This window comes from Ceratotherium simum, chromosome 16 (genome assembly GCF_057802395.1).
Source record: "Ceratotherium simum simum isolate JZ-2026a chromosome 16, ASM5780239v1, whole genome shotgun sequence".
In the NCBI taxonomy this organism is placed as follows: domain Eukaryota; kingdom Metazoa; phylum Chordata; class Mammalia; order Perissodactyla; family Rhinocerotidae; genus Ceratotherium; species Ceratotherium simum.
This window is the reverse complement of record NC_141915.1, coordinates 58782207-58843154: the sequence shown is the minus strand read 5'-3', so window position 1 is coordinate 58843154 and position 60948 is coordinate 58782207. Positions and strand designations below refer to the sequence as shown.

At 49.0% G+C, this 60948-nt stretch overlaps 1 protein-coding gene across 1 annotated transcript; it reads left to right on the top strand.

Annotated features, from left to right (window-relative positions):
• Positions 1 to 1398: 1398 nt before the first annotated feature.
• Positions 1399 to 40765, top strand: USP36 (ubiquitin specific peptidase 36). Its single transcript, XM_014789329.2, has 21 exons — positions 1399 to 1536; positions 4076 to 4238; positions 6305 to 6566; positions 7141 to 7362; positions 15756 to 15866; positions 16646 to 16748; positions 21948 to 22015; positions 22498 to 22568; positions 23203 to 23285; positions 24309 to 24420; positions 26337 to 26477; positions 27085 to 27185; positions 28741 to 28879; positions 31311 to 31994; positions 32628 to 32758; positions 34682 to 35275; positions 35739 to 35950; positions 37826 to 37927; positions 38642 to 38757; positions 39172 to 39323; positions 40478 to 40765. Exons 3-20 carry the CDS (start codon positions 6314 to 6316, stop codon positions 39301 to 39303), a joined length of 3375 nt encoding a protein of 1124 aa, XP_014644815.1. The 5' UTR covers positions 1399 to 1536; positions 4076 to 4238; positions 6305 to 6313; the 3' UTR covers positions 39304 to 39323; positions 40478 to 40765.
• The last annotated feature ends 20183 nt before the right edge of the window (positions 40766 to 60948 follow it).

The following is a 60948-nucleotide window of genomic DNA, read 5'->3' as shown; positions in this document are numbered from 1 at the left end:
AAAATGGGAACATGACAGTTGCCATGAGGATTAAATCAGATAATGTTGGTAAAGCAGCCAGCTTGATATCTGGCACACAATATGAGCTCACCAATAGAAGCAAATGTCGTTGGTTTTGTTATTAGAAGAATTAAAGAGATGCTCGAGATCGTCTTGATTTCACAGATGAGGAAATCAAGGCCCAGGTTAGTTTGAAGTGTCCAGAGCAACCCACTCATCAGGACACAATTGTGATAAAACCGAGTCTCCTCATTCCCCTGCCAGTTGCCACCCCCAACCTGCTCCACACGTTTAATCACCCACTTATACATTGTATCAGGCCTGGAATAGTGAGAACTCTCTGTGTTCAATCATCCTCTTAGGGCACAGAGCAGACTCACACCAGGGACAAATCTCAGCCTGCAGTTTAGCTGAGGATTTTCACAGATAGAGCACAGGCGCAATCTCAGCCTCCCATGGTTTTGTTTCTGCTTGTACACCAACACCCACCTAATAACTACAAGGTGAATTTTGTTCCAAGTACACCCATTCTCTCTCTCCATCCCCATTCCCCGCAGGAAGGCCTGGGGGTGGGGGTGGGCACGAGACTAGCTGGAGGTTGTTCACCCAGGAATCGCGCTGCCCACGCCCTTCAGACTTCTCTGCCAAGACAGACACAGCATACAAGGTTGTGTACTGAAGTTTTCCTTTGGGGACGGGTCGTTTATTCCCCCCTTTGCTTCTGTGATCATGAGATCACAGAGGAGGCCAGGCTAGGAACCGCGCTCTCCACCTGCCCCGGAGATGGGAAGAGCCAATGAAGCTGCTTCAGGAGAAAGGGATGTTTAAAAAACACTGCAAAACCAATGCGTATTTACAAAATTCCAGTAAAACCTCAACGTAGCCGGCTTGGTAGGACGCTCTTGGAGGGAGGGAAAGGGGTCAGGGAATTGCGCAGGGCCCCGTACACTTCAAAGGTCAAATGCCATCACTCCCCGACTCTTCATCCCAGGAGCTTTTTGCTCGGCCTCCCCTGGCTTTACTGGGCCTGCTGCCCTCATCGCGCCCGGCCTGTGTCTTGGGCACTAAGGACCCTAGAGGCTGAGACTAAGACCCCGAGCCACCGCCCCGACGGCAGGTGAAAATGCGGCGCGGCCCGGACACGGCCCCAAGGGCGCTGCAGCCCCGCGCGCCGGACACGGTAGCAGGCGCCTCACAGGGTCTGCGGGAACAGGCCGGACGCCGGCCAAGGGGGCGGTCTCCGGCTCTGCGTGCTTACGTCATCGCGTACGCTGGCGGGGCGACGCGATGGGGCCGTGGCGTACGGGGCGCGTAGAGCGGCTGTGGGCGGGCCCAGGGAGTGGGGCTGAAGCTAGCCCCTCCCCTTAAAGGCGCTGAGGCCTTTCGGTATCCGGCAGCGCGGGCTGTGGGCCGCGGCGCCTTTAAGCGTCGCCGTGACACGTGTGTGAGGCGCCGGAGGCCCGGATGGTGCGTGTGCTGGGTCCTGGCCGAGCAGACCAGTGTTGCGGGCCTGCAGTCGGACTCGCCGAGGGCAGGGTAGGCTAGGGCCGGGTCGAGGCGACCCCCGGGTCGGGGGAGGGCTGCGCGTCCGGCCGGGTGGAGGGCTTCCGCGGGCCCAGGGGCGCGGGAAGGTGCGGCCCGACGTGGGGCGTACCTGGGGGTGCTCCGGGGAGACGTGGGTGCTCGTCCACTAGAGCTCCGGATGTCCACGGGGAGAGTTTGGAGTTGCGCTGTCCGCGAGGGGCTCGGGGTGTCCCCAGGAGGATCCAGGTGTCCACGGGGAGGGCTGGGGCTCCGCTGTCCTCGAGGACTCGGGGTGTCCCCGAGGAGGGCCGGAGCTGCGCTGTCCGTGAGGGGCTCGGGGTGTCCCCAGGAGGATCCTGGTGTCCACGGGGAGGGCCGGGGCTGCGCTGTCCGCGAGGGCTCGGGGTGTCCCCGGGGAGGGTCCGGGGTTGCGCTCTCCGCCGGGGGCTCGGGGTGTGCCCGGGGAGGGTCTGGGCTGCGCTGTCTGCGAGGGCTTGGGGTGTCCCCGAGGAGGAGTGCGATCCGGTTGCCCCGGATCCGCTCTCTGCTGTTCCTGAGAACCCCGGCCGGTGGTGGAGGGGAGAGCTGCCCCAGCCAGGAGCCCAGGCGGGGGAGGAGGCAGCGGCCTGTGTCGATGTTGGGCAAGATCGTTATGCACAGAAGCATCACTTATGCAGGATTCAGACTTTCTTTGGAATGGCTTAAGTCAAAATCGGGGAGAGAGTATTCTATTTGGTAGCAGAGCTGAGATCTTCTTTGTTTCCTTTTAGTAAGAGATGTGGGAAAGGCTCACTCTTGGAGAGAGTAACCTTCCTCATGGTCATGGTGGATGTAAGTGGGGGGTACAAGATGTGGGTTTTTAAAGTACCCGTTGCTTTGGTCGGGTAGTGTTGGCTCTCTCCTGGAGTTTTAGGAGCTAGGGGATCATGGGATGGATGAGAGAGGAAAGACAGATGAGATGAGGAGAAACATCTGAGAAACAGACAGATGAGAGAGGCAAACATCCTGGTGCTTACATACTAGCTTTCTGTAAGGGATGCTGAGAACCAGGCCCCCAAAGAGAGGGATGCTCAGTTTGCTCCTTCCTGGCTGGGTACTGGTGCTCTGCACACCCTGCAGACGAGCTTAGAGGCCCCCCCTCTAAAGGCGCCCCAGGGAGGCCCCAGCTCTGTCCTTCCGGGCTCCTCCCCTGCCAGCACGTGGTTGACCCTCTGAGTCCTGAGTGCAGTTTATCCTGGAAAAGTGAGTTTAAGGGGAGGAGGGAGAGAGAATGTGCTTGAATGGTGTTTGTTTGGAGGAAGCTATGTCTTAGTACTCTTGGAGGTAGAAAATATACGTAGATAAGTATGAGCCATTCCTGGACCATAAGAAATGTGCTATGGAGAGAGAGCATCCTTCCCCCATTCTGAGTGTTTGTGTTAACAAGTGTGTATATCAAAGGCTGGCTGATGATTACAAGGATGTTTTTCTCTGGGTTCCTATAAAACTCAGAAAGAAACCATTTTTAGGTTTAATGTTTCAAGTGGAATTGGTGATGTAGAGGCTGATCTTTCTGTTAGATTTTGAAAAATTATGTTTGTTCAAAATCTCTGACTCCGCATTGAGGAGGGGGCTATGAGATAGGTGTTCTCTAAGTTGCTTACCTTGAATTAAATTGGGTAAAATCTCCCAAGTTCTGTTTATCGTGTAGCTACTCGGTGCCCAAACATTCGCCTGTGGGCCCGCGTCCGTCCGCGACAAAGTCCTCGCCTGTCCACAGTCAGGCGTGAGTCTTGGCTAAAGCAGGAACATTGTCGGGAGTTGTTAATAAGGCTGGGTGTCTTCATCTTACAGATCGTCCTTTATTCTGAGATGTTTGTCATGCTCTTTTTTTCCCTTGTTGATGTGCTTTTATTTATGGATATCAGAAATGATATATCTGAAATTTGCTGTAAGTGTGGACAGGAGGGGAGTCAGGATCAGCGGTACATAGTAATCACTGACGCAGAATGAGGGGGGCGTGGCAGCTCGCCGTGCCATTCTCTCCGCGTTGTGTATGTGTGAACGCTTTCACGGTAAAAAGTTTTTAAGTACCTTAATTTTATGTGATCGTAGCGATTGAGGATGGTAATTAAAGGAAAAAATCCACACTTAGCAAAGTGAAAATTTGGCAACTCTTACTGCTCCTTTGTGGGGTTTTTTCTTTTGGAAATTTTACTGGTTCATGAAATCTGAAAGTTGGAGATGATTATCTGTGTCTCTTTGGAGACGTGATTTAGACTGGAGTTGACTGTGAGTGTGGGGAGGTTTTTGTTCATTGGACTTGTCGCTCCTGAAGGTTAAGATACAGAGCAAACAGAGCAAACGGCAGTGTTGCATATCCTGCACGTTGCGATAACTTGTAGCTAGTTAGCTCAGTTCTCCTCCAACTCCTCCTAAATCCAGCACTATCCATATTCCTTCAGCCTTAATGCCGGCTCTTCCTGGCAGGTGGTTGGCCTTCCTGCTCAGTGGGGCTGACGAGACAGTGGGAAGAGAGGCGGCCGCATGTGATGCTCTGTTCATCCCACAGGTTCTGACGCCCATTCCTGACGACACGCTTGCAGCTTTGGTGATTTAACAGGCCAGAGCCGAGGAGCATGTGAATTTGAGGGCCCAGCAGCGCACCTGCCCAGTCTGGCCGCGAGTCTGACCCCATGCTGCAGCAGCAGCGCGCCCAAGTTCAGACATTCCAGGTAAGCCCACACTGCTTTCTGTGAATTTTTTCATTCCTCCGAGTTACCCACATGTGACCCGGCAGCAACTGTTCAGTTGTTGAGAACTCTTAGGTAATTCCCCTTAGGAAAGGTTCTTTTATTTCCTCAAATCAAAGAACTAGTGCTTGCTTTTTTAAAAATGAGTTTTTTACAGAAATTTGTATAGAAAAAGAAATTTGATACACATACGGAGTTAGATGCTCCATAAGGATAAATTTGAATGGTTTAATAAGAGGTGCTGGAGGAGCTCCTTTCACTAGAGCATAGTTTTGGGGTACGCCTAACTAGTTGGTTCTCCCGTGGCTGGCTGGGTACCGGATACCCGAAGGAGTCATCATTTTTCTGATAGGAGTGAGCAGTTTAAGGAACATATTTTTCGGGCTGGCCCCGTGGCTTAGCGGTTAAGTGTGCATGCTCCGCTGCTGGCGGCCCGCGTTCGGATCCCGGGCGCGCACCAACGCACCGCTTCTCCGGCCATGCTGAGGCCGCGTCCCACATACAGCAACTAGAAGGATGTGCAACTATGACGTACAACTATCTACTGGGGCTTTGGGGGAAAAATAAATAAATAAATAAAATTAAAAAAAAAAAAAAGGAACATATTTTTCTAATTGTGACTCGAGTAGTCCTTGAACGTTGGCTGGGATGGTTCAGTTGAGAGATGGGGCGGGGGGACCGGGATGTGGTGGATACAACTGTAGCCATTGGAGGTGATGGGGTTCCTGTTTGTTCCAGTTTCTGCTAGGCTGGCTGCACCGCCACTGTCAGTCCTTTGTTAGGGACTGTCGTGTAGCCAGCACGCGGCACCAGTTGAGTGCGTGTCATCCCATTGACCGCACAGCCAGCTTTGGCACTGTTTTTGTCCCTGTTTTACAAAGAATCAGAGACGTGCGAAGTCACAGTGATTGTCCCTGAGTTTATAGCTGATAGGTGATGGAATAACTCAGGCCTGCCGCATTCCAGGGCCCTGAGCTGCCACTTCCCCACTTTGCTTAAGTTTAGGCATCTTGTGTGCACTGTTCTCGTCCTGTCCTTCTCCTTTCTCTTCCCCCTCACTCCTCCTCACTTTTACAAAGATAATCTGTACAAGCACTGTCCAGTAATGCAAGCCAATAATATAATTTAAAATTGTGCAGTAGCCACATTAAAAAATGAAAAGCAGCGGCCGGCGTGGCGTAGACGTTAGGTGCGCGCGCTCCGCTGCTGGCAGCCTGGGTTCGGATCCCGGGCGCACACTGACACACCACTTGTCAGGCCATGCTGTGGCGGTGGCCCATATAAAGTGGAGGAAGATGGGCATGGATGTTAGCTCAGGGCTGATCTCCCCCCCCACAAAAAAAAGAAAAGAAAAGCAGGTGAAATTAATTTTCACAGTATATTTTATTTAGCTCGATATATGTAAAATATTATCATATCAGCATATAGTAAGTCTAAAAATTATTGACCTATTTTGCATGCTCATACTAAGTCTTCGCAGTCCAGTGTGTGTTTTACACTTAATAGCATATCTCAGTTTGGACTGGTGTCGTTTCATGTGTCCCATGGAACACATGAAAGCTCTTCATTTTGAAGAGTGTGGGTTTGAACAGACAAGCATGCTTACCAAACTTGCCGTGCCCATTCTTTTATTGCATGGATTTGTGTGTGTGACCAGAGTGTCTTGAGAATTAGTATTTCCATTTTTGAGGAGACATTAGGACCACATGGTTGCCTTTTGAAGGAAATTGCACCAAGCATGATGTCTGTAGTCACCTGACGGTGGTTTGTTGAAAAGATACATGCTGTGAGGGCGTCTGGCCTCCTTAGGGCTGCTGCTATCTCTTTAGCTCTATTCGTGGAGGCACCTTATCTTTGAGAGAAGCGTGGATTTTACTGTATCTGGATGATTAGCAGTATATCTCCATGTTTTACACTTCCTTTGTAGTGTTGGCAACTGATCCAGAGAGGCTTTTGTGTGGCTAGCATCCATGATGACCAAAGAGGGGGTTTTAAGAGGAAGAGGGACCTAGTTACTCGTCACTCTATGTTCCTTCTTGTCCCCACAGTGATGCACCATGCCAATAGTTGATAAGTTGAAGGAAGCCCTGAAACCTGGCCGCAAGGACTCGGCCGATGATGGAGAGCTGGGGAAGCTTCTGGCCTCTTCTGCCAAGAAGGTCCTTCTACAGAAGATCGAGTTCGAGCCAGCCAGCAAGAGTTTCTCGTATCAGCTAGAGTCATTAAAGAGCAAATATGTGTTGCTGAACCCCAAAACGGAGGGAGCCAATCGCCACAGGAGTGGAGATGAGCCACAGGCCAGGAGACAGGGTACAGACTCATGGTTTGCTGGCAGAAAGGGCCTCACTGTGTGTTGACCGAGTGGATGGATGAAGCATTGACTGATTAGTAGGAACAAAAACAGAATGTAGTCAGAGTTGTGAATTTTGTGTGGGGTCATATATATAAATAGATCTTAGTTATAGAAGTAATGATATAGGATTGGTCAGAAAGAGATCTGTGTCCTTAGAAGTTCTTTGGGACCTGTGGGTGTTTAATAGGATCAGGGCTTGGAACCAAGAAAGAGAAATGGGGTGGGCTTCAGAGTGTCAGGGCCTGGTTCCTCCAGCTGTTCATTCTCTGAATCTTGTCCTCGTATCTGTAAAGGGTCCTCTTATCCGTAAAGGGTCCTAGAATTCTAGACCTAAGCAGTTGGGAAGATCTATGAGATGACTAGGTTTTCTCCTGGGCTTTCTCAGAACTTGCAGTAAATGGGAACACCGGTTACCCTTTGATGTGGTGTTCTGAGTAACTGCCCACTCAGTGGATGTGCAGGGGTTTCTTTTCGTGGTCTACCAGTGCTTAGACTTAGGTTGTCCTTCTCACTTTCCTGTCCCTTTCTCAGGCAGCGAGCATGCATATGAGGGCTGCTGTGATGGTGTCCCCGCTCCACAGAAAGTGCTCTTCCCCATGGAGCGGCTGTCTCTGAAGTGGGAGCGAGTGTACCGCGTCGGAGCGGGGCTCCACAACCTCGGCAACACCTGCTTCCTCAACTCGACTGTACAGTGCTTGACCTACACGCCGCCCCTGGCCAACTACCTGCTCTCCAAGGAGCATGCTCGGAACTGTGAGTGGAAGTTTGCAGCAGGGGGTGGGTTGTGTGTCCAAACACGACGGTCTCCTAATTAGACACAGCCACGTTCTCGTGGGACTGGCATTCTCAGTCTGGATCAAATTTAGGAGTGAAGTTTGTGACATATAATAACTGATAAAACCGAAATTTGAGTTGTATCTTCTGCAGGACAGGCCGTGAAGACAAATCACTCAGGTAGAGTAATGGTCTCCAAACTTTTCTGGAAATAATTGCCTAAACAGAAAAAAGGGTTTCCAAAAGATACTTCCAAAATATGTGTATTAAATTATATTATACACCTATTATTGTACCAGTGTTTTATGTACATTATAAAGCATGCCCCAAAGTAGAAGTTTAAAGTGGGTAAAATAAAGAGGAAATAAAATATAATTTACTAAAAGTGAAGAAAGTAGAAAGTCCAAATAAACTTTCAGCTATTAAAGAAATTAAATTAGTGGTTAAAAATCTTCCCGTGAGGAAAACACCAGGCTGAGATGATTTACGGGTGAGTTTTATGAAACTTAAGAAACAGATCATTCTAATGCTTTACAAACTCTTCCAGAGAACAGAAAAAGAGAAGTTCCCAGCTCATTTTATGAGGTTTGTATAACTTGGATAATGAAATTAAACAAGCACAATATGAGAAAGAAAAATTATAATCCCATCTTATTCACGTGCATAGATATAAAAATTTAAACAAAATACTAGCAAATTCAATTGTCTTTTAAACACTATGAGATGGGGCCGGCCCCGTGGCTTAGCGGTTGGGTGCGTGCTCTCCGCTGCTGGCGGCCCGGGTTCGGATCCCGGGTGCGCACCGAGGCACCACTCCTCCAGCCATGCTGAGGCCGCATCCCACATACAGTAACTAGAAGGATGTGCAGCTATGACAGACAACTATGTACTGGGGCTTTGGGGGAAAAATAAATAAATAAAATCTTTAAACACTATGAGCAACTTGTGTTCATCCTAGTGATGTAAGGATGTTCTGATATCAGAAAATCTCTAAATGTAATTGTGGAGAGAGCATAGCACAATAGTTCAGAGCACTGCTCTGGAGGCTGGCCTGCTGGGTCTACAGCCTGGTTTTGCTACATAATAGCCATGAGTCCTTGAGAACAAAGGTACCTAACCTCTTGAAAGCTTCCTCTTCCTCATCTGCAAAGTAATAGTAATTGTCTCCCTCTTAGTGTTGTTGTGAAGCTTAAATGAATTATATAAAGTGCTTATAATAGTACTTGGCACACAGTAAGTGCTGTATAAGTGATTGCTGATTTTGCTACCTTAATTACTGTTACCATATATTAACAGATTAGAAGAGAAAGGTCACCTGAAAATAGATGCAAAAAAAATTTATGGTAAAAAAAACTCTTAGCAAAGTAGTGATAGAAGGGAGTTTCCTTATCTTGGTAAAGGGCAGCTACCAGAAACTACAAAAAAGCATTCTAAATAGGAACATTTTGGAAGCCTACCCTTTAAGAAGTGAAACAAGGATGGCCACTATTGCCACTTCTGTTTAAGATGTGTTGGTCCTAGCCAGAGCAGTGACAAAGGAGGAAAAAAGAGGGAATAACACTGTTAACGTGAAAATGACGTTCCTGCCTAGAAAAGCGAAAGACTCTATAGACAAATTAGAAATTTGGCAACATGACTACATATAACATCAGTACGTAAAAAGTTAGTTGAATTTCTCTACACCAAATAACAAGGATTGTAAAAAAAATTGTATTATAAAAAAATATATAATAGCAAAAATAGTAAAGTCTCTAGACCTAAATTTACCAAGATGTATGTGGAAAACCTTTACTGAAGGACGTACATGAAAACCTACATACGTGGAGATAGCTGCCTTCACAGAGGGAGGCCTGCCTCAATATTATAAAAGGACTGGTTCTCCCCAGATTAATGTAGAGATTAATTTAGCTCCAACTGATTCTAAAATTTATGTGAAAAAGGAAAGCAAAGGATCAAAAATCACTGAAACACTTCTGAAGGAGAATATGAGAAGAGAGTTGTTCTACCAGCTGTGAAGTCTTCTCGTAAAGTTAGAGAAATTGAAATGTCATGGTTTGGGGTCAGGGAGAGAGACGACCAGTGGAGTAGAACAGAGGGCCCAGAAACAGACCTGCATAGATTTGGAAATGTGGGGTGCATGTCAGTTTTTCAAATATACAGGCGTCTCCCATTTTAAACAAATGGAACTTAAAAAAACTCGGGTTTGCATATGGAAAAAATGCAATAATGGGGCCAGCCCGGTGGCGTGGTTAAGTTTGCACACTCCGCTTCGGCGGCCCAGGGGTCGCAGGTTCAGATCCCGGGTGCAGACCTACGTGCCGCTAATCAAGCCATGCTGTGGCAGGTGTCCTACATATAAAGTAGAGGAAGATGGGCATGGATGTCAGCCCAGAGCGAGTCTTCCTCAGCAAAAGGAGGAGGATTGGCAACAGATGTTAGCTCAGAGCTAATCTTCCTCACCAAAAAAAAAAAAAAAAAGGCAATAGGACCCCCATTTCACAGTGCACACAAATGGATTAAAAACTTAGAATCAGAAGTAAAACTAATGCTCTATAACAAATGTGGGCAGATATCTTACTGACCTTGGGATGGGAGATTTCTTAAGTCTCAGAAAGTACTAACCATAAAAGAAAAAAATTGATAAATTGAGCTGCATTAAAATTAAGAACTTTTGTTCACGAGGAAACACCTAAAGAAAATTAAAAGACAAACATGGAGCTACAAACTGGGAGACGAGCCTGGGACACATAAACAACAAAGGCTGGGTGCCCAGGATATGTAAAGAACTGCAAATCAGCAAGCAAAAGACAATAACCTATATAGAGAGAAAAGTGACGAACGGGCATTTTACGGAAGAGGAATCTCAGGGTCGAGAAGTAAAAGAAGAGAGGTTCAGCCTTGTAAATAATCTGGAAGTCAGGGACATGCCATCAAAACCACAGCAGGGTACTGCTTCACACCTTTATGATCGATGATGCGGAAGTCTGACAGCACTGCATGTTAGGAGATGAAGACCAGTGAGGTTCTGTGTGTACTGGTCTGAATGGACATAACTCTTTTGGAAAACAATCTGGTGTTTTATTTCAAATTATCTGTTACCCAGCAAATCAACTCCTGCAGAAAAGCTCTGATACATGAATGCCAGGAAACCTGTATAAAAATGACCACGGCAAAAAATTGTAAGCAACTCAAGTGCTCATCAACAGAACGGATACATGAATTGTGGTATAGGCACATGGTGGAATATTAAACAGCAGTGCGGAGGATGGATTGCAGCTCTGTGAATGAATCTGAGTAACATAATGTCGAGTGAAGAATAAAGTCCCAGAAGACTGCACACAGCATGAATTCCTATTTATAAAGTTGAAAAACAAGAAGACAATTTAGTATTTAGGTATACATATATGTGGTAAAACTTAGAAGAAAAAAAACAAAAGAATGATTTTAAAAAATTGGTAAACAATTAAAACTCAGGAAATCAGGATAGAACCAGAGGCAGGGCGATGGGAGTATGGGAGGAGAACTGTTAGGATGAATTTGGACGGCATAATGTGTTCAGGGATATTTTGTTGTTGGTGCCGTCGAGTGGATTCCGACTCCTAGAGACTCTGTACAGCAGAGCGGAACCCTGCCCAGTCCTTTTGCGCCATCCTCTCTCCTTCCGGCGCTGTATCAGACAGTGCTGCACTGCTAGGCTTAGGGTTTTCGTGGCCAGTTTTTTTTGGAAGTGGGTGCCCAGGTCCTTCTTCCTAGTCTGTCTAGTCTGGAAGCTCCGCTGAAACCTGTCCATCATGGGTGACCCTGCTGGTATTTGAAATAATGGCATAGCTTTCAGCGTCACAGCAACACGCAGTCGCTACAGTATGACAGACGGGTGGTGTGGTTCCCTGACGGGGAAATGCACCCAGGCTGTGGCAGTGGGAGCATCGAACCTTAACCACTAGACCACAAGGGCTGGCCTCAGGGCTATTAGTTATATTATAATAAAACAATGAATGAAAGATGGCTGTGCTATGGAAACTAGTATTTTTAAATGTCTTGTAATTGTAATGGCTTCATAGCAGCAAAAGTTAACATATCCAGGCCCAGTGCACACTTGTAAGATGAAGTTGATTATAAATCTCTGTTTCTGGTAATGACCTTGGTAATGTTGAGGTTGTTTTGGGTCGACTTTTAGTAAGATTTGACTACGTTGTCTTGTTTTTATGTCGCGATAAGATCCTGCTCTCCTAAACCTGTAGGTGGCTCTGCCATCTTCTCGTCCACTGTGCTGCTTTTTAGTTTCTTTTTTTCTTTTTATTTATTTTCCCCCAAAGCCCCGGTAGATAGCTGTGTGTCACAGCTGCACATCCTTCTAGTAGCTGTATGTGGGACGCGGCCTCAGCATGGCCGGAGAAGCGGTGCGTCGGTGCACACCCGGGATCCGAACCCGGGCCACCAGCAGCGGAGCGCGCGCACTTAACCGCTAAGCCCGGGGCGGCCCCGCTGTGCTTCTTTATAGAGCTGACTTCAGTTCTTTGTTTCTCTGCAGGAATCTTTGAGCTGTTCGTCAACTTTGTTAGGGTTAATTTAGTTAAAAGTAGGGAACATCCGTCAACCCTTGTAACCTGGCACGTGTAAACTGCAGTGTGTTGGCAGCAAGAGCGTGAGTGGGAGCAGCCAGGCCAGCCTGTCTTCGTGGTGGAATACCACCTCCCTTGAGCGATGCAGCCAAACCAGGGAGGGTGCCAGTGTCACTCTGTATCACTCTGTGAATGTTAATAAACCTTAATTTCTTAGCTTTTTTAGAGTCAAACGTAGTAAGAGAAGTTTTAGTATTTTTTCCCTGGACCCCACTGGATCCCTCAGTGACCCTATGTGGGCTTGGGCTGTCCTCTCTTCCTCCCTGAATACGCTGCTGAAGATCCTCAAGGATCCTGAGAAGCATCACTGGAACATGACAAGGGTCTGCTGTACTTGTGGCTCAGAGCACCAGTTCCTGCCACGTGCCTGGACCACTTCTGCACCAGATTCTAGCTAGAAAATAAACACTCCATCTAAAATATCCAGGAGGATTGACGTCTGTCCTGTAGTACATTCTTCTCCCAAGTTTAAGTAGCAGTTTCCCAAAAGTCATGGATTTGACTTGCATGTTATATTTTTCTAAATTACCTGAAGAATCTTTGTGTTTGTGCTTGTGCCACTTAAATTAATCTTGTATATTGCCAGAGATTTGGGAAACCCTATTTTGAGTATTTCTGGCTGAAATCGTTACTTGCCCTATTTAAGAGTGATGATTTGTCAGGCTGACAGTCTGCAGGTTTTACATAACGATTAGAGGCTTCGTTTCCACATAACTTTTATAGTAAATCTTAACCTGAGTTAGATTTTGAAAATGGGAGCTCTTTTTGTTTGTTTAACATTTGTTAAGGCTTATGTTTAAGTTATCTTAAATAACATATTTTAATTTTTTGCCTAAATTTGAGCCCCCTCCACCATTATCATCATTTTAAAAATAAAAGTAATAAATAGACATGGTTAGAAGAGTCAAGAAAACTCTAAAATGAAAAATAAAAGCCTCCCCTGCAAGTAAAGGCAGTCACATGAATGGTTTTTTAATATCTTTCCAAGAAGAATTTTTTATGTAAATACTAGTATTTAAAAATAAAACTTTTTTGTATTATGGTAAATACATATAACATAGAATTTACCATTTCTGAGTGCACACTTCAGCAGTGTTAAGTACATTCACATTGTTGTGCAGCCATCACCACCATCCACCTCCAGAACTCTCTCATCTTCCCAAACTGATACTCTGTCCCCATTAAACACTAACTCCCCACCCCCTTCCCCCAGCCCCTGGCACCCACCATTCTACTGTCTGTCTCTATGAATCTGACAACTCTAGCTACCTCATATAAGTGGAATCATACAGTGTTTGTCTTTTTGTGACTGGCTTACTTCATTTAGTGTTATGTCCTCAAGCTTCATCCTTGTTGTAGCATGTGTCAGAATTCTTTTTCTTTTTAAGGCTGAATAATATTCCATTTTATGTATATACCACATTTCTTATCCATTCATTCATTGATGGATACTTGGGTTGCTTCTGTGTTTTAGTTCTTGTGAATAAAGCTGTGAATGTGGGTGTACAAATACCTCTTTGAGACCCTGCTTTCAGTTCTTTTGGGTATATTATCCAGAAGTGGAATTGCTGGATCATATGGGAATTCTATTTTTAATTTTTTTTTTTTTTTTTGTGAAGAAGATCAGCCCTGAGCTAACATCCATGCCAATCCTCCTCTTTTTTTGCTGAGGAAGACCGGCTCTGAGCTAACATCTATTGCCAATCCTCCTCCTCTTTTTTTTCCCCAAAGCCCCAGTAGATAGTTGTATGTTGTAGTTGCACATCCTTCTAGTTGCTGTATGTGGGACGCGGCCTCAGCATGGCCAGAGAAGCGGTGTGTCGGTGCGCGACCGGGATCCGAACCCGGGCCGCTAGCAGCGGAGCGCGCGCACTTAACCGCTAAGCCACGGGGGCCGGCCCCTATTTTTAATTTTTTGCAGAACCTCTGTACTGTTTTCCACAGAGGCTGTACCATTTTGTATTCTCACCAACTGTACAGGGGTTCCAATTTCTCCTTATCTTTGCCAGCACGTGTTATTTTCTGTTTGTAAACACTAGCATTTTTGTGTGTGGGGTAAACAAGGCTGCGTGCTGTTTCGTTATTGATTTTTGAGATAGGTCTAAGTGGGTAATTGGAGGTATTGCAGGGGAGAATAATTGATTTGTGCTAAATTTTGTGTTATGAGCTGGGCCTGTTTGAGAAGGTGATGTACTATATATGAGACAGCGATATCATGCAGAATTGATGTGCTTGCCCTTGGACCCAGAAATTTACCTTTTGGTGTATGCCTTAGGGAAACTCACATGTGTGCACAAGGAGACAGGTGCAGAGTCATTCACTGCAGCACTGTCTGTGACAGCAGAAAAGTGGTAGGGTAACGTGTGTTGGAGGGGGTGTAAGTGAACCGTGGCCTGTTCCCTCGGTGGAATCCTCTCCTGTGAGAGTGAGGCAACTGGAGCCACGTCTGGCAACGCGGGTGAAAAAGCAGGCTGTTGAATAAGATGCACTGCACGTTACAGTTTATGTGAAGTAAGCTGAAACGTACAGCCACGGTGCCATTTATTGTTTGTGGATGCACGTGTGTATTAATGCCATAGACACATTAGTGGGAGCAGTGATGATCTAATTCAGGGTGGTGGTTACCGCTGATGAGGAAACGTGGAGAATCGGGCTGAGAGGGAGTTCAACTATTAGACCCTTTTACTTAAAAAAACACCTAGAGGGCCGGCCCCATGGCTTAGCGGTTAAGTGCGCGCGCTCCGCTACTGGCGGCCCGGGTTCGGATCCCAGGCACGCACCGATGCACTGCTTCTCTGGCCATGCTGAGGCCGCGTCCCACATACAGCAACTAGAAGGATGTGCAGCTATGACATACAACTATCTACTGGGACTTTGCGGGAAAAATAAATAAATAAAAATTAAAAAACAAACAAACACCTAGAATGGGGTGGAGCTGGGTAATGGTGTAGTCTTTGTACTTCTTTGTATTTAAAATATCTCGTGATTTTAAATAAAGGTAAAGATGTACCACTGCCCAGCCTAATGCTCAGGGAGGAACAGATAGTTTCCTCCGTAGCAGGGGTTGGTGGACTGCAGCCTGTGGCTCAGTCTGGCCCGCTCCCAGTTCTTGTAAATAAAGTTCTGCTGGGGCACGTCCTGCCCATTTGATTATGTATTGTCTGTGGCCGAGCTACATGGTCATAGACTATATAGGACTGGATGGCCCACAAAGCCAGAAGTATTTGCCACGTGGGTCTTCACAGAAGCTTGCTGGGCGCTGATATACGGCAGTGAGGTGTTTCCTAGAAGCAGCGGAGCAGAGGTTCCCACGTTTGAGGAGCAAACTAAAGGGGTGTCAGGAAGCCCTAAATGTTCTAGCCTATTGACCATGTGATGCAACTTAGGAATGAGAGAAAACATTTTTTTAACTTGATTCTGAAAATCAGACTTATTCTTTTTATAAGTGACTAGGACTAAAGAAATTTGAAAAGGATCTTGCAAGGTCAACAGCATTAGCCCAGGGTGGTGGGTGAGTGTTAGGCTTGAACTTTGGGTGGGTTGTGCCCGAATGCCCTCCAGCAGAGAAACATTTCCTCAGTGGTCACTGAGCCAGCTTCCGGAGTCTGGGTCACTGTGGCTCAACCATTCTTTCACAGACCAGTTTGCCCTTGTCTGCTGTGTTTCTCTCTTTGTTACGGTGGCGTGGGAGAGTCATAAATTCTCTTGGAAGGTCTTACCTTAAAATTACTGCCTCATCCCTATCTGCAGGTAACCAAGGAAGCTTCTGCATGCTGTGTGTCATGCAGAATCACATCGTCCAGGCCTTTGCCAACAGCGGCAATGCTATCAAGCCCGTCTCCTTCATCCGAGATCTGAAAAGTAAGAGTCGATTGGTTCCTTATCGGATGCCACAGCTCTGCAGTGGGCACTGGGGAGTTGGTGGGAGGGAGAGGAAGAGTCAGGAATGAGGTCTCAGGAGTCCTAAGACTTCACGTAATAATAATTTGGCACATGTGGAGGTGCAGACTAAAGGAGTGGGGGTTTAGAGACTCCTATAGGCTGGGGTCAGTGAGGAGGCTTCGTGGTGGGGATGTGTGGTGACCTCCGCCTTGAAGAAGGTGGGTTTTGGCCAGTCTGGGGGGGTTGTGTTTTAAGTAGGCAGGTGAGCATGATTGAGAGCTGGGAGATGGAGAATGGGTGAGGAAGGTGTGGCAAGGCCTTTTCTGAACGTCAAGAACCAGTTGCCACACGTTTCCCTTTCACTTGGCAGGAGAGAGAGGCGGTTGGTTTTTGAAACCTGTGTGAATTGTAGCGTGATGACACAACTATAATCCATTTGTGCTCTGTATTGGCTCCTGGAAGACTGTTGGCCAGTGGATTTTACATTGTTAGTGCGTGGTGTTCGAGGCGTTTGTGCTTTTCTGTTAAGTGAGGAGGGTTTGAGCCTTAGGTCTCGTTGAGAAAGTGACGGCCGTGAGGAATCGTGGTGGGTGTGGAAGGCTCATGGAGAGCTGTTATTGTCCTCACTTGCCACTTTGCAGGGGACCCTGTTTACCTGGGGTCAGCGAGAATTGTGGTGAGGCAAACAGTGGTGGGTTGTCTGAAGGGAAGGCGTGAGCTCTTCCCTACCATCTGATGTGGCTTTCTTCCTGCTGTAGAGATCGCCCGGCATTTCCGCTTCGGGAACCAAGAGGACGCACATGAGTTTCTCCGGTACACCATCGATGCCATGCAGAAGGCCTGCCTGAGCGGCTGTGCCAAGTACGTACTTCCCTTCACCCCCGTGTACGACGGGGCAGCAGATGGTGTGCTCTGCGGAGACGGCCAGCCCTGCTCTCTGCTCCTAGGCTTCCCTCTGTAGATATGTGCGTCTAGGTCCTTCACCTGCTGAAGCTCAAATAAGGGATTGTGCCTGCTGCCCGGGATAGAGCCCTCCTGGGACTTTCTCCGAGCACAGGGCCGTTTGGCAGGACCAGGTGCTGGTGGCAGAGCTCTGTCCCAGCAACTTGGTGGAGGGAAAATGCTTCAGCAAATCTCTGAGGTCCTTCCACTGTTGACATGGACTTTTCCCGTTTTTTAAAATCATCTCATTATTTTGATGCAGAGGATGGGGGTGGTAGGAATTATAATGTCTTGGTGAAAGAACTTGAAAGCCTGCAGGAGAATTTGAGGGCTGGGAAGTTTATAATTTTTGAGATTTTACTCTGCCCAGTTACTGTTTCTTAATTTCAAATTTGAAAGCACAGACAAATGCATGTGACAGATCGATGACTTTATGCTGAGTATTCCCTTTTGTGAAACAGTTACTGTCAAGAATATTCTTCTATCATTCCTGGGTTTGTGGGTTCAGACAAAAGAAAATAGGCAAAAAATGCTTCCTGTTTCGTGGCTGTTGCCTAGGCTTGGAGTAGAACTGAATCCTTTACTCTGGAAATGCTTACCAGTTACAACTTAGGAAATATATCTGAAATGTCCTTCAGGAAAGGTAGTTGAGTTGGAGCCGCGATAATGGGAAAGCCTCTGTTTCAGTGGATGAGATTCTTATATAAACCCTGAGAAAAGTTCCCCTGGGTTCTTAGGGTGCTTTTCCCTGCTCTGCTGAGATGTCTGGCTTGGTCAGATGTTTTCCCCTTTCCCTGAAGGGACGTACACCTCCCTCCCTGCCAGGCACATCCTGGGGCTGCCCTTCCCGTGCGCCGTCCTCCCAGTAACTAATGAATTGAGATCTTGGCTGCCCACCACCTGTATGCCAGGCCCTATATTCGTGCTGGGTACTTCCAGGTTAAAGGAGTGTTCCTTGAGTTTGAGGAGCTTAGAGTGTGATTGAGGAAGACAGATAACCAGCCAGTGTCTGTGATGCCACGTAGTAGGTGCTGTGGTGGAGGGACACTGTGGTAGCCACTCCCAGGAGAATCACTGTGCTCCTCACCTGCAGGAGGCCTCCGACTGGGGAAATGAGGGAAGGAACGTGGCTGGGCCTGGGTGAGGCCTGCAGAGGCAGGTGGTGAGGCTGTGACCTCCCTGCTGTGCAGGTGGGAGCGGTGTGTCTGCAGCAGTAGTTCGGTGGGTGTCTGTGTGTAACACGTATGTGATGTTGATGTTGTTTGTCTTCCATATCTGAGCTTACTTTTCCTCTCCTTAGTCTCTGTACTGAGAGCGGTGTGTTAGGTCTCCGATTACTAGTGAGTGTCTGTCTCCTTGCATCTCCTGGACTTTGCTTTCTGAAGGTGATTGTGGTTAGATATTCATAACCGTCATCTCTTCGTTGAGATTTGTAACTTTTAGCATACGAAGTGTCCTTCTTTATCACATTTGAGGCTTTTTGGCTTGAATTCTATGCCCACCATCAGGAGTGCAGCCCCTGCTTTCTGCAGGTTTCCACTGGCCCGTGCCTCCTCTGTCCATCACGTCCTCCTCCTGGGCTTTCCGGGCAGCCCTGGGCTGGGGGTGCCAGGCGCTGGAAGCCCAAGACTAGTCTCCGCTGTCTTGGCATTTGACTTATTTGGTTTTTCTGCTTAGAGGACTTCAGGATCTTTTTTTAATCTTTCAAGTCTGATGGTGCACTAGGAATGGCTTGGAGCTGAGGGTTGTGGCCAGTTTTCCCAGATACTGGATACCTGACCAGCGACAATTAGAGGTTGACTCTGCGGCCTAGGTTGACTCTGGGAACATGTGGGCAGAAAATGTTCTTAGCAACATAGGAGTTGGCCGTCACAGCAGGCAGCTGGTGTCTGAACACCATCACTTTTGTATAATTTTAATTGTATTTATTTATTTTTTCCCCCAAAGCCCCAGTAGATAGTTGTATGTCATAGTTGCACATCCTTCTAGTTGCTGTATGTGGGACGCGGCCTCAGCATGGCCAGAGAAGCGGTGCGTTGGTGCACGCCCAGGATCCGAACCCAGGCCGCCAGTAGCGGAGCGCATGCACTTAACCGCTAAGCCACGGGGCCGGCCCCTGAACACCATCACTTTTGGATCAGCTCTGTTCTAAATAACGTGGCTTGAAAATATGCAACAACAAATCAAGCAGACATTGTGAGTGAGTGTGTCGTGTCCTTTGTGAAACTTACGTGATTCACGTATCTGCTGGCAGGGAGAGGGATCTTTCTTTGGTGACATTTCGCACTAATTGGAAGGTGACTCTCACCTTGGGAATAGATACTGGTGTTACTTTTGTTTGTTTGTGTGAAAGTCCCTTTTGTTTTAATTTCTGGAAGTGTTTCTTGTGTTCTGGTTTATACATTGTCTGATTGTCATGTTCTCCTTTTTCGGGATCTGCGGTGGGTTACCAGCTGCTTCCATTTTGACTCCCTTCTCTCTGACAGCTCTCTCTGCCTTGGCGTCCCCTTCGGTGCTTTCTTGAGCTGTCCCCACATTTTTATTTGACTCCCTTCTCCCTTGGGCATCTTGTAATTCAGTCTTCATTTCTGAAGGGATTCTGTCTTTTTCTTCCATCTCTATCCTGAGTTCAATTAACTTTCTCTTTTTTTGGTCTTTTTTATTTTTAGTTTTACGATTTCTTTCTTTCTTTTTTCTTTTTTTGTGAGGATGATCACCCCTGACCTAACATCCTTGCTAATCCTCCTCTTTTTTTTGCTGAGGAAGACCCGCCCTGAGCTAACATCTGTTGCCAATCCTCTACCTTTTTTTTCCCTTTTTCTCCCCAAAGCCCCAGTAGATAGTTGTATGTCATAGTTGCACATCCTTCTAGTTGCTGTACGTGGGACACGGCCTCAGCATGGCCGGAGAAGCAGTGCGTCAGTGCGTCAGTGCGTGCCTGGGATCCGAACCCGGGCCGCCAGTAGCGGAGCGTGCACACTTAACCGCTAAGCCACGGGGCCGGCCCCTAGTTTTACAATTTCTTATTCAAGGTAGTTTCTCATGTCCCCAAATGCTTGTTTGAGCATCTTTAGTTCAGGTTGCAGTTTTGTGTTGCCCTTTTCTCCTGCTCTGTGCTTGTTTTCTGGGGCTAATTTTCATCAGATGAGGTGTTTTGATTCTTGTATACTGTCTTCTACATAAAGCGCCTTTGCGTTGGTTTAGACCACTTTCATTTCTCTTAGAGATTTGGTGATTTGCACGTTCTTGATCAGGGCACCCCTCGGTCAGCACAGTGAAGTCCACTTGCTTTGGTGGACGGCTTTTCCTGTGGAGGCAGGGCTTGGAGAGCCTCTGGTGTTTTTATGTTTTTTTCAGGACTCTACATGTTCCCTTTGCTTCTCTTACCCTCCCCACCCTATCCCCCAAGGAACCTGCCTGCCTTTGCCTTCTCCGCCCAAGCATCGCTGCCCTTGGGGACTGCCCCCTCTGCCGTGTGCAACACTAGGACGGGCTTTTGCTTCCTGGTGGGGATTCCACATGACTCTGGGTCACCTCTGTTCCCCAGTGTCTCATTCCCTTGGTTTTCTTCTGGATGCCCTTGATCTCCACCTAGGCTCGGGTAGGAGCACTTACAATAGCTTGTTGGGATCTGGCTTTGTTTTCCGACTTAGGGTAATTTAAAGTTTGAGCTTTCTCTGCTTCAGGCTGTAGTGAGAGTGGGTTCTGTGGGGTTCCCTTTGCTCATGTTTTAACGGGTTTCTGGGTGACTTGGGTGCCATCTAGATGTCAGCAGCTACCATCACAGGTTGCTGCCCAGAAGTTTTCGGTTTGCTCTGAGGTTATGTCCTTGCTAGTTTGGGGGGTTACAATGTCCTTTCTTTTGATGAATGGTGGTGATAGTAGATGGTGGCAGTTGATTTTTCATTTCCTAACTTTGCAAAATAAGAATTTGGTGACCCTGTGTTGGTCCCTCAAGTATTTTGGAGGTATTCTCCTCAGTGGGCTCCCAGAGTCTGGGCAGTGTGGCCATAAATAGTAGCACAGACTAGAAGAGAGGCTGAGATCAGGCACCGTCAGCTGCTCTGCAGGTGTGGGGAGGCCATGCGTGTTTGTTGTCGCCCAGATGGCCTCACGCAGTGAGAAGAGCACTAGGAAGCAGCAGCACCGCTTAGCGCCTGGCCAAGGGGTCAGAGGAAGCATCTAGAGAGAGAGAAGGGGGAGCAGGAGAGTGGTGCCTGGGCAGAGAGGGAAGCTTGTCCCAGGAGGGAGTGGACGCACTGTCCAGTGCTGTGGTATTCCAGAAAAAAGACTAAAAGTTGACTGGATTTGTGTCCTGGAGGTCATCAGTGACTCTGAGGACAGTTTCAGAGGAGTGAGTCAGAGCCTGATTCAGTGGGTTGCAAGTGAAAACCAAGAGCAGAGGCCAGATACAGGGTGTTATTTCCAGAATCTTCATCACATGAATAGCTGTGATGTACAGGCGCACAGTGCTTTCTGCAACTCTGCTGAGCCACTTGTGGGGCAGGTGAGTGTAGGCAGCTGAGGCCCAGGGTTGCCTCAGATCCCAGTTGGTAAACAGGGTGGGGGATTTGAATGCAGATCTGCCTGACCCTAAAGCCCACACCAGTGACAGCTGCTGTCCTGCTGAGAGGATGCAGAGGTGGGGGTTTTGTCCCTGCTTGCCCGCCCCCTTCCACCGGATAAGGGGCTTATACATGTGACAGCCAGTCGAGAAGTAGTGGTGCCCATGCACAACTGAGGGCAGGTGAGCTGGAGGAGTGAGCTCCAGAAGGATGAGGGTGATCAGACAGGTGCATTTTCTGGGTCTTTGATTCTGTGTGAACTGGGAGGCAAGGTTGCCTGCTGAGAGGAAGGGGAAGGAGTCAGGGAGGCCTGAGGTAGCTGTTGTGGGGAGGGGGCCCTGTGCAGATCAGAGCAATGTGGAGAGACCACCGGGCCCTGCTGGGGATCCTGCCGAGACGCAGGTCGAGTGTGTTGGCCTCGTGGTTGTGTGATGGAACTTCCCAGCGTCACGCTGAGCTGGTAATGGAAGGGAGGGGGAGCTGAGGGGGTGGCTAGTACCGCTTTGCTGCGTCCTGCTGTCATTCTCTTGAAGGCTTGTGGCCTCCTTTCTAGGTTGGATCGTCAAACGCAGGCTACTACTTTGGTCCACCAAATTTTTGGAGGCTATCTCAGATCGCGTGGTAAGTGGAGACATTTTCCCTACCCCTTCTTGTCAAGGCTTAGGGTGTTAACTGGGAGGCGCTAAGAATTTGTGCCCAGCCCTGGGCAAGCCCAGATGGCCTCGAACCTGGTCTCTGAGATGCCCCCTTGCCCACTGCTTTGCCTGATGGGCACACTGTTCCTGGCGGAAGTTTGAAGCAAAGCGTCAAGAACATGTGGATGAGGGTGGTGTTACCTTTCCTCTGACTCCGTTAGTTCCTCAGATACGGCCGCTACCCTTCAGCTGGGAGTGAGTGCCTGCTGAGGCCATCGGTCAGGCAGGGAAGGCGTCTGCGCTGGGCGGCGTTGGGTTTGACATACATCTCCTGTGGGCTCTGGTTGTCAGTGAGCTCTCAAGGGGCTGGTGAGCTGAGAGGGAACCTCCCGGTTCCAAGACTTGGAAACCTAGGGGTGGGGCGCTGGGGCCCTGCTTGCGCCCCCGCACCTCTTCCTTCTGTTGCAGTGAAGTGTGCCGTGTGCAAGAGCGTCTCGGACACCTACGACCCCTACTTGGACGTGGCGCTGGAGATCCGGGTACAGACTGGGGCTGTGTTTGCATTAGGACAGGGAGAGCAGAGGGCAGAAAATCCCAAACAACAAAACCCAAAAAGGGCCTATTATCCTTATCTAATGATAAGGGAAAAAATACTTAGAATCCTACTGCCTTAAAGTAGAAACAAATGTTTTTGCGTATTTCTTTCTAACCTTTTTCCTATGCATATTCCCTTTGTTTAAAAAAAAAAGGTAGAATGCAGTCTTGTGTCCTGAGGCAGGTATAGTGACAACACTGTAGACGCGGACTTGAGAAGGCAGGCCTCGCACGTGCTCACACAATCTGGGAGCAGAGCTGCTTCGCGCCCCTTGGGAGAGCAGCCTTCATTCATTACCGCTCTCTGTCGCTGCAGCCTTGGTAAACGTGGCTGGCTCACTTGGTAAACCTACCGTGGCTGTGAGTCCTTATCCACAGAGAGAGGGTTGTAGCCTTGCTCCCCCATTCCTTTGCGGTACGTTCTGAGTCCTGGAAGGTGGCAGCTAGCAGGCCAGTTTTTATGCAAGTAAAATTTTGTGATTTGCTGTCTCAGCCTGAAAAAGACCTTACACTTGACATTTCTCACGTCAGCATTTTTCTTCTGCAGTTGATTCTATTTCGTGTTTTTGTCCTTCTCAGCAAGCTGCAAATATTGTGCGTGCGCTGGAACTTTTTGTGAAGCCAGATGTCCTGAGTGGAGAGAACGCCTATATGTGTGCTAAGTAAGTTTCCTTTTGCTCATGGCAGAGAGGTCAGGCTGTCCAGAGGGACGTGAGAAGAGTCACCTAACCTAACACTGCTGTCGTTCCCACCCCTCCCCACCTCAGGGATGACCCTGGTCACGTTTCTTGAGTAGCATATGTATGTCTTAGAACTAAAAACCTCTCAACAACACGAATGAAGCGACAGCATGGTTTCTATAGCTGCCGTTTATGTTGCACACATTGTGTGCCTGTCGCTGTCCTGAGTGTCTCACATGTGTCACCTGTGAAGTGGGCGCTGTTGCCCCACCATTTCACAGGATGAGGAAACGGAGGCATGGAGAGTTGGGGGCATGGATGGGCCATCTGCTCCACAGGCCGTGCTCTGACCACTTAGCTGTCCTGCCTCTTAGGTGAGACAGGTTCCACATTGTCCATTTTTCCTTAAATTGTCTTGGGTATTTTTCTGGTTCAGCAGATGTAATCTGACCTTGTTGTTATAAGGGTCACCCAGGTGTGCTGTATGGGTGTGTTCCTTTATATTAGGTCACTTTAAAGCTGTAATCACTGAAGAATGTTTTTCTTAATTATGCTGGTGAGGTTTATCATTCTGTGCCCAAACATTGCTTTTTCCCTCCTTCTCTCTCCTCTCTGGAGGCTGTCCACTTTGCCCGTCTTCCCCACTCCCATGTCCTTGTCTCCGGCTTTGCTTTCCCTGATTTCCCACCTGCGCTTTTATGACTGGCCGCGTCTGCTCTGATTTGTTCCTTCCTGTGTTTCCCAAAGTCGCTTTTCGTGCATCTTATTTAGTCTCCTAGTTGGTAGGGTACTTCGCTTTCGCTTTAGAACCTCCAGCTTCTCTCTAGTCTACGTTTCCCTGCGACGGCTGTCCTTCACTTAGGTCGTGCTGGTTTGGTTTTTAGGGGCCACGTCTCATTTAAGAAGACCCTATTATTACGGAGCAGTTGTTAGGATTGTTAACCTGTGTGAGGACAGAATTCCTCAGAGCACGAGCTGATGCCTTTCCTCTCACCCTTCTCGTAGATGCAAGAAGAAGGTTCCAGCCAGCAAGCGCTTCACCATCCACAGAACATCCAGTGTGCTGACCCTCTCCCTCAAGCGCTTTGCCAACTTCAGTGGGGGGAAGATCACCAAGGTGAGCTCGGCTGCTTTTTAAAAAATACAGATTCCAGGCTCTACCCAGAGCCAGTGAATTCAGATCTCTGGAAGACAGGGCCTAGGATGCTGCAATTTTTTTTGCAAGCTCCCTAAATGATTGCTATGTACAGTCAAGTTCAAGAACCACTGTCTTACTGGATTTTTTTTCCCCCAACCTCTGCCTATGCAGGAGGTGTCCCTGATAAGGAAGGTCAAGGTTTCTTTAAGAACAAGTGTAATGAATACTGGACATGTAGCTCTCATCCATCTGTTTTGTGTCTAAAACAGGTGCAGTTGCATGCTGTGGCTTTCTGTGGAATATAGAGTGAAAATTACTTTTTGCACAATGGCATTTTAATAGAAGATGTCCTATTTCGTAGAAGTCTGGAGTTCTGTCCTCAGTTCTTAGAGCCTCGTTATGTGTTTGGGGCAAGGACCGTGTCTGAGTCTCAGTTTCCTTACTGGCAGTGATGGGGGGCTTGCTCAGCTCAACGTTTCCCAAATGGTGTTGTGCAGGATGTTAATACTGTACTTGGAAAGAAAGTATTCCATCCTCAAGTGAGTTTGGGAAATGCCAAGCCGAAGTTAAATAGTTCTTTTTAATTGCAGCCCTTCTCAGAGCCTTTATTAAGCTGTGTTGCATTTTGAATCTCCAAGAGGGAGAATTTATTATGAAGAATTTTCTGGACTTAGTTTTCTGGGGAATCATTCATTCCTCCATTTTTCTAATACTTATTATGTACTTACATTGCACTGTGCCATGGAAGGCACTGGGAAATCAGTGGGAAATAAAATGGTGAATGAGATAGTTGTGGTTTTGCCCTGAGGAGCTCATGTTTCACCTGCTAACATCTCCTGGAACTAGTTTTCCGTTGGAATGTGGTTTGAGAAACATTGGTCTGTTTGATTTTTGGGACCCCATGTCTAGCAAGATTGGATTGGGCTCATGAGCCTATCGTGCTTTTCAGATTTTGAGTTTGTCAGTAGAAGGGAAAAATAAATAGGTAAATATCACAGCCATTATGTTTATCTAAAGTAGCCAGACACGAAGAAGTACATAGTGTGTGATTCTAGTTGTGTAAAGTTCAAGAACAAGGAAAATTAATCAGTCGTGGTAGAAATCAGAACAGTGGATATTCAAGATGGGGGTACTTACAGGGCCACAAGAGAATTTTCTGGGTTGATGTTCATACCTGAATAGGAATATGGGTTACAGTCAGTATACACTTGTGAAAATTCATTGAACTCTACACCTAAGAGCTGTGCATTTCACTCTGTAAGTTATATGTCATTAAAGAAAACTGTGTATATGTATGTGCACATACATATGTGCTCTATGTATACATAGGCAGAAATGCTGGTATATCTCCTACTATTCAAAGATAATTTTTGAAAATATTTTCCTATGAAAAATTGTCAATTTTTGAAATAAATAAATTTTGGCATGACCTTGGTTCTGACCCAACCCGTTAAAAATTTAACTTATTGTAGCAGTGGGTATATGGAGTCAGCATCGTTTTTTCTGAAGACGTACCCCCAGCATTGTCCGCCTGTTCTCCCCTGCAGTGTTCTGTAGAATGGTGGCAGGGAGGAGAATGAGTTTATCTTCTCAGTTTACACTTGGGACCCAGGTAGTGAGAGCACTGATTTGAATGCAGGGTCAAGGTGAGAGTTGACCATACATTGCTGGATGGGGCATCACAGTAGAGTTTCTCGGCCAATGGGAACTGCTACTTGTTTCCTCATCGTTGACTACGGGAGATTCCTGCCCCAGTGTTGCTGTGGGCCCAGTTGCCCCAAAGTCTTCAAGATCAGCTGAGCTGTGCGTTTCGTGTAATTGTCCATGGAGAGGATGAATTGACCCTTACTCTCGATGATGAGTTTTAATTGCCTTCCCCTTGGCTTTTCCAACAGGATGTAGGCTATCCAGAATTTCTGAACATCCGTCCGTACATGTCCCAGAGTAATGGCGAGCCTGTCATGTACGGGCTGTACGCCGTCCTGGTCCACTCGGGCTACAGCTGCCATGCTGGGCACTATTACTGCTATGTGAAGGTCAGTGGCTGCCGTGTGCATGTTTCTTGTGCACAAGGTGGCAGTGCATGTGTCACCTCCTTGGGGCATGTTCGCAGCGCCTGTTTGTACAAGTCCTCATGTGGCCTCTGCAGAACGTTTGTTCTATGGAAACAGTGACGATGTTGGAACTTGTGCTTAGGTCCCGTTGTCACTTAACTGTGAGGAGTGCAAAGATGTCTTTAAAACACGTCCCACTAGGATCTGTGGTCTTGGACTTGGGGTGAGACACTGCAGGGGGCTGCTTCCAGTGCCCTGTCCTTAGAGCCCTGGAGAAGTCTGGGGAAGGCCGAACCCTGGGGGGACGTGCTCTGCTGAGCAGACCTGCTGAAATATCTTTCACAAGGATATCCTTTGCATTGTTGGGGCACCAGGAAGGAACGGGGACTCAGAATACACTTACGAGTCACATTCAGAGTTAGACAAATTTTAGATCTTTTAATATGAAATCACTGCTGGTTAATTAGCACTTAGATATATGTGACAATTAACAGCAGATTTTTTAATTCTCTTTTTTGAAAGTAAGGATCATGGAATGCTTGTTGATTGTTTTGTGTTTTGTTTCCTACCATGGCCTGTGCTGCTTCAGGCAAGCAATGGACAGTGGTACCAGATGAACGATTCCTTGGTCCACTCCAGCAACATCAAGGTGGTTCTGAACCAGCAGGCCTATGTGCTCTTCTATCTGCGGTAACTGACTCCTGCCCTCCCCCGCTGAACCTGTTCCCTGTTCTCTCCTGCACTCATGGGTCTCCCTCACTTTCTCCTGTGTGAAAGTGACTGGGAATTCTGCAGAGGGGAAGCTGTTTCAGCAGCTCTCATCCCACCAGTCCTGTGTAGTGGGGGGCATCCACCAGGAAGGACCCTTTAGATCACGCCTACCTGGCTGTTGAGTCAAAGCCAGAGCCTCTGGGAAGCTCAGAGCAGGATTCCATCTGCCCCACATTGAGGTGACTTTGAATGTAAATGGGAAAGTTACCTCTTATTTTATATCATTGCCCCAAATCAGATGTGTCTGGATGTCAGCTAAGCAATGCACCTTCCTCCGTGGGGAAAGTGATCATGGTGGCAGTGAAGCGGGTTGAGAGGGTGGCGGCTGCAGCAGAGGCCTTTGGAAGGTTCCTTTTCTTGGGGCTCGTTATCACTGACCTGGAGATGCTTTTGCTGCTTTATACATGTTCTGAATTTGGAGGAAGTGTTTTTGGGGTCCCTTTGGCTTTTTGATAAATTGAGAATCTAATCTTGGAAGCACTCTGACTATAATGTGCTCTCTCCTTGTGTTGAGCAGATGTCCGAGGCCATGTAAGGTTCACGTTGGCTGACGGGCACCGTGAGAGTTCAGAGAAGCATGTTAGGATAGTCAAGGTTCTCTCTGGCTGTTTTTCTGCCCTTTTCTGTTTTTTTTTTTTTTTTTTTTTTGTGAAGAAGATCAACCGTGAGCTAACATCTGCCAATCTTCCTCTTTTTGCTGAGGAAGACTGGCCCTGAGCTAACATCTGTGCCCATCTTCCTCCACTTTATATGGGATGCCGCCACAGCGTGGCTTGAGAAGCGGTGCGTCGGTGTGTGCCCGGGACCCAAACCGCAAACCCCAGGCCGCCGCAGCGAAGCCCGCGCACTTAACCGTTTGTGCCACCGGGCCGGCCCCTCTGCCTTTTTTTTTTTTTTTTTAATTTTATTTATTTATTTATTTTTTCCCCCAAAACCCCAGTAGATAGTTGTAGGTCATAGCTGCACATCCTTCTAGTTGCTGTATGTAGGACGCGGCCTCAGCATGGCCGGAGAAGCAGTGCGTCGCTGCGCGCCCGGGATCCGAACCCGGGCCGCCAGTAGCGGAGCGCGTGCACTTAACCACTAAGCCGCGGGGCTGGCCCCCCTCTGCCTTTTTTTTTGAAATGGAATTGTAACCTTGAGTTTAATTTATTCTGATTCATTCTCACACTCAGTTTCTGTAATGCCTTTGTAGCTTTTTTTTTTTTTTTTTTTTTTAAGATTTTATTTATTTTATTTTTTCCCCCCAAAGCCCCAGCAGACAGTTGTATGTCATAGCTGCACATCCTTCTAGTTGCGGCATGTGGGACTCGGCCTCAGGATGGACGGAGAAGTGGTGCCTCGATGCGCACCCGGGATCCGAACCTGGGCCGCCAGCATTGCAGCGCGCGCACTTAACCACCAAGCCACAGGGCCGGCCCGCCTTTGTAGCTTTAATAAGAGAATCCCCTGACTTGCTTTCTTCCTTGGGCAGAATTCCAGGCTCTAAGAAGAGTCCTGAGGGCTCCATCTCCAGGACAGTCTCCTCCCTTCCTGGCCGCCCCGGTATGGTTCCAGACCACGTCAAGAAGAACGTTGGGAACGGGACTGTTTCCTCCCCTCTGACTGGAAAGGTATTGTTTAAAAGAATCAGTGTTTGCATAGCAGATCTTCATGCCTGTGCCTCTCGGGGTTTGAGGAGCACCCAGATCTCTTCGTGCTGGGGAACTCACCCCAATGGAAGGAGAGTGCAGACAGTTTGTCCTATTTTATTCCATGTTCTCTCTGAAATTGGTTATCAGCTGACACTGGGTGAGGAGCAAGAGGAGACAGTGATGAGAAAGCCTGACCCAGCCAGTCACGACTGTAACTCACAGTGTGTCCCTGTCTTAGAGCAGCTGCCACGCAGAAGTGCAGGGACAGGTTCGCCGAGCAGACTCTTGACCTTAAGCATCTGGGAAAAAATATTTTTTATCCTCACATTTTAATATGTGAGGGAAAATGTGAGTAGTTTGTACTAATTTTAAATTTCCTGATTTTGATAAGTATACTGTGGTTATGATAAGAGAATGTCCTTAGAAATACACATGGATGTATTTAGGGATAAAAGGACATCGTGTCTAAAATTTACTCAAATGGTTAGAAAAAGAAATATATATGTACATACACATACATATATATATAGAGAGAGAGAACAATAAAACTAATATGGTAAAATTAGGAAATACCCTTGAAATTATTTTTGTGTGTATTTGAAATTTTCTGCTAAAAAACGTTGAGAACTTAGTTTTATTAGCAAAGTAATGAGCAATTTCCTTATTACAACACAGCTTATAGTTCAAAAATAGATCCACCCTCTCTGTTGACTGCATCTGTGATCCTTTTCCTCAGTCTGAAGATCAAATCCAAACACAGGCTGTGGGGGTCTTAGTCAGTTATGCAAATCCGTATTTCCCTCCCAAAGTTCAAGATAGTAGAAGTGGAATTAGAGGCATTGAAATTGACATGGTGGTGAAAAGCTGGGCCCTAATTGCAAAGGGTGATTGCAATGCCACCATGGCCTAGACCAGGAGACTTGGAGCCTCAGGTGCTGCTCTGAGCAACACCGCAGCAGCGTGGTGCCTGAGGGTGAGCTTGGGCACAGAGAGGACCCCCCAGGTCACCCACCCACAAGGCCATTTCACTTGCCATGCACGTTTTCATTACAAAAATAACTTTCCAGATACACTGCAATCACACAAAAGTCATTTTACTTTAACTTGTCGTGTAAGCTCCGTATACTTAATCATTCAACAAATGAAAGGTTTTACAGTGCAATGGGAAGGTGTATTCACTTTAGAAAGAATTGTTAATAAAGAATAAATATTCTCAAATGTAGGGAAAAAATAAAAAACTCAGAATAAAATAGAAATGAATTCTTAATAAACCTCTGGAAGAGGGAAGACTTCGTAAGCTTAAAATTGAGAGATAAAATATAGAAAAACAAATTATAAATTGGCTAAACTAAATCTTGAGTTTTTGACATAAGCTATTACAAATAAAAAAAACCAAACTTCTAAAAATATTTGCAGCAAAAGGTTAATATTTGTAACATGTAAAAAGACTCATTCAAATGACTTAAAATCACTGTTGCACGTGCAAAGAATATGAATGTTAAAGTGATGAAAGCAAAAAAGTGTCAAATGAGCAAATATTTTGTAAAAGAAATAATGTTGCTGGTAAGAATACAGTAAATGCAGTTTGGCAGTGTGCATCAGAATTCATGAAAATATTCCAAGCTTTGTAATTCCATTTCTGACGAATTAGCATGGGGTCTAAGTACAGAAAGAGATTCAGTCTTTTGATTGTTCACTCAACAAATACTTATTAGGCACTGGCTCTACAAGACTGAGCCAGCTGGGTGGCTATAATGATAAACCAGATAGAGGCCCAGCTTGTGAGCGTTATGGTCAAGCAGAGATGGGCCAACATTAAGCATTTGAATACCGGGTGAATGATTTAGACACAACTGTAAACAGTGCTATGAAGGAGAAGGATGGAGTACTTAGTTCTGTATTGTTAATTTTGATGACAGTTTGGAGACAATCAAGGTTATGTAAACTCTCCATTCAATGTGATGGTTGCTGGTTAAACATTAAAGATCTTTACTGAGAGTATAATTTTGAAAGTGCTTCAGATGATAGCATTAGGGTGAAACTGGGGTGCACCTGTGCAGCCAAACCATTCAGAAGAAAAGGCCAGAGGAGAAAACACAGCCTATTAATCAATGGTTATATTTAGGTGAGAGAACTTCGGTAAACGTTTTTCCTTTATACTTTTTTTTTCTCGAATCTTGATGAAAATGTGCTGCTTTCATAGTCAAGGTTATCATAAAGATACAGACCCATATGTGCACAAATCACAACATACTAAAATTGTTCAAAGAAGTAATGGTGTCTTCATGGTGTGTCCATATAAATAATTTGTCGAGTTGCTTATCAGAGACCCTGCCTACTGCATGATATACTTCGACATCTGGGAGCATCGCCAGGTTCTGACCATGTCATCTGCTTTGTTCTCCTTTAGAGACTAGATCTTGCAACTATGAAAAAGCTGCAGACCACTGAAGAGATAGGTGTGCCCATTTCCAGGAATGGCTCTGTGTCGGGCCTGAAGTCTCAGAATGGATACGTTCCTCCAAAGCCGCCCTCGGGGTCCCCTTCCCCCAGACTCTCCAAAACACCCACACACTTGCCGACCATTCTGGATGAGCCTGGAAAGAAGGTCAAGAAATCGGCTCCCCTACAGCACTTCTCCCCATCACCCAAGAATTCTCAGGGGTTCCATGGTACCAGCAACTTGAGTGGCAGCAGGTCTGAGAGCCACAGGCAGGGCTCCTGGGATGGCAGGGGCGCCATCCTCTCTACCTCACCCAAGCTCCAGGCTGGAGTGACTGCCAACGGGCACGGGCCCAAGGCGGGTGACGAGAGCTCCGACCCAGAGAGGAGGGATTCCAGTAGCTCCAGCCCAGAGCACTCTGCCAGCAGCGACCCCGCTAAGCCCCTCCAGACCCCCAAGAGCGCAGCCGCCCACTTGTGTGATTCTCAGGGAACAAACTCTTCCTCCGCTGGCCACTCCAAAGCGCTGCCAAACGGAGAAGGCTCTAAGGTGGTGAAGCCGAAGTCCCCTGTCCTGAACAACACCGTCACCGAGCCCACGAACATCATGTCTCCTCCACCAGCCAAAAAACTGGCCCTTTCTGCCAGGAAGGTGGGTGTGTGGGAGTCCCGTCACTGGAGGAGTGTCGTAGGGTCAGAGAGCAGGTTTGACTGCAGTTTGGGGAGTGGGAAGGTTGCGTGGACACTTGGCCTCCCTCCATCCAGAGGAAGACAGTATTGTAGGCATGGCCAGGCACCTGCAGGTTACAAAGGGTCTGTCCTGGGATGAAGGCGGTGGGATTTTGAGGGAACTCTGATCATCGGATGATATTCCGTGTGGCTGATGGAGGTTGGGGGCGAGAGAGCAGTTCTCCGTTTCTGTCTGTGGATAACATACCCTGAAGGAGCCTCAGAGGGAGGACGGGCAGGTGGGGGACCCAGCAGGGAGCTCTGGGTATGGCTGGGAGGCCTCTCCGTGTGTAGCACGAAGCTCGGTGATGTAATTGTCGTGCTGAGATTTTTGTTTGAATTTCCTTCCTTTTTTCCTTTTTGTTTCTAACCAAAAACACTTCTGGTTCTTCTTCTACCATCCCCTACCCCTCACCTCCCCCATTTTTTTCTCTTTCTGTCCCCCCATCCTGCTTTCTGGGCTCTTTCATTTTTATTTTTTTATTTTTATTTGCCCTCTTCATTCACGGCGACCTTTTTTAGACCACCAAGTTTTTATTTATGTCAATAACTGCAGGCCAGCATCCTGCGGAGGGCAACCGGCAATGACCTCCATCCACCTCCCCTCTCACCATCCTCCGACCTCACCTACCCCAGGAAAACCACTCACCCCGTCGTCGCCTCCACCTGGCCTGTCAGTACAATCAGGTAAGCCGTGGTCGCAGGCCCTTCAGGCCAGCCGCTTCTCCCTCTGCTGAGCACGCACTAGGCTGGTGAGGAGTTGCAAGATTACCAGCCTGGGGGATGGACAGTGGTGTGCAGCTGGACAGGTACAGGGCGAGTTGTTCCTGTTTTCTCAGTGTCTGTCTGGTAGAGGAGCTTCGGCTGACCAGAGGCAGGTTGGTCTCTGCAGTCCTGATTTTTTTACTTCTGTCTTCATTTTCCGTCTGTGTGCCATGTCCACGTGGTGACTCAGGTGTCCTGTCAACTGATCTGTCCTGTGGCCCCTCCCCAGCCTGACAGACTCCACAGTTGAAGAGAAAGGTGGGAGCTCCAGACAGACCCCCAGTGAGCTCAGAGTCCTGTCACTTCGTTGAGGGGCGTCCTGTTGCTGCCAGGATCATCTTGCATCTCCCAACGACACCTCCCCCCGGGCTTATCTCTGAGTGGGACGCTGTCTGTCTCCTTAGCCCCCAGAGCCTCCCCGAGTAGGCTCCTTGGGCCATGTGCATTGTGCTGGCTTCTAGAGCCTTGCGCTGGCTTCTGCAGCTTCGCCCCGGCTCCTAGAGCTTCACGCTGGCTCCTAGAGCTTCGCCCCGGCTCCTAGAGCTTCATGCTGGCTTCTAGAGCTTCATGCTGGCTTCTGGAGCTTACCCCTGGCTCCTAGAGCTTCACGCTGGCTTCTAGAGCTTCACACTAGCTTCTAGAGCAGGGGGATGCGGTTCTGTGGGTTCTGAGAGCTCCTTCAGGGTTTTCGTGCTCCTGGGTGGACGCCCCTCCTGGAGGTTTGGGTGTTCCCCATCCCTGTCCCTTACCCACAGGGTGCTCATATTCCTTAGTGTGTTGAGTGGCAAAAAGCTGAGAATTGCTGGTAAATGGCTGTCTGATGGCTGATGGGGCTGTCAGGGCCTCTGGCAGCTGGGGGGTGAGGCTGTGAGGTGGTTTGGGTGGATTTGTGTTTGCCGTGGGCGCTGGTGTTCCCCCACCCTCACCTCCATCCAGCTGTGCGTCAGCCTCCCTCCTGCATGCAGGCAGGCGCTGTCTGACTGTGCTCCCTCCACCCAGCACCTGCAGCCCCTTCCTCTCATGCTCGTACTGCTGTACCTAGAACTATATTTTTGCTCATGGTCAGTCCTTAAACATTTAAGGCGTTTATTGAGTGTTTTTCCTTTGTTTCTTTGACATAGAAGCTTTTTGTTTTTAATTCCAGAAAACAAAGTAATGTGATGCAGTAGTACAGTTTGTATGGCCATCATAGTTTGTTCTGGTTTAAATGATGACGACGACAATCCTATTTAATTCAATAACCCTTTGCGATAAGCATTATTGTCACTCATTTACAAATGAGGAAATTGTGGCTCAGAGTGAGAAGTCAGCTTTTCCAAGGTCACACAGCTAGCAAGAGGTCGATTAAGGAGTCTGACCTGACACTGCTCTAGATCTTGTCCTTACTCACCTTGCTATATAATCCATAATCCGGCTGTAAAATCTGTGTCCCTGATGTTCCCAGCACCCCGAATTTAGTGGAAGATGTGTAGGCCTGTACTCACCTTTCTTATAAGGCTCACTTCTGTACTTGAACAACTCGAGACTTGTGGAGGTTGGAAATTTATTGCTTAGTGAAGCTTTCCTCTCTTAACACATTTATATTGAAAATTGAAAACATTAGAATTTACAAAAATACTTTGAACTGCTTGGTGACAATAAACTAAGAGATATGTAACGATTCTTGTTGACTTTGATCTGAAGTAGATTTGAATTTTATCGTTAGTTGTCTTTTTTAACTCACGCATATGTGAGAATCACAGAGGAAGAGCCGTTTCAAGTCCTTCCCTGAAAGGGAAGCGGGCTGAGGGTGAGCAGGAAGGACGTCTTAGAACAGCCCGTCCTCACTGTCCCCTGTCCTTACAGGGCTGGTGCGCCTGCTCCCAGATCATCCAGACATCTGAAGCCCCCCCTCGGGCCCTGCTCTGCATCAGTGTCCAGTAGCCCCCAGCCTCTCCAGACGTCAGACCCACCGAGCTGCTCCCCCACCTCTGCTCCCCTGCCTCAGGTCAATGGGGGCTTCCGGTCCCCTCTACACCAGCTGCCAGAGGCCAGCGAGTCCCTCCACAGCCTCTGTAAGAAGAGGAAAAGGAACCCCATGGGAGAGATCCAGGGGCCGGGCTCAGTGACACAGGAAGCAGCCACAGCCCCTCCGGGGAAGAGGAGGAAGAAGAAGAGGAAGCGCGCGGAGGACGTGGATGCCTGCCCCCCACAGGAGGGGCAGACACAGAGGCAGCACTGGGGCCCGGAGCACAGGAAGCAGGGCCGGGCAGAGCTGCCAGTGGACAGACTGGAGGAAGAAGGCCAGCAGCAACAGGTGAACGGCCAGCGCCTCGTGAACGGCCGGCAAGTGGGATGCGTGGCAGACGGCCACCACGTGAGCAACAGGAAGAGGAGGAAGAAGGGAGCGGAGGGCCTCGGTGGAGAAGGTGACCTCCACCAGGACCCTCCTTGGCACAGGTAAGAGCAAGAGTGGGACAGCCCTGCACGGACAGACCCAGTCCACTCCAGGTGGGTGTCGTCTAGAAATACAGTGTGCTGGCTGGACTTCTAGAGTGTGACCATGTCATAAAGTGTCTCAGTGGGACAGCAAGTGGACAGCAGCATTCCAGACCTGGCCGGCACTGTATGTGCAGGGTGGTCTCGTGACCCCAGGCTGGGCCAGGCTCTGTGGTCCCATCATCCAGTTTTTAGGACTTGCTTCAGTTAGGATAAAAAGTGCAGTTGTATGCTTTTCTCTCTTGACATCCCCCAGGCTTGTCTGTGGGGACAGTGAGCATGCGTTGTCCTCCTGGTCAGGTTCGGGTGCTGATTCTCAGGGTGGCTCTCCTGCAGAGTTGAGGCCCGTGCCAGCTGCAGTTGTAGTTCATGGGGTGTCTTACCTCAGTTTGCTCGGAGCTGACTGTTAACTCTGACTTCTCAGGAGCTGCTCCCGCTTGGACGTTGTCGAGCCAGAGACCACTGCAGCATCTCCAAGGAAAAAGAAAAAGAAGAAAAGGAGGGAGGAGTCACAGCAGGAAGTAGAAGAGAACGAGCACCCTGAAGGCCACAGGGGCGAGAGGCAGAGGGGCTCTGCTGTCCCTGGGAGTGGGCCCTCGCCCGCTGTGACCAGCCGGTGTCCTGGGGGCTGCACAGGTGTGCACCGTGAGGAGAGGGTGGGCCTCCGTGAGCTGGCCCTGTGTGCATCATGAGGCGGGCGCGGTCCAGCGGGAAGGGCCCCAGTGAAGGCCTCCTCCCTCTGCCTGAAGTCTATCCCCTTCAGACGGGCAAGCCGTCTGCCCTGCTGGGTCACAGCTTCCTCACCCGACAAAGCATTCAGCCAAAACTACCCTGTAGGAAAAGATGGCATACGTATAAACTTGACATGTCTGTGAGCGCAGCGTTTCTTCTGATCACAGCCGTTCCACCTAAACCTTCCTGTTGAATGACTCCTGGGCCTCCCAGCCTGGAGTTTTTCTGTTACGCTTGAACTTGTAGAGTTGGGTTCAGAAGTTAAGCTCCCTCTGCCCCTTTTTGTGGTTGGGCCTTTCCAAAGATAACGTGGCCTCTTGCTGTTGGGGTTTCGGGTGCTCTTGCTGTCCCCAGGCCTTACATGCCTGTGGCTAAGGCAGCACCCGCCAAGCAACTCTTCTTGTTTTTTCTTTTCTTTTCTCCTTCAGGGCTGGTTGGGCTCAGCTGGGCTCTCCTGATAGAATATGTCTGTGAAGTGAAGGGTAGAGAAACTCATCAGTTCCTCGGGAAGGGGCTCACTGGGCGGCAGATCCTGTGAGGTCTGCTCTGCAGTGTGGAGATCAGTTATGTTAGTGCTTTAAGGGGCAAACAGGCCCCTGGGGATGGACTAGTATTTATCAAACTCCTGAAAAACGAACTTGTGAATAAACATGGAATTTTATTAATTATGTTGCAAAACACTACTGCTGGGCAGTGAATACGCACATCAGGTGGCCAGTATGTGATTGTAGAAAAGGCCGCACGAAGGTGGCGACAGAGCAGTGTCGCTGTGGTTATCAGACCACAGGGGTCGCTTTGTTAGCACATTGACCATGTGGGAGATGCTGCCCAGGCTGCAGGGCTCACCACCTGGTGCCAGAGCAATAGGTGAGCAGCGGGCAGGTGCTGGGGCTGTCAGGAGCCCCAGCCCCCCGTGGGTTTGCTCTCTGTCCTGAACCTCAGAAGAGTTGGCTAAACGGGGAAGGGCATTCATGGCTAAGAAGTTGGAGAGCGTGGTGGGTGCCTCCACGTGACCACCAAGGCCCAAACTGTGCTGAGGAGTGACAGAAGAAGAGGCTGGAGAGGGCAGCAGGAACAGGCCATGAGAATGGGCAGTGGGCGCTATGGACACCATCATGCTCAAGGCACTGAGCCTGAAGGTCACAAGGTCATTGATGAATTGGAGGCTGGGAGAGGCGAGGTCAGGCTTGTGTTAGGGAGGTGAGTCCATTCAGGCAGTGGTGGTAGACGGTTGGAGGGGACCAGGCAGAGGCCGAGACCGGATCGGATGTTGTTTCTAGAACCCAGATGAGGAGGGGTCAGTGCTGTCATAGTCCAGATGGCCTCAGTGGCCGGGCTCTTCCAGGACAGGCTGGGAGACTGAAGAGGTTCCCTTCGAAGCTGCGGTTGGGAGTAGCGCTTCCTCATCCCCATCAAGTCACACCATACCTCGTTTCTGGCTAGTTCCCCATAGGTGAGGTACGTTCCCTCTGCAGCCTGTCCTCTCCCTTCCTCCATCAGACCGAGGGCTCCCTGCTGGTTATAGATTTTTTATGTTGTTTTTGGTGTTTGGGTTGGGTTTTCTTTTTTTTCAAGAGTTGATTTGGACAGTAGCCTCTCCTATTGAGTAATAGTCATCATCAACTCCCTTGTCAGAGGCAGGAAGGAAGAGCTTGCTTTTACGTATTCTTTAAAGCATTTATCATTAGTAAGTTCTGCAGTTCTGTTATAAGTAAAAGGTGTATGATCATTTCCTTAGTAGTTTATGTTAAATGAAAATAAACGTGTCTCTGATTGCAGGGCTGGAACAGGCTCCTCTTGTATCCTGGAATAGAGTGGGAGAATGCGATGTGGTCCAGGAATTGCTCAAGTATTCATCTGATAAAGCTTACGGGAGAAAAGGTACTGGTTTTGAGACTGCAATTCTGTCTTCCTACGATTGGCTTATTTTGGGGGTGGACGGGCCTGCGATGAATCCTGGTGTGCTGTGAGCCTGGAGCATAGGCATCGGTTGGCTGTAAAAATGGGAGGAGGATTGTAATCCTCTCTGACTCCCACAGCCATTGCACAAAGGTCAAGAACTGGTCCCTGTGGGTGGGTTCTCTCTGTGGAGGGATCCAGACCAGCTTCTCCCTGGGGTCCGAAGGGAAGGGGGAGAGCAGATGTGCCCCTGTGGGCAGGGCGGGCCGGCTGGGGAGAGTGTTAGGATCTCTGGGTCCAGGAAGGGAGTGGACTGAAAACCCCTGCACCATGTGCTCTTGAGTTCTTATTCGGAATGTTATTCTTCTAATTCAGACTTGGGGGAAGAGCGTGAGATCTTTGTTTCTCAGGTGAGGGCATGAGCTTAAAAAGAACTAAACTTTGTGGGTTGGTGATACAGAGAGTTAACAATGTTTGCTCTTCAGTGAAAGAATCATTGACTGTCCTGTGCACCGGAGACCACTCTGCCCGCCCCTTCTCCTTTTCTGCGTGTCCGTTCTCACTAAAAGGTGGCGCTGAAAAATGTTGAATGGTTAGGAGTAGGCCAGTCTAGTTTGTACACTTCATTATTGCAGTAAATCCACAGGGTAGCTGGGAATCCACAAAGGTGCCAACACCTGTGTGTTTGTTGTGTAGTTTTGACGTGGGACGGTGAGATGTCAGCTGTCAGTGAGGATGCCATTCAAGACAGCAGGCTGGCCCGCGCCGCCATGGTGATTGACGACTGGGATGAGGAGTTCGATCGGGGAAAGGTATGCTGTCTGGTTGAACTGGTGTGATGGAGCATTTTGGAGTCCCTCAGCTGAGGGCCGGGGCGGGGAGAACTTGAACTCTCCGGGCGGTTTGAAGTGGCAGCAGCATTGTAAAGTGGTCGAGCACGAGACTAGAGTCAGACTGCCCAGGTCCACATGCCAGCTTGGCCACTATAAACGTGTGTGCACATGGGCAAGGCACTTGTCCTCTGGTTGCTTCTGTTCCTTCATCAGTGAAGTGGGGTAGTGGGGACCACTCCCAGAGGTCATGTGAGGGGTAAGTCTGTCAGTTTATGTAGCACATGGAGAATCTGTGCACAGCAGGTAGCCAGCACGTAGTGGGTACTCGATAAGGAGCCCCCAGGACCAGGGAGAGCCCTTTTCGGGAATTGTGATTCTTGATTCTCGATATAGGAAAAGAAAATGAAAAAATTCAAGAGAGAGAAGAAGAGAAACTTCAACGCCTTCCAGAGACTTCAGAGTAGACGGAACTTTTGGTCTGTGACCCATCCAGCTAAGGCTGCCAGCCTCAGCTATCGCCGCTGAATTTGCTGCTGTCGAGATAGGTCAGTGTGTGATGAGTGTGTATGTGGTGTGGACTGGGAGATGAGAATGTCTGGCGTGTGGTGTGGAGTGAGTGTCTGGTGTGTGTGTGGTGTGGAGTGGGGGGTGAGAATAGCGTGTGGAATGTGATGTGTGTGTGTGGTGTGGAGTATGGGATGTGTGAGTGTGTGGTGTGGAGTGAGTGGTGTGTGTGTGGTGTGGAGTATGGTGTGTGTGCGTGTCTGGTGTGTGGTGTGGAGTGAGTGGTATGTGTATGGTGTGGAGTATGGTGTGTGTGCGTGTCTGGTGTGTGGTGTGGAGTGAGTGGTGAGTGTATGGTGTGGAGTGAGTGGTGTGTGTGCAGTGTGGAGTATGGTGTGTGTGCGTGTCTGGTGTGTGGTGTGGAGTGAGTGGTATGTGTATGGTGTGGAGTATGGTGTGTGTGAGTGTGTGGTGTGGAGTGAGTGGTGAGTGTATGGTGTGGAGTGAGTGGTGTGTGTGTGGTGTGGAGTATGGTGTGTGTGAGTGTGTGGTGTGGAGTGAGTGGTGTGTGTGGTGTGGATTATGGTGTGTGTGGTGTGGAGTATGGTGTGTGTGGGTGTCTGGTGTGTGGTGTGGAGTATGGTGTGTGTGGGTGTCTGGTGTGAGGTGAGGAGTGAGTGGTGTGTGTGTGGTGTGGAGCATGGTGTGTGTAAGTGTCTGGTGTGAGGTGTGGAGTGAGTGATGTGTGTGTGGTGTGGAGTATGGTGTGTGTGAGTGTCTGGTGTGTGGTGTGGAGTGAGTATCTGGTGTGTGGGTGGTGTGGAGCATGGTGTGTGTGAGTGTCTGGTGTGAGGTGTAGAGTGAGTGGTATGTGTGTGGTGTGGAGCATGGTGTGTGTAAGTGTCTGGTGTGAGGTGTGGAGTGAGTGATGTGTGTGTGGTGTGGAGTATGGTGTGTGTGAGTGTCTGGTGTGTGGTGTGGGGGGGGGTGTGAATGGCTAGCATATGTGTGTGTGGTGTGGAAAGTGGGCTGCACACACATACCAGTCACTTGCAGAGGACCATGCTGTGTTTCCAAGCTCCGTCTGGTGTCACCTGTCATTCCCTGTGTTGGACGCACACTGGAGTGTGGTGGTGGGACTCCCAGGGTCTCATTCTCTCCATCAGGAACAGGAACGATGTTCTTTGTCCCACAGCCTCCACAGATGAGGCGTCGCTGCCTGGGAACTGTCCGTCTGGACTGAAGAGCAGCCTTGTGGATTCCGCTGGCCCTCTTACCTCCAGGCCTTGCACTGTGAGCCTGCCATGGGAGGACGGCCCACAGAGGCACTGGGCTTCTGTGGATCAGGAGCGCTGGTGAAACAACACGCACTATGACAGACCACACAGTGCCATGTAGAGCAGGCAGCAGCACACCAGCTGGGAGGGGCCTGAGCGTCCTGTGTTCCTGGACAGCGGCTTCTTGTCCGGGGCTGTGGGAGAGAGGGGGGTGGCGGGGGGCGGGGGAGGGGCGCGGCTGCGCCTCTTCCAGTGTGTCCTCCAGTGCCCTTAGGATGACCGTGTGCGGTTGGTTGCTCTTCTCGGCGAGCCGTCCATCCCCTGCTCCTGGCGGCTGGCGCTGCCTTCTGGTCCTGCACCTGCCTGTCCCTGTTCCCCCCGGTGGGGGCCTGTCTGTATGCCTTACCTGTCCACCCTCAGAAAGTAAGAGCCCGAGGCCAGCCCCACGCTGCCGCCTCTCCCTTTTCTGGAATTGGGGGGCAGCCCTGCTAGTGCATCCCTCCCTTGCAAGAAACTCTAGACCATCTCTGGAGAGCAAAAGGCTGTTTGGGGTGGGGTGGGGGTCGAAATGATGTGTCGACACATCTGCTTTTCAGGCTGTTATTTATTCTGAGGCGGCTTTGCTGTACCTTCCCTTGCAGCTGCAGTAACCCATGAGTCTTTATCGAGGTGGTGGTCTTGGGGTAGAATCCTCCTTTTATTTTACTACTTAATATGAAACATTTATTTTTTACCAGGCCTGTGGCTTCCATTAGCAATATGTTTCCTTTCTCTGATATGCGAATACTGGCTTTGTTTGCTCAGTTTTGTGAGTGCTTTTGAATTTAGATGATTGTATAACTCAAGAAGGTCACTTTCTTATCTTGCTCAAGCTGTGCCTGCGAACTTGTCATTTAATAAATATGGGAAATCCTCAGTGAAGGTGGTATTTTCCAGAAAAAAGACAAATGACTCAGTCACAGAAGGTGAGGAAGTAAATCTGAGTTATTCCTCAGTGTATCTCTGCTTCCTCTCCTCTTGGAAACGTCGCGCTAGAGATGGGCTGATGTCTGCCATGGACCGTCTTGCAGCCCCGTCCTTCCTCGTGGCCTGAGGCACCTGGCACTGCTGCACCACTTTCTTCTTAACACAGCCTTGCTGTTTGCTCTGCTACCTTGCTCTGGGGCCTGGGTGGATCCTGGGTGTATCAAAGAAGGCGTTACGTTTTTTATAAGGGGAGATAGATTAATTTTCTCATGGGGGTTGTTCCTTTTGGTTTTTCTTCCTGTTTTTATACTTCTCTTTAAAAAGGTGGGGAGAAGAATAATACCAGTGGCCTGAGCTGGAGTGATCTGGTCCCAGCGGGAGGTGAGTGGGGCTTTGCATACGCTGGTCCGGGAGCTGTCAGCTCTTTTTTCAGAGGACTGATTTCTGCATGTCAGCCACCCCTTGTTCAAAGATGAGGGGCCCACCCCAGCGCTCTGTGGCTTTTCGTTTGTCATCTCGGGAAGGAGGCAGGTGCCTTTATGGGCAGGGTTTTTTCCTCTTGAGGTCTTGACATTCATTCCTGTATGAACTGTTTCCCCGGCCATATTTGTCTGTAATGTTCTGTAGTTCAAAAAGAAAAATTCAGTTGTCTGCTAGCACAGAATTTATTTCCTTCACTTCTTTCCCTCCTCTCCTCCAAGTCAGTCTTTTCCTTTCTCTGCTATATATTTATAAAACCTTTTCCTGAGGAAAATGTGTCTGTTATCTCTTGACCTTCTATAGCATTTATCACTGTCAAGTGAGGTGAGTCCTTCCCTGCCACAGAAAATCAGCCAAACTGGGAAGGGGAAGGATAGGCCCAGAAAATTAGTCCAAATTCTAGGTGACGTGTACATATATAAATATACATAAATAACTAAAGCTTTTATAATCGCAGTCACTTGGTTGACTTAGAACCTGGGTTTAATTTAACTTTGAGTTTGGAGTGGAGCGGGAGGTGAGCAGGGGCCTGTGTGGGAGGGGTCGCCTTTCCTAGGTGGTCCTGCATCACCCGACTCACCCGCCGTGTCGTGGTTGTGCAGTGACACGCGTGTGTGCTTGGAGGTCCACGTTCTGAGCCTGCACCTCCGTGCAGGGGCTGAGGAGCCCCAGCTGTTGCCAGGATCTTGGTGCAATAAAATAACGAGTTTTTGTGAGTCCTGTCTGTGTCTGTGGTTTTTCCTTTGACTTTTAAGAGGTGCATCCCCGTCCCCAGTCTGTTTTCCCGGGATGATGAAAGGTTATCCTGCACTGTCAGGTAGCCCGGTGGTAAGTGGCAATGGCGCCTCAGCTCTCTGTGGTGGGAACTTTGGGAGCAGGTCATCATTACGAATAAAGGGGAACAAAGAGATTTATCTAAGTGTATTAATAAAGACATTTATTTAAATTTATGGCTTGCTAAGTTTCGTGGGTGATTTTCCATGAGTATTATATTGAGGAAACTTGGAAACAGTATCGTTCCAACTGAGGTTTGTTGTGTGAATTTTTTTTTACTGAATAATGTTTGGATTTCTGCCGGGAAAGATGGGGAGAAATAATAGGTTTTATGAAACTTTGAGTTTTCCTCACAGTTGGCAAGAGTGACACCAGCCTCGGGTTTTGGATCCTTCCAGCTTGGGCAGGACGGAGAACAGGGCGCAGGATGCGGTTGGTGCCCGTTCAGTCCCTCCTGGCCCGAGTGGCCGCGCCCAGCTGCTTCTCCAGCTGCAGGGTGGAGGGCGTGGTGAGGAAGGCTTCTGTTTGTGTGGACTGGAATCCAAGGGTGATACAGGCGTTTAATGTGGGCTCGCATGGAAATTGCTGGTCTTGTCAGGCCCGGCCATCTGCTGAGTGGGAGGGTCAGGGTCTGGCTCATAACGTGTCCTGGAGTTGGGGTAAGGCAGGAGGGCCAGCAGGTCCCTGCAGAGACACCCGTGACCCAGAGGTTACATTCGATGAGAGCAGCACCTGTGAGTGGGTGACAGAGAAACTGAAGCGGTCCTGGGCAGAGGCAGGTTTCCAGTGCTACTCCGAATACCACTGGGCAGTTCTGTTCCCATGGCCCCTTACCTTCTTCCCTCCACTGACTCCCCAGAGCTCCCCACCTCAAACCCAGGGACTCTTTGCCCCTGTCACCGTGGGGGTTTGCCAGACAGCTCAAGAGGGAAGAACAAAGAACAGGTGAGGCGAGGCAGCACCTGGACCCAAACCACAGGGGGCGCACCGCAGGGTGGGAGAGTTTGGGGCAACTGGCACAGCTCAGGCCTGTCTGACCACCAAGCTCATGCCCAAAGGTTCTGAATCATAGGCTAGGCAGTAGATGGGGTGGGGGTTCTGAGACCAGGTAGGCTGGTGAGCAAAACAACTCGGGCAGGGTGGTCATACAGGCAAGAGTAGAGGTTTCTTGTTGCTGTTTTCCCAACTCCATGGTGGTCCCGGCATGTGTAAAGGTGAACAAGGCCAGGTTTCTCACAGGTGGCCTTGGACTCGAGGGCAAGACTGACAGTTCCAGGTGGGAACCACGAGGAGGGCGTGGTTAGCTCTGCCTGATGGGGCCTGGAGGATGAGTTGATGCTTTGAACGGTGTTGAAAGGTGAGAGGGGCCAGCTGGGCAGGGCTCATTTGAACAACCCTGTCAGTCGGTGGAGCGGAAGCACAGGGTATGTTTTGGTTGATAATTTCAGCATGAACTGTATTATTCCAGCTTTTGTATGTCTTGAGAGTTACAGTGAGTTCTGCATTATTTTCAGCAAGGGTTTACAGGTCTGAGTTGCTTTTTAGACACCTGAAGCTGATGGCAGTGTGTGGGAAGGCACAGGAAGTGGAGGTGGAGTGGAGAAGACGGGTGAGGATGACCAGTCCAACAGGCCAGCCAAGAAGTGTTCAAGGCTGGAGCTAAGATGTTGGGAGGAGCAGCAGAGGTGGGGTCACGTGGATATTTGGAGATGGAATCAAAGGAGAGGTAACAGATGAGAGGGAAGGGTCAGGGTGGGGTAACAACCTCTGGCTTGGGTAGTCACTTGAGTGGTAGGCCCAACTAATACCAGAGAGGCAGGTGGCCGGCCATTGTTATCAGGCAGGTCTCTAGGTGGGCGTCAGATTCTGTGGCAGTAATGCAGCCGAGCCTGAGGTATTTACATGTTAACAGGCAACCGAGGGAGAATCACAGGTCCGAGAAGCAGGCGATTGGTGGGTGAGCTCAGTCTCCTGATTAAGAAAAAGTTTAGATGCTGGATGCCTGGGGAACAAGGTGGACATCAATTTAGAAGCTTGGGCCCGACATTGGGGGTCACTGTAGCAGAGTGTGACCTCCAGCCCAGTGAAATGGTGTGTGGTGGGGTAAGGAAGGCCGGGCGTGAATCCCTGCCCTGAGTCTTGGTAGTGTGGACAGCCTCGTGAGTGACATGGTGAAATGAGGTGGTGGCAGTCCTCTCCTCCGGTGGCTGTGAGGATGGATCATATGGTGCCCGACTCTTGGCAGGTACTCACCAGTGTGGTTTTCCCTTGGCATTCAGGACCTCCTGGCGTCACCTGCACTGGTGCCTCCCTTTAGCCCACGCTCATGCCTGGAGGGGCCCCTGCTGCACTCTTCCCCAGACCCTGCTGGGCCCAGCCTGGCGGGCTCCTTCCTTCCCCTCTTCTGCATCAGGACCAGCTGGTACAAAGAAGAGGACCTCCAGCTGCCTGACTGGTTGCAGTCTTCCTTAGGCTCTGCTTGCCCTTTGGGGTTTCTGTCTCTGGTCTGCAGGCAGCCCCTCCCATTCCCCTCAGTGGTTATTCCAAATGTTCTTGCTCTCCTGCTGCCTGTGGCCCCTTACTCTTGGCAAATGATTTCTAATCCTGCTGCAGGAATTCCTCTCCCACTCCAAAATAAAACACTGAAAAACAAAACTGAAACCAACTTCTCTCCGTCTCCATCTGTTTTTTCTCCCTCTAACTAGTGGTTCCATCAGTCATGGAGCAGCAGAATCACCTGGGAGAGCTATTTAATACTAACATGAACAAAATTGGAATCTTGGAGGAGAGGCTTGGACACTGGCATTTAGAGCCTTCCCAAGTGATTCTACTGGGCAGCCAGCACTGAGAACCGCCCTTCTGGTCCGATGTCTCAAATTTAAGCGAGCATCAGAATCACCAGGGGGGTTCGTTAAAACAGGTTGCCAGGCCCCATCCCGTGATGTTCTGATTCAGCAGGTCTGGGGTGGGGTTCCCAGGGGATGCTGTCCTGTTGGGCGGGGAACACCCTCAGAGACTCACTGCTGTGATCAATGGTTCTCATATGGAGTGGTCAGTAGGAGTGGGAGTTTGGTAAGGAGGTCAAATGTATAGATGGAAGATTGTTACCCTTGACCCTCTGTGGGGACCTCCACTGTAGACTAGACACTGGAAGAGGCATCCCCTCTGTAGGGCTGGTACCCCACCTGTGCTCTTGAGAACAACCTCTTCCACCACTTGGGGGACCTTGCTCCAGTAATTACCCTGTCTGCCTCCTGTCTCACTTCCTCCTTCCTTCTTTCATGAACGTGTTCAAGTGTCTACCATCCTAAAATAGCCCCCTTGTCTCCGTGTGTCCTCCCAGCCACCTTCTCCCTCAACTAACCTTCAGTTTGCTCTCTCTGCTTCATTCTCCACAGCACTTAGTCTGCCTTCTGCCCTCATCACTGCACTCTCTGACCCAATGCCCAAATCTGATGGGCGTTTGCCATAATTTCTTTTCAGGACTTGACACTGTTCACCTGCCCTCCCTGAAGACCTCTTCTTTCTCTGTCCCTTAAATGTTCAATCTGCTGCATCTGATGAGCACTAGATTTGTAGATGTAGCCAGAATTGATCAACACCAATCGAATATCCCAATGTCCAATCAATATATCCCACTGAACATCTTTAGTTTGGTATCCTCCTGGCAAATGCATGGCGCAGATGAATCCATTGTGTTGTCTGCCCTCTTATCCGTGTCCTGCTCCTCCTGTGTCCCTCCCATGGCTGGTGGCCCATCTTCCCTGTTGCCAAAGCCAGAAACGTGGCCACCACCCTCAGCACCCCTCTCATTACTCCCACACACGTCAGTGATGGAAGCCTGATGTTTCTACCTGGGTGTTGTGAAATTCATTCTTTCTTTCCCGTCCTTGCTATCTGCCTCTCAGTTTGGGTTGCCAACATTGTTCTGCAGGACTTGAATAGTCTTCTAACCAGTTCTCCGACCTCCAGTCGACCTGCTTCCTGCTCCACTTTCCTGGCCCCTGGACAGTCTTTCAAGACAAGAAACACTAATCAAATCATTTCTCTGATGTAAGGCTTCCCACCGCCTGTCAGATAATATACAGTCTGCTGTATTTGTGATCTAGACCCATCCTACCTCTTCAGTCTTCCGTGGCCCCTGGAGGCCTCTGGGCAGCCGCCCAACTTGACGTTCTGCGGTCCTTGGAAAGCACTCTAGGAGTCAAGGAGATGGACCTCTGCGAGGTGCCTGAGCGAGGAGCGTGCTTACTCTGAGCAGAGTCTTTGCTTAGGCTCATTGCTTTCTCAAGGACAAGCTGCTGCACCTTGCTCCTGCTTTAAAAGGATTAAGGTGGAGTCAGGTTGGAGTCATGACTTACCATGGAAAGAAGACCAGACTGGGAATCAAGACCTGTGTTCTACTCGGGGGTCTGCCTCAAGTTCACAGCGTGGATGTGGGTCAGTTGCGGCCCCTCTCTGGGGTCCTCTGTAAAATGCGGAGGTGAGGTTGAAGCAGTCGTGACTCGTTATTCTCACGCAGTGGGCCTTGCGTGCTCCTTTTCACTGGTGCTTCTCCCTTTCTGCTTCATTTTGGAGGACGGTAATTAGAAGTGGTAGCACTCTGTCGGCTGTTAGATATCCATTGCATGTCATGCAAGGAACACAGTCACAAAAGTGCCATCCCTTAAGCAGGGTCTAGGTATTTAGGTGGCTTCGTACCATCTTCTTCTCCATCTGGTCTTGGACCAGATTTTAACATACAGAACCAAAGTACATGGCAAATACTTGCTATGAAAGGCCTGTAGGGAACTCAGGTGCTTTCACTTAAACCAGTGACCTTTTTCACGGCTGTGCTGTTGAATGAATGCGTCAACCCTCATCACCTCACACTAATGGTTGGGATTCAAATGTACCTTATGTGGTTTTTGGCTCTTGTGATATTAAAAATGATCTGTGTTTAATGTACTTCTTTCTCCCATTTTAAATGTGTTACTCTTTGTTTTCTGTCTTACGTGGCCACAGTCAGATACTTCCCATTGGCAGGGACCAGTGGTCATCGTCTCCAGCAGGGCCTGGCACTTCCAGGCACCCAGGAAATCTTTGTTGACTGAGTGAACTGGAAAAGCTGCTTAATGGAAGCATGGTTTGTGACCATGCGCTTGCACACTGCTCAGAAAACCGCCAGCCCACCCTCCGTCGGTGTCACTGGCTCAGAAATGGTCCTTGCACCAGTTCTCCTCGATGTTGCCTTCTCTGAGCCTGAGCCCCTGCTCCGCTTTGTTTTTTTCACAAGTGAAAACACTTAGGCAAAGTCTGGCAGTAACTAGAGCATTAGCTCCTCTATTTGAACCGAAAGCCTGAACTGCGTGGCACATGGCCAGCCGTGTTCTGGGCGGCATGGGAACAGTTGGTGACAGCTGGATACAATCAAGTTCCATTACAAACAGATTTTAAGTGCCATTCACACATAGAAGAAACTGCAAGCTTTAGCAAAATAAAATCTGGGGGTTTTCAAAGCAAGACAATGCCCCAATCTTGGCCTGTGTGAGCAATCCTGTGTGCGGTGTCCTACGTGCGTTAAGCACCCTTTCTTTCCCAGGGCATTGCCTCCTGCCCCAGAGTGCAGACTGCAGAACTGGTGAGTCAGGCAAGGACGGCTCCAGGCCGAGCTGCCCAGGCCCTTGTCTTGTATTTATTGAGGACCTTGGAACTGAATGCCTGTCTAAACACTGTGTTCAGCCCACTCCACGGGCTTGGGAGGGGTCAGAGGCTGTCTTCTAGAAGAGCTGCTGCCCTGCCTCGGCCACCCTTTGACCTTGGTCTCAGGGATTAAGACTGGATCCCGTGGGGGTTGGGCAGTGAGAGCTGGCAGGCCCAGCTAACCCCTTCTTCTTGTGCAACAGGCATTCTCCTGAGGTAATTCTCAACCTTTCCTGTCCCTCCCAACCCAAAATATATTTTGGGTTACCTCTGCTTAAATAACTTCCCTCGTAATTCTATTTTTGAGGTTATTATGTAAGGTAGGGATGGCGGAAGGGAAGCACCAACTTAAAAAAATTAGTCATTAGGGGGCCAGCCTAGTGGTGTAGTGGTTAAGTTTGTGCTCCACTTTGGCAGCCCGAGGTTCGCAGGTTCCAATCCCGGCATGGACCTCTGCTCCGCCTATCAAGCCATGCTGTGGCGGGCATCCCACATATACAGTAGAGGCAGATGGGCCGGCCCCGTGGCTTAGCGGTTAAGTGTGCGCACTCCGCTGCTGGCAGCCCGGGTTCGGATCCCAGGCCTGCACTGATGTGCCGCTTCTCCGGCCATGCTGAGGCCGCGTCCCACATACAGCAACTAGAAGGATGTGCAGCTATGACATACAACTATCTACTGGGGCTTTGGGGGAAAAAATAAAAATAAATAAAATCTTTAAAAAAAAAAAAAAGTAGAGGAAGATGGGCACAGATGTTAGCCCAGGGCTGATCTTCCTCAGCAAAAAGAGGAAGACTGGCAACAGATGTTAGCTCAGGGCTAATCTTCCTCACCAAAAAAATAAATAAATAAATAAAAATTAGTCATTAGGTGGATCGACCACTAAGGAGGACAGACCACAGTGAGAGGCCTGCAGGGAGCCCCGGCCCGTTTTCCAGGTTCTCTGAAGAGGGAAGAGGTCTGGGTTAGCACCGGCAGACTGCAGTAGAGTTCCAGAGCCTGTGCCAGTGCACCTGAGGCTCTGCCCTCTCCCTGCACCCCCGCTCTCTCCTTTGAGGTCTCATTATGCTCCAGGGGCTGAGGACACAAGTAGTGAGTGAAGCCAGCCTGGTGGTTCCCACTCTGCACTGAGACCTCTGTGAGCCTCAGTTTCCAAATCTGTGGTAGAGAGATAACATCTAATGATCCCTCCATCATGAATCTGATCTAATGGCGTGTCTTTGACAGTGACCCTTGGTCAGAAAAGCATGTTAAATCCCTACCGAATGGACATGTGTATGCATTCATGCACAACCAAAACAAACATTATCCTTATTACATGTGATAGACACTGATTTTTTTCTATTTTATTCTGTCTTCTCTTCATCAAATGATGATTGGTTTCTCAATCAATAAGAGTCGGGACCTGCTCTTTGAAAACCCTGTAATGCAACGATGTAAAGTTAAGGGAATTTGTAAACAGTCAAGTACTGTGGTAACCAAGTGATTAGCATCCGCATAATACCTCTCTCCCTCCAGAGGTACTGGGTGTGGGACTTCAGAGGACAAGTCTGGAGTATTGACAGTGAGAAATAATGTGTTATCTGAATCACTTTTCCTCCTGAGTTTTGTTCACTCAGCAAGAGTTCAGGTGGCAGGGGACACTTGTATACTGTTAAGAGCAGAAAGCCAGCTTGAAAATGCCTTGCACCTTCCGGGGACTCTGGCTAGAGAGTAGGAGGGATAAACAGAGAGGGTAGCAAACTGTGGGGAGCCTCAGCGCTGCCCTGTGATGAAGGGAGACTGCCCAGAGCTAAGCAGGGCGGTTCTGAGGGCTCCTAGGGTTGGGCCAGTACAGACAAAATGCAGCTGATTCACTGAGCACACGCATCAAGACGCAAGGACACAGTGGGGCCAAAATGTGACTTCCTGCTCTAGTGTCACCTGTAAACTAGACAATCTGGTGAAATCAATGAAGATTAAGTTCATAAATCCACCAGAATCAACCTTTTAGGAGAAAGATAATCTATACAAGGAACCGTCTAGTTTCAGGAGTTATTCAAAAGAGACACATGGAGGATGTGCCTAAGGAAATAGAGACCATCTTCTTAGACTTCCAGGAGACATCCAGGTTCTCCACCAAAGTCTGGGTCAGTCCGTTCATAAGATTAACATGGCCGTTTGTTTGTGAATGGATAGTGTTCTCAGCCACCAGAAGGGTGGGCCAGAGCTGCACCCCTGACGGGACGTAAAGATTAGGGTTCCATACGCGGATATGTTGAAATCCATCTCGTCTAACAGAAATACTGTCCGTTGTGTAGAAGTCAAGCAGCAGACAGCGACAGGTCTGTCATTTCAGAGATCAGTTCTGGGCGGAAGCCCCAGTTCTGTAGGCAGAGGCTGCATTTTGCGGGCAGGAAACAGGTCCAGGGGGTTGAGGTGCTTGCCCAGGTCACAAGGCTAATCAGAAGCAGATCTGGAATAAAAGCACAGGGTGAGTTGGCTCATTCATTTATTCCTTTTCCATGAGAGGAAATTACTTTTCTCTGTTTTCTAGAACAATTGAGAAGTCCCAGGAGGCATATTTTAGGGTTGGCCAGTAATGAAATAGGCTGTTGAGAGGGGTCACACCTCGCCCTGATGGAGATAGTCCAAGAGAGGTCCTGTGACCTTTCAGGGACAGTGCCAGGGCCTCGGGCTGAGCTCTCCTCCAGCAGCCCCTGTGTATAGCACATTGTGCTTAGGTGGCCAGTGGTACGCGCACACCAGGAGGGTCCTGGACACCCCTGTGTGATGAGTGATCCTGAGGTCCTTGCCAACTGAGGCTCTTATAAATTTTATGGCTAGCACCAAACCAAGAAAGAGCTTGTGCATCTGAGAGTGGCTAGAAGAGTGTCATTTTTCTTTATTTTTCTAAATTAAAAAGAAAAATGTAATGCATCACGTGTTTAAGAACAACCAGACAGCAGAGAAAGACAATAAAAAAGCAAGTATAGAATGAAAAGGAGGTCTCAACCTCAACCTCCCCTCCTCCCAGTTTGTTAACTTTGTCTATCCTTCCAGAAAGAAATGTTTTTGCAAAAAGCAGCACCTATATACTTATATGTAGCATTTGTACCTATCAGCAAGTTTTTTTTTTTTTTTTTTGGTGAGGAAGATTGGCCCTGAGCTAACATCTGTGCCAATCTTCCTCTATTTTGTATGTGGAACACCGCCGCACCATGGCTTGACGAGTGGCATGTAGGTCTATGCCCAGGATCCGAACCTGTGAACCCCAGGCCACCGAAGCAGAGCAAGGGAGCTTAACCACTACTGTGCCACTGGGCTGGCCCCTGTCAGCGAGTTTTTTAAAGTGGACAAGTGTAAGATAGTGGGGATTAAAAGACACTACAACTGGCCATAAAGGTGGTAGATGAGGCTGACGCCCTCAGGAAGGAACAGCCAGGCTGCAGCAGGGAAGTCAGCAAAGATGGGGTTGGACTTGGGCACAGGAGAGCCCACAACGAAGAGTAGTGTACCTTCTACTCCCTTTTTTCACTGGTCTAAAAGGCCCCAGAGGTCCGAGAACCTCCATGGAGTTCCTGAGGCGGTGCTCTGTGTGGAGGGGGGGCCATGAGTCACTGGAGGGGCAGCAGGTGGATTCTGGGGCTGCCATTCTGCAGCACTAGGATTTTCCTTTTTGTCACAAAGAGAAAGGCCTCCAGATTTCCCAGTGTCTCATTTGGTCGGTTCTTACATTCTCTTGCTGCCTTGTAAGCAGTTATTTTGAAGGGTCAAGTAGGAACACAGTCGGGTGGGTGGGGTTTAGCATGTATGCTGAGCGATATCCTGGGAGGGCCACTGACCTGGTCCTGCCTCAGCCCTAGGTGTGACCTGGCCAGGGGACCTCCTCGGGCTTCAGTTTTCTTGTCTGCGAGTTCATGGGACAGGACGTTTTCTAAGGGCCTTTCCAGTTCATTCCTTAGTCCCTTCACTGATTAATTCAAGCAGACACCTATTAAGGAGTACAGTACCTGGATTGTGCAGGTCCCCAACCTTCAGGTGCAGAGCTACTGCCCATGCTCAGCAAAGGACAGCTCAGTTTACCAGTGGGAGGGGGACTGGGCCGTCCAGTGCAGGGAAATAAACATGTAGGGAAAAGTCTAGAAACGCGGGCATTTAAGAGGTGAATCAGGGTCACCAAAATCCTAAAATGCTGGGAGACAAGGCGCCTCCCTTTGAAACCTGACCTAGGTAAATCTAGCAGTGAACTCTGACATTCATTGTGCTAAGGTTCAGACTGTAGAAATAAACGAACGCAAATACTCTGCGGCCTTTGGCCAACCACCGGGCTCTCCCTGGCCTGCTGGGGCGGGCCGGACCTGCGAGGTTGACGTCAGCGAGGACCACCCTGCCCTTCACTGACCGGACACGAGCTTGGGCCTTCGTGGGCGGCAGGCCTGCCAGCTGTAAGCCCGTCCCCGTGAGCCATCCGGAGGCCCCGCGCCGCCCTTGCGAAACCCGAAACCTGCGAGGCCCAGCAGAGGCCGCGGGGCGGAGCCTCGGGCCCAGGGGCGGGCTGAGGGGGCGGAGCCTCGAGCAAGAGCGGGCCGGGAGGCGCCGCGTGCCAGAGTGTGCGTGCGCGGGGGCGGGGCCGCGGGCCCAGGGGCGGGGCCTGGACGTGCGCGCATGCGCATGCGCGGCCCGGGAGGCAGCCGCGGCAGGGGTGCGTGCGCGCGTGCGGTGGGGGCGGGACCTTAGGCCTGGGGGCGGGGCCTGGGCGCGCGCTTGCGCAGGCGCGTGCCCGGAAGCGGCCGCGTGCCGGGGCGCGCGCGGGCGGCGGCGGGCGGGGCGCCCCGCGGGAGGCGAGGGGCGGGCGGCGGGCGTGGGGTGGGGGGCGGGGCTCCGAGCCGGGCCGGGGCGAGCGGGGCCAGGCGCGGTGGGACGCGTGAGGCGAGCGGCGAGCCGGTCGCGGAGGCCGGCGCCGGCACCGGCACCATGGAGGAGGACGACAGCTACGGTCAGTACGGCCCGCGGCCCGGCCGGCGGACGCCCCCTCCCTCGCTTCCTCCCCTCTCCGGCCCGGCTGCGCCTCTGGCGGCTCGCGTTTCCCGGGGACGGTGGTGCGGGACGCGAGACCCTGGCGGCCGGACCGGGCGGGGGCCTCCGCAGGGCGAGGGTCGCGGGGGCCCGGCAGGCTGAGGGCTGAGGGGCGCCGGGGCGGAGGCTGGGGGTCGCAGGGCCGGGGTCGCCGTTTCTGGGTCGCTGAGGCAGGGACCGAGTTCTCTGGGGCGGGGGTCGCAGGGCCTGGGGTTGCCCGGGGCGGGGTCGCCGGCCGCTGTCACCAGGCGCAGGCCCCGCGGTGCCCCGCGAACCTTCAGGTTCCCCTGCGGCCCCGTCCGCGTTCTCCATAGTTTCCGGCCCTTTGGTATTCGCAAGTTGTGTGCCCCGATCCGTGCCTTTGTTCAGAATCGGAAACGAGAAAACACAGCCAACGAACCGAAGTGGACAGTCCACCGGGGACGTTTCTGCGGCGAAGTTACCGGTGACTTGAGGGTGCTGTCGGGGGCCAGGAGCTCGGCCACTGGTCACCCAGCAGGTCCTGGTTAATTGTGCTGACCACTGTTACATTTAAATAGGCTACCGATACAGTACACTGTCTGTGCAGCCTGAAGGTGCCTGGAGGAAAACCCAAGTTTGCATTCGAGGCTGTGCGCATAGACGCGGCATAGTAATTACACCACACAGACAGCGAAAACTTGACAAAAACTAACAGTTTCCAAATTTTCCTCCCGCTAACCTTATCCTAAAAACTGTTGGCCATCAGCGAGCACATCCTTCCCTCACATAGCTTGAAATTGCAGGGATCGCAAAGGTTGTTTGAGATGCTTTAGTTAATTTATTAACATTTTATTCGTGAGGAATTTAAGAAAGAATGGCAAATAGAAGTGGTGAACTTTTGTGATTTGGTTGCAGAGTACAGATACTGCAGAATTTAGAATGCTTATGTGGCTAAATGGAACCAGATCCTGGTTTATTGACTAACGCAGGTTGGTATGATTTTCTGTTTATTTCCGAGTAAGTCGTTGAGGAGCTGTTGACTGGGGAAGAGGTGGGTTTATGTCCTGCAGCTGCTCTCCGGACCCACTTGTGCCTAAGTCCTGTGCCGGTTAGGCATGGGTGTCTGTCAGATGTCCCCTGGTTACCTTCTGAGTAAAAGCTTTGTGTGCTTCTCTTTTGTGATTGAACAAAAAAATCATCCACTGGCCGGTCCCAAAGGATTTTTTGGCCCCTCCAGACCTCTCTTTCTGCCCATGAGAAGCCTTGTCCAACTTTGCCTGCTGCTATTTTCTCTACCTTCTCCTGCCGTTTAATCTCTGTCACATCCCAGTGTTCTGCCAGGCTTTCTTCTTGCTCTCTGCTAGTGTGCTTACCCGCCAGACGAGACAGGAAGCTGTTGGTCTGGTTGCTTTTAATACAGTGACTGCTTTGCCACCAGGCGTGACATGATTTGTACTGGAAAGGGTAAATGGAAGCAGGGTGTACTCGTTTCCTATGGCAGCTGTAGCAGATGAGCACAAACTTGGTAGCTCAATCCAGCATAAATTTGTCATCTTACAGTCTGGAGGTCAGAAGTCCAAATTTGGTCTCATGGGGCTAAAATCAAGGTGTTTGCAGGGCTGCCTTCCTTTCTGGAGGTTCTAGGGGAACATCGGTTTCCTCGCCTTTTCCAGTTTCTAGAGGCCTCCCGCATTCCATGGTTGGTGGCCACATTCCATGTCCAAAGCCAGCAGGTAGCATCTTCTCATTTCTCTCTGACCTCTTCTTCTCCTTAGGACCTTGGTGATGACATTGGATCCACCTGGATCCAATGCAGCGTAGGAATCAGCATCCTTAATTCTGCAATAGTAATCCCCTTGTGGCTATGGAGGGTAGTGAATGTCCCAATTCTGGGGATTGGGACATGGACATCTTTGGGGGCCATTATTCTGCTGAGCACACATAAAGATGAGAAAGAAGTTTGTTCTTCCCCTTTATACAATTAAAAAAAACGCATCTTCTTTGTATTTTGGAGGAACCAAAAAAGATTGAATTAAAGAAGATTCCCCACTCAACCACACAAAAAGTACCTAATAGCTCAAGATGACCATACACAGAATGAGATTCCCAGTTCTTCAGGGTTTGCCTCTGTCTGTAGAACTGTCCATTTCCCGCATAGATTTTACAGAGAATTTACCTGGAGAGATAAGAAAGCTATTCAGATTCCACATTTCAGAAGGAAATGTGTGCCGCAGACTCATAAAGCACATAAAATGCCATGTCCAGAGGTGCCCTCAGAACCTCCATTGTTTTGTGGGTCTGCCTGGGAAACTACCACTGTGTTTAATATTGTGTCTTTGGGGAAATGGGTTATGATTTCCTAGCTACCACTTTGGTGTAAAAAACTTTTGGAACATAACTCATTTGTAATATAGTGAAGAAAGAGAATGAGTCTCAGTTTCCCTGTTCAGTTAAAGAGAATTTCAAAAACTAACAAAAAGGCCTTTCTGGACTGCATGCTCTTTGGAGTTCTGTGGCGATCTAGTGGCTGCTTCACTGAATATGGAAGCCCTTCTTCCTGTGGACACTCCCTGCAGTACCGAAGTGTTTATTCAGAGGTTCTTAACTCACTAGGCAGGTACAGTGTGGCTCAAACTACACATGCAGTGTGATATTACTATACTGTGAAGACCTGTGTGTGGGAGTGGGGGAGGGTTAAACCAAAGTCACTTTAAAGTTTATTTTTCTTTGGAAAATGTAGAATTAGTGATTTTCTAAAAGCTTAATAATTGACATTTTAAGAAAGATGTTCATATTGTGGCTAGTTGGTCTCTATCCCCCCAGGTTCTTTATACACTGTGAAATATTTGGGAGGTTTTTTTTTTTAGGAGCACATTACCTCCTTGTTAGTTGGCTATACTTCCTGAACTTCACAGTTGTCATTTGCAAAAGGAAGAAGTATTTTTCCTTCATAGGCTACCGTGGCCAAGAAAAGACTCAGTGACTCTGTCTTGGTGATTCTGAACGTGAGCAGACATTTTTAACCTGCAGTCAGCCTCTTAATGGGACCCTCTAAAATTGTCTGTGGAAGTTTTTGTGAATGTGCGTTTTTGGAGGGTCCTTAGCTTTAATCGGGTTCTCAGCCTGTACTGGCCCCAGCAATGGCTGCTCCAGAGGTTGCCAATGTGTTGTCTGCCTCTCTTTTAGGACAGCTTGTGAGGTAGAGGCAGGCAGGGTCATCCAGTAGTAACATCAGAAATGTAGTGTGATGATTCTGTGTCACAATGATGACAAAATAATCCACTTACTGAGCATGGGTTCTTAAGATCCTTGAGCTCACGGTGCCGCTCAGGCCTTTACTTTTTGAACACGCCTTCTCCTCCTCTTGCTTTTTTTTGGGGGGGGTGGGGAGTGGGGAACATTAGCCCTGAGCTAACACGTTGCCCATCCTCCTCTTTTTGCTGAGGAAGATTGGCCTTGGGCTAACATCTGTGTCAGTCTTCCTCTACTTTATATGGGACGCCGCCACAGCATGGCTTGATAAGTGGTGTGTAGGTCTGCACCCGGGATCCGAACCTGCGAACCCCTGGCCACCAAAGCAGAGCATGTGAACTTAACCACTACGCCACTGGGCCGGCCCTCCTCTTGCTTTTTATTAGCTTCAGACTTATCTCTCTTCTGCAACACGTGGGAGAATTGGCCTTTAAGAAATAAGCTTCTGTGTGAAAGAGTGGAGATGTTGGTCTTAACCAGGCACACCCTCTGTCATCAGAAGATGAAGTGAGGCGTGGGCAGTGGCAGGCGTGGGTGCTGCTGCGGGATGGTGAGTGGAAGCCCGTGGTGTGCAGGGGAGATTTGCTGTTTCATCTTTGTGCCTCTGGAACAAGCGAGGGGCCTGGGGCCTAGTAGAAGCAGCTCAGCAACTGTTGAGGGACTCATAGATTGCACCAGGTGCCCAGCGCCAGAAGTTAATATTCAATGAGCTTGAGCTTTTGTCTTCAACTCTCCATCCCAAACAGAAACAAGGACACTGTTCTGTACCCGTTTGACTTTATGCCAAACCACTTTTCTATGATATTGATGACTTTCATTGTTCTCAAATTTATACACTTAATGATTTGCCTTTATTGAAAAGAATACAATTATATGAAGTTAGGGCTCTCTTAGAAAATCTGGAACATAAGGTTACCATAATTACACGTTTTATGGTCTTGAAGGTAGCTTTCCAGGGGTGACATTAACATGTCAGGGAGTATAAACATTTTTAGAATTCTTGTTTTTTTTTTTTTTTTTTAAGATTTTATTTATTTATTTTTTCCCCCCAAAGCCCCAGTAGATAGCTGTGTGTCATAGCTGCACATCCTTCTAGTTGCTGCATGTGGGACGCGGCCTCAGCATGGCCAGAGAAGCAGCGCGTCGGTGCGAGCCCGGGATCCGAACCCGGGTCGCCAGCAGTGGAGCGCGCTCACTTAACCACTAAGCCACGGGGCCGGCCTAGAATTCTTGATACATGGTGCCAATTTGCTTTCCAAAATGGCTGTACCAGTTTGCCCTGTTCTCAGTGATACTTGGGGATACATGGTTCAGGATCACTGCAAATGTGCCACTGCTGAGGATTAGCATTTGAAAGCTTTTTTTTTTAAAATCAATTTTATGGCTACAAAATGGCGCCTCATTAAATCTATTCATTACTAGCTAGGTTGAAAAAAAATTCTTTTGCGTATTTGTGTATTATGACCTGACTATTCATGTGGGGTGATGGTTTATTTACTTAGCTGAGATTAACTCTTTTTTTATAGCCTCTATCAAATCAAGTGATTTATGTTTTTCTCATGTTTTCAGCATGGGGAAAATATATATTTGTTCTGACTGGGTTTTGGGCCGAGTTTTGACCAATTATAGTGGTCACTTATTTACCTTTCCTTAATTTTTCTCTTAAAAATTGAAGATCTCTCAACCCAAATACTGTCTTCTGGCCAAACACAAAATGTTTCCTTTAGAGGAAATTGTGAGTTGAGTAGCTCTTATTGGTCTGGGTTATAATGATAAATAGTTCAGTCTGTGGGATGTTAAGGCTCATGCCTACTGCTTCCCAAATGTCCCATGTGTTAATCAAAAATGATCTTACCAAATGGATTTTTTCTTATATGTTTCATGCATTCAGGATCAGGTAGTTCGACAGTAAGATCCAGAAGGAGAGTGCCTTCTTGTTTCTCCTTTCAAGGGTGAGAGCAAACATATAGGTCACTTGGTGGAGGAAGGGGAAGGAGGCAGTGTGCGTGTGCATGTGTGTTTCGAGGACTGTGAGGCAGAGGTTGGAAGGCTTCAGCGAGAGGGCTGTGTGGCTGGTGAAGTCCACTCTCCTAGAAGCCTCTCCGCCCCTTTCCTTCTCCCCCTCCAAGATGAAAGGCTTGGACAGTGGGCTGCTGAAGAAAAGCACTTTGCCTGAACCTGTCCACTTGCTTCGTTGCCACACTGCGTCTTGATTGTCTCTCTAATTATCGTTGCTTAGTTTCAGTTGCAATAATAGAGGCATGGAGGAGGTGGAAAATTATTTAGAAATGTTCAAGAAGTGAATCCCACATCCTCTGAAACTGCTGGTGATGTTGTTTTGCTTCTCTCTTTGCATTGACTAAAAAAAAAACGCAGTATAATTTGAAGGCTGTGTAGGGGATTTTTGTTACTCTTCATCATCCAGGATGGTGTGACATGTGTCTTTCTGCTTTTCTGGTAGTGAGATGCTGATTAACTGTTTTCTGTGATGCCTGACTCCTTTAGCAAGGGTCAGGATATTACCTTCCTTATCTGAGTCTTTTCATGTTTTCTACTTTTTTTTGAGTCCTCAAGAAGGTTTCTATTTCAGAAGTATGCTTTTATCTGGCCAGGTTATGATCTATATTGTAATTATTAATGTTGGGTATGAATGATGGAATTGGTTTAATGCTATTAAAAAAACTTGCTTCCTCAGTAGTACTGTCACACTTTTGGTTTCTGTGAGCAATTTTAGGTGCTTATTCAATCAACAAGCATAGTAACTGCTGTGTACTGTGCCGCCCCTGTTGTCGCGGATGTTTTGAGTCTAGGACGAGACAGATGTGGAAGCAGGCTATGAAGGAGAGTGTCAGAGTGGATGGTGCTGGGTATACATGAAAGACTGAGGTAGACAGAGGAGAGCAGTCCTGTCTGGAGTTGAGGTGGATGCAGAGGGCATCCATGCAGAGGGTGGGCAGAGGAAAGTCCCCAGGAGAGCTGCAGTTTGAAAGATGAGTTGGTGCTAACCAGGGGAATATGGCGAAGAGAATGAACAGGGCCAGGAGGCATGGAGTAACTGGCCCCTCTGGGGCACTGCAGGTGATGGGTGCCTGAAAGCAAGGCGTGAGGTGGAGGGAGGACGACGAAGTCACCAGGGCTTCTGTGTGTTTTCAAGGACTTTATCCTATGGGCCATGGTGGGGGGTGGTGAATGATGATCATTTTGCATTTTAGGAAGATCCTGTGACCAGTGTGGTTCAGATGGGCAGCAGGGAGATCCTTGGGGAGCTGTTGCAGCCGTCCAGGTGAGGTAGAGGATGAGGGCCTTCGGAGGAGGAGGAGAAAGGGAGGAGTAATGACAGGATGCGTGAAGGACCTAAAATTGCTAGGATTTGGTTACCAGGCTTTGGGAGGGACAGAGCATTGAAGGGATAAGGGGCAGGGTTGCAGATGAGTGCAAGGCTTCTGTCTCAGGAGGACTGCTTGGAGACTTTTGAGACTGAGAGTGTCTAGAGGTGAATCCAGGAGCTGTTTTGGACATGCTGAGTGGAGTTTTGAGGTACTTAGAGACTGTCCTCTTGTGAGAGGTCCATTTAGGCAGTTGCATTTGAAACTGGAACTCAAGAAGTTATTAACACTGGAGTAGGGGTAGAACTCAGGGAAGGGGTGAGATCACTGCTGGTTGAGAAGAGGTCCAAGGATGCCCAAGAGAGGGAGGTCTGGAAAGGAGCCTTCGGGGAAACAGATGTCTTACTCTCTCAGGTAACTAGACCGTAAGTGCGCGGAGAGAGAGGGCAGCAGCTGAAGATGATGAGGGATGGAGAGACTTGTTTTTAGTGAGGGGATACTTAAGACTGTTGATAGACTTTCTTATATACATTTTGAAAGTGATTCTGAGCCGGTCTTGAATTCTAGTATTCATGTGTGATGTGCTTTAACCTCAAGTAGGGTTGGGCTCTTATTTCATTTTGTCTCTTTGGGCCTTTATACACAGCAGCTGCCATTTGGTTTAAGTTACTTTCTCTTATGTTCTCTGCTGCCCTGAAATACGGTTTCCAACAGCTCTAGTGACTGAAATTAAGAGGACATTTTGACTTGTAGCCATATTCTTGCATTTCAGCTGCTTGCTGGGCATTCCCCTCCGTCCTTCCCTCACATCTCAAATTCTGTGTGTCTGAAGGCTTTCTTTTGCTTCTCTCCATTCTGGTCTTCCCTCCAGACTTCGCTGATTTTTTTCACTT

What these genes read in the sequence shown, in the direction of transcription:
- USP36 (XM_014789329.2), top strand. Translation starts at nt 6,314, where the DNA reads ATGCCAATAGTTGATAAGTTGAAGGAAGCCCTGAAACCTGGCCGCAAG. An exon ending in CCTCCCCTCTGACTGGAAAG is followed by an intron (nt 28,880 to 31,310) that starts GTATTGTTTAAA and finishes GTTCTCCTTTAG; the next exon opens with AGACTAGATCTTGCAACTAT. An exon ending in AGGAGTTCGATCGGGGAAAG is followed by an intron (nt 38,758 to 39,171) that starts GTATGCTGTCTG and finishes TTCTCGATATAG; the next exon opens with GAAAAGAAAATGAAAAAATT.